Source organism: Azolla caroliniana, unplaced genomic scaffold, assembly GCF_043228905.1.
Source record: "Azolla caroliniana isolate FFs.n. ecotype wild unplaced genomic scaffold, voAzoCaro1.0.p SCAF_2, whole genome shotgun sequence".
Classification (NCBI taxonomy): Eukaryota; Viridiplantae; Streptophyta; class Polypodiopsida; order Salviniales; family Salviniaceae; genus Azolla; species Azolla caroliniana.
The window spans coordinates 19444041-19515418 of NW_028230437.1; the positions used below are offsets into that span (position 1 = coordinate 19444041).

The 71378-nt window shown below is 40.8% G+C and overlaps 6 protein-coding genes and 1 pseudogene across 12 annotated transcripts; 2 read left to right on the forward strand and 5 right to left on the reverse strand.

Annotated features, from left to right (window-relative positions):
- Positions 1–5898: 5898 nt before the first annotated feature.
- On the reverse strand, positions 5899–8423 carry LOC147867492 (outer envelope pore protein 16, chloroplastic-like). Its single transcript, XM_087315276.1, has 7 exons — positions 8407–8423; positions 8151–8285; positions 7350–7401; positions 7219–7250; positions 6616–6649; positions 6429–6496; positions 5899–6216 (listed from the first exon to the last, which is right to left on the reverse strand). Exons 2-7 carry the CDS (start codon positions 8262–8264, stop codon positions 6064–6066), a joined length of 453 nt encoding a protein of 150 aa, XP_087171402.1. The 5' UTR covers positions 8265–8285; positions 8407–8423; the 3' UTR covers positions 5899–6063.
- An 8473-nt stretch (positions 8424–16896) lies between these two features.
- LOC147867493 (pentatricopeptide repeat-containing protein At4g13650-like) lies at positions 16897–20308 on the forward strand. Of its 2 annotated transcripts, XM_087315278.1 has the most exons (2): positions 17113–17184; positions 17282–20308. In XM_087315278.1, the coding sequence occupies exon 2, from the start codon at positions 17389–17391 to the stop codon at positions 20185–20187; it is 2799 nt and encodes a 932-aa protein (XP_087171404.1). In that variant the 5' UTR covers positions 17113–17184; positions 17282–17388; the 3' UTR covers positions 20188–20308. The 2 variants fall into 2 exon arrangements, with proteins under 2 accessions (XP_087171403.1, XP_087171404.1); XM_087315277.1 differs by having other exon boundaries at positions 16897–20308.
- A 760-nt stretch (positions 20309–21068) lies between these two features.
- Positions 21069–23066, reverse strand: LOC147867494 (pentatricopeptide repeat-containing protein At2g33680-like). The gene has a single exon (XM_087315702.1). The coding sequence runs from the start codon at positions 23064–23066 to the stop codon at positions 21069–21071; it is 1998 nt and encodes a 665-aa protein (XP_087171828.1).
- Positions 23067–24750: 1684 nt separating this feature from the next.
- On the forward strand, positions 24751–27923 carry LOC147867495 (ultraviolet-B receptor UVR8-like). Its single transcript, XM_087315279.1, has 5 exons — positions 24751–24962; positions 25239–25588; positions 26231–26641; positions 27004–27391; positions 27613–27923. Exons 1-5 carry the CDS (start codon positions 24759–24761, stop codon positions 27856–27858), a joined length of 1599 nt encoding a protein of 532 aa, XP_087171405.1. The 5' UTR covers positions 24751–24758; the 3' UTR covers positions 27859–27923.
- A 3861-nt stretch (positions 27924–31784) lies between these two features.
- On the reverse strand, positions 31785–34541 carry LOC147867496 (splicing factor U2af large subunit B pseudogene; annotated as a pseudogene). Of its 3 annotated transcripts, none has more exons than XR_015529355.1 (3): positions 32754–34541; positions 32470–32539; positions 31785–32035 (listed from the first exon to the last, which is right to left on the reverse strand). The product of XR_015529355.1 is annotated as a splicing factor U2af large subunit B pseudogene, transcript variant X3 (transcript). The 3 variants fall into 3 exon arrangements; XR_015529353.1 differs by having other exon boundaries at positions 32669–34541; XR_015529354.1 differs by having other exon boundaries at positions 31785–32539.
- Positions 34542–41314: 6773 nt separating this feature from the next.
- LOC147867497 (uncharacterized) lies at positions 41315–45117 on the reverse strand. 3 transcript variants are annotated; one of them, XR_015529356.1, is made up of 12 exons: positions 44942–45117; positions 44177–44335; positions 43806–43927; positions 43659–43713; positions 43444–43518; positions 43142–43235; positions 42963–43026; positions 42665–42726; positions 42492–42558; positions 42182–42229; positions 41905–42047; positions 41315–41636 (listed from the first exon to the last, which is right to left on the reverse strand). XR_015529356.1 is itself a non-coding variant. In XM_087315281.1 (12 exons), exons 1-12 carry the CDS (start codon positions 45062–45064, stop codon positions 41529–41531), a joined length of 1095 nt encoding a protein of 364 aa, XP_087171407.1. In that variant the 5' UTR covers positions 45065–45117; the 3' UTR covers positions 41315–41528. The 3 variants fall into 3 exon arrangements, 2 of the variants coding, with proteins under 2 accessions (XP_087171407.1, XP_087171408.1); XM_087315281.1 differs by having other exon boundaries at positions 41905–42022; XM_087315282.1 differs by lacking the exon at positions 41315–41636 and having other exon boundaries at positions 41872–42047.
- Positions 45118–47269: 2152 nt separating this feature from the next.
- Positions 47270–48016, reverse strand: LOC147867498 (protein FAR1-RELATED SEQUENCE 5-like). Its single transcript, XM_087315703.1, has one exon. The coding sequence runs from the start codon at positions 48014–48016 to the stop codon at positions 47270–47272; it is 747 nt and encodes a 248-aa protein (XP_087171829.1).
- Between the last annotated feature and the right edge of the window lie 23362 nt (positions 48017–71378).

Sequence of the window (71378 nt, forward strand, 5' to 3'; positions counted from 1 at the left end):
AGTAGGATAGCTAATTAGGTACTTTACTCAACTATGGTAGTAGCTAATTAGCTAGTAGGATAGCTAATTAGGTACTTTACTCAACTATGGTAGTAGCTAATTAGCTAGTAGGATAGCTAATTAGGTACTTTACTCAACTATGGTAGTAGCTAATTAGCTAGTAGGATAGCTAATTAGCTACTAGGATAGCTAATTAGCTGCTAGTAGCTAATTAGCTACTAGGATAGCTTATTAGCTACTTTACACAACTATGGCAGTAGCTAATTAGTTACTAGGATAGCTAATTAGTTGCCAGTGGCTAATTAGCTAGTAGGATACCTAATTAGCTTTTTTACACAACTATAGTACTAGCTAATTAGCTAGTACCATAGCTAATTACCTACTAGGATAGCTAATTAGCTAGTAGGATAGCTTATTAGCTACTTTACACAACTATAGTAGTAGCTAGGATAGCTAATTAGCTACTATAAGCTACTTTACTCAACTATGGTAGTAGCTAGGATAGCTAATTAGCTACTTTACTAACTATGGTAGTAGCTAGGATAGCTAATTAGCTACTTTACTAACTATGGTGGTAGCTAGGATAGCTAATTAGCTACAATGAAAGCTAATTAGCTACTTTCTCAACTATGTAGTAGCTAGGATAGCTTATTAGCTACTAGGACAGCTAATTAGCTGCCAGTAGCTAATTAGCTACTAGGATAGCTTATTAGCTACTTTACACAACTATGTCAGTAGCTAATTAGCTACTATGATAGCTAATTAGCTAGTAGGATAGCTAATTAGCTAGTAGGATAGCTAATTAGTTGCCAGTAGCTAATTAGCTAGTAGGATAGCTAATTAGCTTTTTTACACAACTATGGTACTAGCTAATTAGCTAGTACCATAGCTAACTAGCTACTAGGATAGCTTATTAGCTACTTTACACAACTATGTCAGTAGCTAATTAGCTACTATGATAGCTAATTAGCTAGTAGGATAGCTAATTAGTTGCCAGTAGCTAATTAGCTAGTAGGATAGCTAATTAGTTGCCAGTAGCTAATTAGCTAGTAGGATAGCTAATTAGCTTTTTTACACAACTATGGTACTAGCTAATTAGCTAGTACCATAGCTAACTAGCTACTAGGATAGCTTATTAGCTACTTTACACAACTATGGCAGTAGCTAATTAGTTACTAGGATAGCTAATTAGTTGCCAGTGGCTAATTAGCTAGTAGGATAGCTATTTAGCTTTTTTACACAACTATGGTACTAGCTAATTAGCTAGTACCATAGCTAATTAGCTACTAGGATAGCTAATTAGCTAGTAGCTCATTAGCTGCCAGTAGCTAATTAGCTAGTAGGATAGCTAATTAGAAAAGACTAAGCTTATTAGCTACAGTATGGTATACCTGTTTGTTTTCTCCACTCATTTGGTAGAGTTGTACTGCAATCTCCCAAACAGAATGCAGCAATTCGACAGGCATGTTGAAAACAAAGCAGATCTATTTTACGCTGGGGATCCAGTGGCCCCTCTAATTCAAGCTCCTGTTGCGCAACCTATTCCAGATAATGCTTGATTAGCACATTTTACCCGTTATTTATAACACAATCACATACCAACAAAACAATAGTTACCTGAATCTTATTTCTAATTGTTGTAACAGCAGAAGTAACTTTGCTCTCCATTGCAGAAGCCATTGTGGCTTTCTCTAAATCAGTCTTAAAAAATGCCAATGTCTCACAGGCTTCATGGACATTTTTTAGCATATAGCTAACCAATGTCTCACCTGTATCATCGACATTGGCTTTCCTTGGGTGTCGGTGTGGTGTATGCCCCCGGTCTTGCTGGGAGTCGGCAGTTGCATCAACAGCTGCCATGCTCCAAAATCTGTCTATTTTTTGTGCCAAGGTCCCCATCTTTCGGCATCTTTTTACCGATGCCTCACCATAGACTGCCCAAGCTACCCTATACATTTCAGGGTCTCTAGATTCCTTCGCTGTTTTGCAGTACTCATATGCAAATGCTCTAGCAAATGAAATTGACAACTCATTGTTGACTGGGATCTCCTGATGAACTTTCTGGTGCAGTCTCATGCAGTCATCGTACAAGTCGGCTCGTACATGCTTCAGCTTGACCTTGCCTTTGACTCTAGGCACTGTATATACTGTCATCCAGTCTATATCACTGATCAATTTATCACTTAGGACAGCAGGGTCAACACCCTCGAGTGACAGACCATAGGTGTTGTGGAAGTTCTCCTTTGTCTCGCAAAATTTTGCGAAGTTTAGTATACGGAGGAACGAGCCATCTGAAATATCATTTCAGAAATTAGAAATAGTGCAAAATCAGAATATGTGAGAATCAAAAACCCCAATCAACAACAACAAAAATGGTGCAAAATCTTTAACTTAGCAAATCAGAAACCCTAATCATAATTTGTATTCAGAAATTTGAAATCAGAAACCCTAATCAAAATCTGTAATCAGAAGTTTGAAATCAGAAACCCTAATCAAAATCTGTAATCAGAAGTTTGTAACCAGAAACCTTATTCAGAAATTCTAATCAGAAATTTATAATCAAAAACCCTAATCAGAAATTTCAATCAGAAACCCTAATAAAAAATTTCAATCACAAACCCTAATCAGAAATCCTAAGCAGAAATTTATAAACAAAAACCCTATTTAGAAATTCTAATTTGTAATCAAAATTTGTAACCAGAAACCCTATTCAGAAATTCTAATCAGAAATTTATAATCAAAAACCCTAATCAGAAATTTCAATCACAAACCCTAATCAGAAATTTCAATCACAAACCCTAATCACTAAAGACAGGATTAAACACAAAAAAAGTAATATAAACACACCTGTTGCTACTCCCCGATTTGCGAGACATCCTTGTATGGGACTCCAAGGACTTCACCCTATTCGATTTTGGGGAAATATGAATCGGCACCAAAGTTCAGACAGTAGTCAAAAAGAAAAAACAAATGTTTGGGGTTTCTGTAACTGAAACATACCTGGACGATGATCAAGCGGGTTCTGTGTTGTAGCTCTCAATCTGCAATGTCGATTTTTTGCTGTTGCGGGAGCTACGTCTGCGTTCGTGCTCTGAGTACTCCATCTGCGTTCAAAATCAGACTTAGGCTAAACAGGAAATTGATGACATTGAAGTCGACCTTAGATGATGGTGATATTCCCCAAGTTCCACTACGTCTGAAACAGAAGTTCAAATATTTGAGTTTTTTCATAAATTAGTTTTTCAAATATTTGATTTTCCCACAAGAAAGACTAGCTAAACAAATAGCTAATTAGTTATGGCCATTTTAGTAGCTAATTAGCTATAATAGTGTTTCCACTCGCATGCTTTTACCCGATTACTTTGTCCGGTGTGAGGATAGCTTGATCCCTCACGGACAACCTTCCGAATCAACTTTCGAATGCCAAAAACACATCGAGGACCTCCAGCCCCTTATCCGATGTTTCCACCCAATCTTCGAATCCCCTCCTCGTTGCCTTGGAGGAGTCCTCGATAGCAAAAGTAGTCTTCAACGCTTCTTCAAACGCCGCCCACGTCGGATTTTATTGTCATATCCCATGGATACTCCCTTGAAGCCCATCAGTAGCCACCCGATTGAAGGATGTCACTTGCAATCCTTCCGATATTCCACACCGCAACATCTCCGACTTGTAGTCTCGTAGATAACATGACACATCCTTCTTGTTAAATTTCCCGTTCCGTTGCACAAGCCGCTCTACTACCGCCGCAATCTCTGACATCGCGCGTTGTTCTTGTAGCATCCTCTGGAACATTGTCATCATGTTGTTATCCTCTTGTTGATTCTCCATCTCCTTGCCATTCGTCTTCATGTCGGGTTCACCAATTGTGTCGTGCCTTTTCGGCGCCGGATCGTTGCATGAATCGGGTGGGAACCGTTGGGGTTTTGGACTAGGAGGTTGGGTAATTTGAGGCAAATAAGAATGTGAATAGGTTGTAAGTAAGAGATATAAAAACCTCGTGAATCCCACGAGTATAGTGTATTAATCAATACTTAGATAAGAATTTGAATTTAGATTGAAAGAAAGAGATAAATAACTTGTGAATCCCACAAGTATAATTTATTAATCAACCCTTCTAAAAAAAATTAACCACCCTTACAATTTGCTCCCCCCATCATTATATAGTGATGGGAGAGACTAAGTATATCCTACTACATGCAAGCATGATGCTTTTTCTCTAACTCGAGTGGTCATGCACACTAGATGTCCTAGCTTTTCCTATCATACTTTTTCTTTTTTAACCCCAAGTGTTCATGCACACTCGATGTACATGAAGCACTTTCTATCATGCTTTTTCTTTTAACTCAAGTTTATGCATGAATGACCTTTTTATCATGCTTATCTAGAATATTTATGTGAGATGGTAAGGCTTGAAATTGTTGACATGGAGGTACAGGTTTCAAATCTTGCCCTATGCATCTAACATGATTATTTTAGTAATTTCTTCTATTTCTTTATACTTAGTCAATCGGGTACTCTACACATATTTTACGTAGTGTACAAAGCACACAACGACAAAGGTTTTTATAGTTGCTAGATATGTAAGTATTTATACAACATCATCATGCTAGGCTTGTTATGTGCCCATTGTTCTTTTTCCTTAAAGTAACCCTACTTTGTTTGTCAAGAAATAAAAGTAGAGAAAAATGAAAGGCAATTTTGAGTTTATGAAGACTAAGTAGACTTGTCATTACAGTGATTAGTCAATCGGGTACTCTACACATATTTTACGTAGTGTACAAACCACACAATGACAACGGTTTTTATAGTTGCTAGATATGTAAGTATTTATACAACCTCATCATGCTAGGCTTGTTATGTGCCCATTGTTCTTTTTCCTTAAAGTAACCCTACTTTGTTTGTCAAGAAATAAAAGTAGAGAAAAATGAAAGGCAATTTTGAGTTTATGAAGACTAAGTAGACTTGTCATTAGAGTGATGGAGTTACACATGTGAGTGAACTCTAGAGAGAGAGAGAGAGAGAGAATTTGATTAACTATGATCAAATTAAGTGGGTAGAATTGAAATGTCCAATAGATACAAATCTAGACTTCTATAGAACGAAAGAGGAATTCCAAGCCACAATGCCACACCATGTGATCAAAATACAATGATCACAAACTCATAAATTTGATAGAATTGATGTTGTCTTTTGTGTGGCCAAGTGATGACATTAGAAGAGAAAGTAAGTTCTCCAAGAACATTCTTTTGCTTGGAGATTTGCAATTTCTACAAAAATGCTCGAGCTCCATGGAATGATGACATAATACACTGCCACACTATTGTTTCTTCGCAATAACACAAATTCATCATAACAGATGCATATTATGTAGCCATGGTGTTGTGTTTTCCTAGTGATTAGTTATAGAAAAGTTAGATTAACCTAGACTAATACAAACGATGAAAGATAATGATATCCCACTTCATCACATCCATTGGCTTACTGCAGCCTTACAAACCCTGATCCTTTTTTAAATCACTATAACCCACAACACACCCCTTATAGTATCCTACTGATTACAATAATAAAATTTTCTGAATTAGATAATAAGCAAAGAAGATAATAGCTTCACAAGGTTTTCCTTTCTGTAAAGACCAGATGGAAGGGCCCATTCACATGGATTGTTTGGGCAAGGACCATGAAATAGGCATCCTGCCTCACATCAAAATTAATTTAGAATAATTATTTTGAACGAATAAAGAACGATAAAAATCCGAAGGAATCAACAAAACATGTACATGAACACCTGGGTTGGATCAAAGTTAATTTAGAATCATGATTTTCACTGCATAAAGAACGATAAATATTCCAAGAAATTTTTGCAAAACATGTAACATTCAACATTGAGACACTCAATGGTAGTAACCTAAAAATCTATGCAAGTGTTAATGAAGCATAGACAATCAACAAAGAATGTTGTTAAGTGCTTATCAAACAAAGATGTAAAATTATTGACGACTTGGATATCCGTAATAATGTTTTCCAAATTACTCAAAATTGCTTTAATGATTTGCTAAAATAACTCAGTAGGTAAGTTGCCTAAGAAACACAGAGGCTGTTGCAATAGCTCCTCCGGTGATGGCTCCCTCAACCAATTTGTCGCTGTTAAAACCCTTGTCTCCAGAAGTGCATGTAAGCAATGCTCCTGTAATCATACCTCCCACCAGAGCATTTTTCTGTCCCCAAACAAATAATAATGTCAAAAACATTGACCCTCGTATAGGTGTGTGCGTTTGGTAGGAGCAAGGTCATTTGGGAAATAGATAAAGACTCGGGTATTTTGGGCCTTCTCCTTTTTCCTTTCTCATAAAAAAACAAAACAAAAACACCAGAGAGGTGGTGGTGGTGGTGGTGGTAAAGAGATATAAAGGCATAAAAGTAGAGATACCCAGTCAGACCGTCTTCTGATCCTCGCCATGCCATAATTCACTCCAGTATAAATACCAGCAGTAGCACCTGAGAAATCCTTCATGAAATTAGGTTCTATTTCAAAAACAAATCTTCAATGCTTTGGCTTCTTTTGATGAAAACATTTTAAGCTACATAACGTAAGTACTAAAACAGTTCCAACATACCCCACTGTAACCCCTCCTTTCCTACCTTCTTCATCTGCGACAATAATAAAAACAATTCATCAAATTCGTAAAGCATCCGTTTTTTGAAGATATGAATTAAACACTTGACTTCTCATTGAATAACAAGATGTGTATACTCCTATGGTCTCCAAACATCGTATCAAATGGTTCACATGAAATTAACCACAGAATATATGAGGTTTTACCATTAGAACAAGCACTTATCACGAGACACTGATTGTTTACAAAAAGCAATGATAGCATACTAGAAAGTAAACATGACAAGCACAACCACACACTATACATGACCAAATTATAACATGTTTCCCTATATGATATCATGTTAAGGTTATGCATGACAATGCAATCTTTCCTCTTAAGCATGTCATATATCCATGACATGAATAGAGCGTTGTTTGTAATGCACATGAGGTAGGGTATTAATAGTTAGTTATAGATGGACCTAGTGGCATCAATGAATTCGAACTTCTTCACCATCATCACTCATTTGGGAAATATTCAATATGAAGTAAGTTTAATGTTCTCCATGAAACATTCTGGCACCACTTGCGTTTAGTTTCTGGCTGTTTTGAAGGAGCTTACCATGTTCTCAAGGTCCTGCTTTGACACGCTTTCTGTTGAAAGCAAAAGTAGTAGAGCATTATTATCAGAGTGCTGGGGAAATTACAAAACTACTTAATTTAAGTGAGAAATTTCACAAAACAGTTCCAGACCTTTCTTTAGATTTACGAAAATGCTTTGCGCTGCTGCCTGGGCCGCACCAACCTGCAATTGTGAGAGAAGCCAAGAATAGTTGAGAACGCATACATGCCTCATAACAAATCAATGCCTTGTGTTCAAGCATATATTAAGAAAATGACCTCACTTATTTATCTTTGACAATACAGATTTTTTTTAAAACATAAAAAAAATTTAGACATGTCATTTACTTCTGCTGCATACAGATTCCTGGGATAGGAAACCCAGAAAGGATGGCCATCCAAGCAAGGATAGTAGGGAAAGAATTCTATTTGTGTGTCCACAGCATACAACCGCAACTAAAGCGAAAAGCAGCAGACAAGGAACAAAGCGGGCTGACCCTACTGCGGGAAGTGAAGAGATTTGGTCCTTGTAAACATCTACTAAGAAAAAATATATGGCCAAATGTCTCCATGCTTCAATATAGCTATATGTGCATACCACATCAATGTATCTAATATTCATGATAGAATATTATAGCTATAATCACATCAAACGTAGGCTTTTGATATAGGACCTTCATATATTGTCTATACAGCATCAAAAAACTTTGTCATCATATCTTCGTTTTTCCTTTCTTTGTTTTCGGCCAAAGAAATGGAAGTATTAAGAGCCACACAATCATACCAATACCTTTATATGCATCAAAATAAACCAAAACAAAACAAAAAACAACGAATCCTTCCATGACTTTCAGAAATCTACTGATTTCTACAGCAAAAAAATGCAAGGAAGAAACAAAGAGGGAAAAAAAAAAAACAGAAATATTTGCTTACTGATCCAATCTTGATGAAACCATCCACAGCTCTGTTGAGAAGAGGGTTCCCAAGATCGATAAGGATATTGACAGATGGAGACCTAATAGAGGCAGAGACTCTTCTTCGAGACATTCTCTTTCAAGAAGAAAAACCCTGCATTCAAAACAACAACATGTTAAGTAGGCAGGCAGGCAGGCACACACAAGATATTAAAAGCTTCTTCTTTTTTAAGTAAATCGAGCGGATATGGAGAACTTGGGAGGGTGAGCTTAACTGTGTATTGTCCTCCTTTCAAGGGCACCCAGAAAACAGGGGAGGCATAACAAGAGAAGAGAGATGAAAGATGAACGAACAAAATCGATGCAAAAGGCTTATGGACACGTGTCACAAAAGATAAGGTGCTTCTCGCTCGAGATTCCGCCTACATTTTATCTATCGTCGGATCGGATCAGCAGAAAAGAGATTCCAAACCGACGGTTGACGAGCTCCGCGAATCCATCCCCGAAGGACATCTCAATTTGTATGATCAACGGTACCTATTAGCTTCTATGTGATCGAGGAGGACGCATCAACGACAGATACCTAAAGTAAGCGCACACAATGGCGGAAAACAAAGAGCAGTATCTATTGATGGCCGACTATAGAATCATGACCCAATACAATGGGCTTCATACAATGGGAGCTCTAGTTCATGCGCTATTGAGTGAGCACATGCATATGGAACTACAATGGTGGAAAACAAAGAGCAATGTGTTTGATGATGGCCGACTGTAGAGCCACTCGTACCCACTGAGTTCCATATGTATGTGCTCACTCAATAGCGCATGAACTAGAGCTCCCACTGTATGAAGCCCATTGTATTAGATCATGGCTCTACAGTCGGCCATCATCAAACACGTACCCACTGAGTTCCATATGTATGTGCTCACTCAATATTGCATGAACTAGAGCTCCCACTGTATGAAGCCCATTGTATTAGATCATGGCTCTACAATCGGCCATCATCAAACACATTGCTCTTTGTTTTCCACCATTTTAGTTCCATATGCATGTGCTCACTCAATAGCGCATGATCTAATACAATGGGCTTCATACAATGGGAGCTCTAGTTCATGCACTATTGAGTGAGCACATGCATATGGAACTACAATGGTGGAAAACAAAGAGAAATGTGTTTGATGATGGCCGACTATAGAGCCATGATCTAATACAATGGGCTTCATACAGTGGGAGCTCTAGTTCATGCGCTATTGAGTGAGCACATACATATGGAACTCAGTGGGTACGAGTGAGAACTAACCCTAAAATGTGTACTTAGGTTCGTTTTGTTTAGAGTATGTGAAGTGAGAGCTAACCCTAAATTACACCCTAAGGTTCATTCTAAGGTTTGCCTACAACTCTACAAAAATGATTGGAAATATTTATAGATACCTCAAACATAGTTTTCACACAATGGAGAAAGCAAAGAACAATGTATATTGGCAAGAGAGTGATGACGCATGTTTACTATGATACAATGGGAACCCTAAATTCTAAATGAGTACCTTAAACAATACAACATGTTGATAGATACCTTAAGCATAACACACAATGGGAAAAGCAAAGAACAATGTATTTTAGCCATTGGGTGTTGAAACACAATTACAATATTGGGTTTGATACATTGGAAGCTCTAGTTCATGTGCTTCCAATGAGAAGATACGTACATATATGTTGAGAATTGAACTCAACTTCCCATAGAGATAGTGTTCACACTAGCTAGTGGACATCATACTAAGCTAGTTTTGTAATTAGTAGAAAGGGCACTTGCCCTAGACTAGTTGGTATTTAAACCAATTCCTTGTAACTTAGTTACTGTTGGATGTAATCAGATTTTTCTAATATAGCTTCTTGTTCTAAGCTCTCTCTCCCTCTCTCCCTCTCTCAGTTTGCCTTACATGCACTCACACACACAGAGCTCGCCTACGTTGCACAACACCACCTACATCTCTCACTCTTTACATGGTATCAGATCGTGTGGTTTTCTGGATCGAGATTATTCAACTGATTTGCGTTGCACACCGATGATCAACAGAACCAGTTCAAGTAACAGAGAAGAAATCGACACCATGAACACTTAGATGGGAAGTGCTCTTCCTACAGAGAAGCTCGATAGAACAAACTTCGTATCTTGGGAGTACAAGATGCATAAATACCTTGTAGGACAAGGTTACTGGAGCTATATAGAGGGAGCTCACGAAACACAACCCAACACACGTCGACTACCCAGCCTGGGAGCAGGCCACAAGCCGTGTGTTGTATTCCCTTGCATCATGCGTCCATGATCACATGCTTGGATATATTCGAGAGGCGAAAACGCTGAAAGAAGCTTGGGGCAATCTCAAGAAGATTTTTGCGGCCAATACAGCTGCATGAAAGCTCCAACTCCGACAGGAGTTGAATAACATGCAACAAAGGGACATGGCAATCACTAGTTATACCTTGAAGATCATGGAGTTGTGTGATGTCCGAATGGTGCAAATATGCCTCAGCGGCTTGGCACCTCAATTCGGCACGATCAGATTGGCCATTCTCGCAAGGGAGAACCCTCATTCCTTTTTCAACCTTCAATCTATACTATTGGTGGAGGAAAATCATGCCCGACAAAGGAGCAACGCACTAGATGGTCGAGTGCTCTACTCCCAGTTGGATGACAGAACAAGATTTGACCGAGGATATAGAGGTCAATTCGACCGAGGGTGACAGGGTCAATCGACCCGAGAACGCAACTCCCACCAATGGCAAGACGATAGGAACAATCCTAGGGAGTTCGGCAAAAGGGGGAGCCATCCCGCCGGACCGAGCCCTCACAACAACCCGATTGAATGCGGGTATTGTGGAAAACTCGACCACTATGAAGAGGAGTGCTGAAAGAAGAAGCAAGAGTTGGCTTCGACCAACCGACAACTCACAAATTACGCCACAAATTCCGATTATGACGACCATGGCAGAATGTTCATAATGAGGCACAAAGCTCATTCGATGTCGGCACAGGATCCGACTAGCACCTCATCCTCAGAAGATGTATGGTTTGTAAACTCGGGAGCATCCAATCACCTGATATCTCATGAAGATTGGTTTTGAGAGTTGAGAAAGCTCGATCGACCCGGCTATGTCGAAACCAGAGACGACACAACTCATTTGATTCAGCATATCGGAAATGTCCCACTTGGGAATGACGGCAAACAAACGTACCTAAAGAACGTACTGCATGTCCCAACCATCACAAAAAATCTGGTCTCAGTAGGCCAACTTGTTGAACAAGGCATACAGGTACGATTCAATAATGAGGGTACTTTATTGAGAAAGAAGGCCGATTAGTCGCACATAGTCGAAGAGAAGGTTGAATGTTCATCCTCGAATCGAACGAGGTGACGTCAGCCATGTTCGCCAAAGGCCTCACAGTCGAAACCGACTTGAAACTATGGCACAATCAAATTGGCCACATCAATCTCCAAAAGCTTAAAGGAATGCAATTAAAAGAAGTCGTAATCAAACTCCTGACATTTACCGAAAAGGAGATAGTTGGTGTATGTGAAGTTTGCCAATTCGGCAAACAACACCAACAACCATTCTCGAAAGAGAGGAATGTGAGCAAAGGGATCCTGGATGTAGTACATTCATATGTGTGAGGTCCAGCCCAGACGACAACATTCGATGGTTGACGATATTATGTCACATTCATCGACGACTTCTCGAGGCATGTTTGGATCTATCCTATGCGGCAGAAGAGTGAAGTGTTCAGACACTTCCAAAGGTTTAAAAAAGAAGTCGAAAAAGCCACAGTCGGCATGTCCGATGCCTTGGATCGGATGGAGGCAAGGAGTATTTCATAGACGAATTTACAACGTATCTCCAAAATGAAGGAATTCGACGAGAATTCTCGTGCCGACACACACCTCAGCAAAACGGAGTAGCCGAATGAAAGAATTGGCACATAGTAGAAGTGGCAAGGGCCATGATGAATGAGAAAAACTTGCCGAAATCATACTGGGCAGAAACGGCTAACACAGTCGTCTACCTCATGAATAGGTGTACAACATCTAGGGTACACGATGTAACCCCTCATGAGAAGTTTTTCAACAAAAAGCCAGATCTACACATATCGAGATATTCGGCTCAATCACCTACGCGCATATTCCCGATGAGAAGCGACAAAAGCTCAACCCGAAGTCGGAGAAATGTATCCGCGTAGGATACTCACTCGAACAAAAGGGGTACAAATGTTATAATCCATCTACCCAAAAAGTTCGAGTGAGTCCAAACGTTGTTTTCGATGAATCGGCATCCTAGTACGAGCCAAAGACGGCTCCAACTCCAACTCCAGTTGACCCAGAATTGGCCAAACACGAGAAAGAAGACGAAGATTGACTGAGGCACATGTTCGAAGAAACTGCAATTACGACAAGGCTGAGTGGACCACAAGAGCCCCCGAGTGACCAAAGCACATCTCGACCGAGTACGAAGCTAGACAAAGGGAAGGCCAAAATGTCGGAATAGGAAGATCCGATCGACAATGAGTCAACCCACTCTCTTGATAGTGAGTTCGAAGGTCTAGATATCCCAATCATTCAGACAAATGGAGTCAAGAAAGCCATAGCCTCAACAAATGAGAAGCTACGTCGCTCCACCGAGAGAAAAACCTGGTCAACCTATTCGGTTACGATGAGTATATGGCATATCATTATGCCTTTATGATGAAGGTGGCGATTGTTCGAGAACCGGAAACCTTTTCCGAGGCAGCCAAGGATCCACGGTGGATCGAAGCCATGAACGACGAAATGCAAGCTCTATGCAAAAACGGACATGGGATCTCGTCCCCCATTCTCCACATAAGAAAGCAATCAACTACAAGTGGATATTTAAAGTAAAATATAATGTCGATGGCTCGATAAATCGCTACAAGGAACTACTTGTAGCTAAGGGATATGCTCAAATACACATAGTTGATTACGAGGAAACCTTTGCCCCGGTGGCAAAGATGACGACTGTTCGGACAGTCATTGTCCTCGTAGTTGCAAAAGGGTGGCGCCTCCACTAGATGGACATAAAGAACGTCTTCCTACAAAGCGAATTAGAAGAGGAGGTCTTCATGATTCAACCACCCAGTTTCGAATCGAGCAATCACCTGAAAGCAGTCTATCGACTCAAGAAGTCATTGTATGGACTCAAGCAAGCACCGCGTGCTTGGCATTCAAAGATCACCCAGTATCTTCACCAAATCTGCTTTTGAATGTCAAAATTGGACAACTCCCTATACATAAAAAATGAGTCAACCAACCCGATTGTCATCATCATGTACGTGGATGATCTTGTCATCAGAGGAAAGAATCTAGCCGGCATTAATAAGATCAAAACACTCCTATCCGGCAAATTCGAAATGAAAGACATGAACGAGCTCCATTACTTCCTCGGTATCGAAGTAATTTGAACACCAGTCAGGATATTGATCTCTCAATGGCATTACATTCTCAACTTACTCTACAAGTTTGGGATGACTGAGTGCAAACCTATGTCCACCCCCCTCGATCGAAATCTCAAACTCGATGCCAATTCGGGAACAGAATGTTGTGAGCCAATTCAGTATCGACAACTTAATCTATCTAACCATCACATGACCCGACCTCAATTATTCGATCAATCTTCTTAACCAATTCATGCAGAAACCTCGAAATGTTCATCTCGATTGCGCTAAGAGAGTACTTAGGTGTGTCTGTGAGATGATGGATTTCGACATCTTGTACAAATCGGAAATGATCATTTGACTCGAAGGGTACATAGATGCAGACTGGGCTGGTTACAAAGCCGATCAACAATCCACATCCGAATTCATCTTCTCCCTCGGAAGCGGAGCAATCTCCTAGAGTAGTAAAAGGCAGCCGACAGTCGCACTGTCGAGCACAAAGGCCGAATATAGGGGCGCGGCAGTCGTCGCATATGAGGTCGTTTTGTTGAAGCGCATATTGAAGAATCTAGGCATTCCCATCAAGGATCTTATTCTCGTATATTGCGACAACTTGAACAGTATCTACCTGGCTCAGAACCCCGTGTTCCACGCGCAGAGTAAGCATATCGAAGTGCACTATCACTTCATCTGAGAGTGCGTTCAAGTTGGGGATGTTGATTTACAACAAATCAACATGAATCTTCAAGTGGCTGACATCTTCGCAAAAGCCCTAGGTATCGACAAGTTGCGACAGTTCGCGATGAACCTTGGCCTCTTGATCACCGACTACCTGAGCTTGAGGGGGAGTACAACAACATCGAACAATAGCCGATCAGTTGATTGATGCCAACCAGAAGAGTCAAAGTACAATGATAATCGAGCCGCACAAGGAGTATGAAGCACCTGAACAATCAAAGCCATGTCGACTAATCTTCCGAAATCCAATTCAGCCGAATTGAAGATTTTCGAGGATCGAACCGAACCAACTTTTCGACATCTGGAAGTTTTGTTCGAAGGGGCGTGTTGAGAATAGAACTCAACTTCCCATATAGATAGTGTCACACACTAGCTAGTGGACATCATACTAGACTAGTTTTGTAATTAGTAGAAAGGGCACTTGCCCTATACTAGTTGGTATTTAAACCAACTCCTTGTAACTTAGTTGTTGTCGAATGTAATCAAATTTTTCTAATACAGCTTCTTGTTCTAAGCTCTCTCTCTCTCTCTCTCTCTCTCTCTCTCTCCCTCCCTCTCTCTATTTGCCTTACATGCACTCACACACACACAAAGCTCGCTTCGGTTACACAGCACCACCTACACCTCTCACTCTTTACAATATATGTGTATCTTAAAATAGAGCACGCAAATGATGGAAAACACAAAGAATAGTTATATTAGCAACTCATGCGCTTCTAGTGAGTGGATACACGTACAAATACTTGAAATAACACACAAGGGAGAAATCAAAGAGCAGCAATCTACCAATACTAGAGTGTTAAATGACAATTACAATGGTGGTTTTGATACAAAGAGCATATACAAATAGCTTGAATAGATCATACAATAGAGGAAGAAACGAACAATGCATATTAACACCTAAGTGTCGAAGCAAGAGTGCAATAGTGGTTTTGATACAATGGGGGCTCTAACTCAAGCAACTTAGTGGGTGAAGTGATAGCTAACCCTATACTATATTCTTCGGCTCGTGTATTTAGAGTATTTTGTTAGACCCAATGATTAATCATCTACGATATTCAATGCATCTCCCTCTTTGTGATGCCACATGTGAGGGTAGTTGGCACTCGTTCACAGTTGACATCCCCCCTTAAGTGCTTACTTGTACAAACCACACCATGTGATTTCATTCAGGTTTTGCTTCATCTCTTTTATGTAGTGAACTCCATGTTAAGGAAAATGATGTAATGTTCTTTAGTTTTAACAACCCTATTTGGCACAATATTTCCAATATAGAATATTGGTCATAGGCCAAATGTAGATAAGAAACATATGATCATGTTGTGATTTCTTGAGAACTACACTTTATCACATAGGAATGGCTAATGGTCAATGGGATTGTAATGTGAAACGAACACTTTCGGGTCTCCAACTTGTATAAAAGGGCAACAACTCTCATATAAAAAAGCGTTAGGGTACCCCAACTTTGGGGCTACATTTTGGTATATTTATATCTCTCCCTTTTGCACATTAATAGCAACTTTCTTCCATGTAGTTTTTTCACACTAATTAATTGAGACATACACATTGTTTTTTACTTATCAATATCAATTATCTATTTAATTAAGACCAAACATGTTTCTTAATTGGTGTAGTGATGAGATGTAAATTTTAGATTGCCTCAAGAATCATTCAAGGCTTCCATGGTTGCATGGAGTGGAAACGTAAGCGATATGGTGTGGTCTTTGCCATTAGGGAGTGATGTCCTCCAATCCTTGGATTAACCCATAGTGATGAAGATGACCTTTTGGGACTCAATAGTGACCCTTGGAAGTGCAATAATCCAATGCACGAGTCTTGTTGGCCCCTTCAATGAAACTTGATTCACTCCCACATCATCCACCTTATGAACTTCTGCATCATTCAGTTGTCCTAGCTCGGTCTTTCTCTACCTTGCTAATATTCTGCCCACGTAAATGATGTGTTGCAAGAGCTTAATTGGATTAGGTGCCAAGGCTTTCATGAGGAGATACCCACGTTGTTCCCATGAATACAATACTCCAACTTCACCTTCTCACCTCAAAGCAAAACGATCTCTTGTTTGAAGTGGTATTGACCTATTGCCCTCCGGACCCTCAACCTAGTTGGAGTCATAATATCGAACCAACTTTGACACTCAACATTGATGCCATACTAGGTGAGCAAACTTCCAATTAATAGTATGACAACACCGTCACCTCCGTTGCTGGTCCCATTCATGAATCCTACCATTGATCCCTCCAGCATGGATGAGCATTCTCTTGCTATGCTACTCAAGATGAATGACTACGATGGCCCCAACAGGGTTATCATTGATGGCGGCTCTGGCTTCGACATGATAAAAGAGAGCCAGAATCTGAATGCCAAGACAACATGGGCTACGCGCACATTCGGGTAACGAATCATGGACATCCCCACATGCCCACTTCTGGAAGGGGTAGGATTGATTGAGTCTTGACCACCATCACCACCACTATGCCATGGACATGGACATTGTGAATACATATACAAAATAAAACTCACTCTCTCTCCTCTTGCCTTTAGTGAGTGACCTGAGAACAGCTAACAAATTCATCATCATCATCATCATCTGCTTCCATTGCGCACTCGATCAGAGCCAATGAGATCTCTTTGGTGCTCAACGGGCCTGCTGCCCCAATGTCCGATCGAGTTCTTCAGAGCCTCTGCGCCAGAGGGGAGATTGAGAAAGCTCTGCATCTCCTCACTCACACAACCTTCTCTCCCTCCGAATCCACATACATATCTCTTCTCAAAGCATGCAAGAAGAAGAAGACTGACAACAACCACAATTCACAGGTCAGCACTGTCCATTCCTTCGCACATCTCAAGGATGTATGTTCACATCTTTCTCTTAATCCTCGTGTCTTTGCTTTCCATGGTTTGTTGGGCGATTACCTTGTAGTCACCCTTGCTATGTGTGGTGCCGTAGATGATGCCCTCCACACATTGCTTTTTGCACTGGATTCACGGACAGTGTTCTCGTGGACAGCCATAATATCTTCATATTGCGAATATGGCCGCAGTAGCGAGGCCCTCATGTTGTATACTCATATGTGTGACGACGGTGTACACCCTAATTCTCACACATTTGTTTCTCTATTCAAAGCTTGTGAGAGATTACATGAGTTAGAATTAGGAAAGCAGCTTCATTCTTTTGCTTGCCAGAAAGGTATGGATTGCGATGCTTTTGTTGAGTTTTCCATCTTGAACATGTATGCTGAATGTGGTGCCTTAGAAGATGCAAATATGGTCTTTGGTTCGATGCCAAACCTGACCCTGTTATCATGGAATACAATGCTTTCTGCTTTCGTAACACATGGTCAACAAGAGAAAGCGATACAGCTTTACATGCAAATGGAAGGCAATGATAGTGTAGAACCAAATCACCACACTTTTATTATCCTATTTAAAGGGTGCAGTAGGATGCCATCCCTCGAATATGGAGAGAAAATGCATGTTTATGCTCGTATGAAAGGTTTCACTTCTGATCCTGTCGTGGGTAGTGCCCTTATAAGTATGTATGGAAGCTTCAGGGAAATCGTAAAAGCCGAAGATGTGTTTGGTGCATTGACTGAGCATGATGTAGCATCATGGAATGGAATGATTTCAGCATATATCAAGGGAGGCCATGTAGAAAAAGCTCTGTGCTTGTATATGCAAATGCAAAAGGAAGGTGTAAATCCAAGTAAATGGACATTTTTACATGTAGTTCAAGCATGTGCAGGTTATGCAAAGCAAGAAGTTTCAATTGTGGGAGGGCATTCAGCCATATTGATAGCGTTTGAAATTGCACGGGCTTTACATGTTGATGCTCTTAGAATGGGCTTTCTCTCTGATCCTTTTTTCTCTAGTGCTCTTATGAGCGTATATGGAAAATGTGGGGCAATCATGGAGTCCGAACAAGTTTTTAGCATGTTATCCGAGCCAGACATTGTGTCGTGGAATGCCATGCTCTCTGCATATGTTGAATGTGGACAAGCTCATAAAGCTTTATGTCTATTCACACAAATACTTAAAGAAGGCAGGAACCCAGATCCACAGACATTTGTGATTGTCCTTCACGCCCTCATGCTTGCGCCAGAGGACTCTTCTTTTCCAGTGAGACAACATTCCATGGACTTTTGCTTAGAAATCGGGCAAGCATTACATATAGATGCTGATGTAAAAGGCTTTGCAATCGATGCGTTTGTTGGGAGTACCCTTTTGCGAATGTATGGCAGGCTAAATGCGATTGCAGAAGCTGAGAATGCATTCGCTAGATTGTCCATGCGTACACTTGTTTCATGGAATGCCATGCTCTCAGTATATGTTGAGTGCAATCATGGAATCTATGCATTATTTCTCTATTTACAGATGCAAGAAGAACAGGTTCACCCGGATCAACTCACATTTACAATTGTCCTTAGAGCATGTAGCAGTATAATTGACAAGGAAGAAGATTTTCATGATGATGGGCTATCAACAAAAGCAATTATCGCTTTAGAAATAGGGAAAGCATTGCATTCTAATGCAAAAAGGAATAAATTTATGTATGATGTTCATCTTATAAACACACTTCTTTGTATGTACAGTAAATGTGGTGCCATTGTGGAAGCAAGACATCTCTTTGACTTGTTATCAGACCAACGCACTGTCGTGTCATGGAATACAATGATGTTAGCATATATCAACAATGGTCAAGGAGAGAACGCATTATTGTTGTATGCACATATGCAAAAGGAACTTTCGAATGCAGTTCCATTAACAATGGCTTTTGCACTTCAGGCATGTGTAAAGCTTGCAGAGAAGGAAACTCATGTTATAGAGGGGCGATCAGCCAAATTGGTGGCTCTTGATATTGGGCGGGCTTTGCATGCTGAATGCCAATATCAGTGGTTATCATCTGAGATGTCTATATCAAGTACTCTGGTGAGGATGTATGGCAAGTGTGGAGCCATCGAGCAGGCAGAGGAGATGTTCATTTCTGCCAGTGTTTATTCTGACTATGGTAAGACGATGCACTCTGAATATGATGGCTTAGATAGTACATCAGAAAACTTTCATGAACTTGGCAAAGCAATTTTGGAAGTAGATCACTATGATGGTGCCATATGGAATGCAATGCTATCTGCATATTGTGAACAAGGTCAAGGAGAAAAGGCAGTAAAATTATATGGACGAATGCACAAAGAGCAAATTACTCTTTATCTCAATTCAATTATTTCTCTCCTCAAATCATGCAGCAGTGCAGGAAGTTTAGAGACATGCACACAACTACATTTTCACATCGTTTCTGTGGGATGTGATCAGATCTCTTCAGTAATAGCAACTGCAATCCATGCTTATGGAAGTTGTTCTTGTATGGAAGAAGCAGAAGCATGTCTCAGCAACCTTCCCAAGCCTGATATTGTTTCATGGAATGCTTGCATCAGTGGTTATGCCGGAGAAGGGAATTTCCTTGCAAGTGTTAGCATGTTTGAGACATTAATACTAGCAGGATTTAAACCCACTGAATCTACATTTAGTTCAGTTCTTTCTGTTTGTAGTCAAACTGGATTAGTTATCTCAGGCTTTTATTGCTTTGACTCCATGCTTAGGCTTTTTGGTATATCTCCAGAATCAAAACATTATGGAAGCTTGTTAGATCTCCTTGGAAGAGCAGGAGATTTCAAAAGGATAAGGATGCTGCTAGAACAAACACATATCCAGGTTGACGTCATAACATGGCTGTCTTTGCTTGGTGCATGCCAAACCCATGGGAATTTAGCACTGGCAAAATGGGTGTATGATTATGTCATAAAACTTCATCCGGATCAAGCTAACGCATATGTTTTGATGTCAAATATGTATATATAGTTTGCAGGGATACTAACTCATTCATAACAGAGCAGCAGTATAACTTGTGTTTGTAAGTTTGACAATTGATGCAATTGTTACCATCGTTTCTCTTCAATTGTATTACCTCATTTCAATTGCAGCAGGCATTGTTAAACTTCTACCACCAAGTTGGACATCTGCATCGACAATTGTCAGAGTTTCCTTTTCATATACTTTCTATACTCTGAAATCTTATAGAATCTGATTGCCAAGCATCAGCACACCCATGTTCTCTTATTGTGCGTACAACTACAAGAACTATACGCAACAAGGGTTTAGGGTTTTCTTATAGAATCTGATTGCCAAGCATCAGCACACCCATGTTCTCTTATTGTCCATACAACTAGAAGAAGTATACACAACAAATGTTTCTATATGTGAACCATTTGGTTCTTGCAGTGAAGAGCATCAATCCCAACTATCATGAAATAATTCACTAGTTGGTTCTTGAAGTGAAGAACATTCAATTCCAATTATCATGAAATAATTCACTGGTTGGTTCTTGTAGTGAAGAACATTCAATTCCAATTATCATGAAATAATTCACTGGTTGTTTCTTGCAGTGAAGAGCGTTCAATCCCAATTATCATGAAAAAATCACTGGTTGGTTCTATGCATTAAGAGTACTCAATATGAAAAATTACTATAGATATGCTATCTGTTAACATATTGTTATGCATCCAAGATACCATATCATCGTTTAATTGCTATGTACTGGTGCACTAGGTGTCTTTTAGCCAAAACAAATGCAGTGACTTCCATAAAACACCACTAAATCCAGTGACTAAACCATGGTATGCCATGAGTTTCTGTTTGTCCTAGTTGTGAAAAACATGTATGCCTCATGCAATACAATTGCTTCAGAAAGGCCATTTATCCTCAGCTTGAATCTGAATCACATTTCTGAATTCCATGTGTACACCATTTAATTCTTGTTCTGCATTTTCTTGGATCGAAGCAACCGCATAAATATTCCACATACAGACATAGGCAGCAACATGCTTTTCATCCAACACTGTTGCATGCTCAAAAGCCACTCTTCCAAGATCCATATTTCCCCATTTCCGACATGCACCCAGAAGAGTTGACCATGCTTCTACACATGCATTCATTGGCATCTCCTTAATTGCTGCAACTGTCTTCTCAAGATGTCCTGTGCGAGCAAAAAGATCAGCCATGCAAGTGTAGTGCTCTAAAGTTGGCATAGTGCCATAGGCTTTACTCATTTTTTCAAAATACATTTGGCCCCTATCCACGAGACCTGAATGTGAGCATGAATTTAATACTGCAGTAAAGGTGACTACATCTGGCTGTATACCTTCTCCTATCATTTTGTCGAATAAGTCAACAACAGTGTCATCCTTGCCCCACTGGCCATATCCTGCAATGAGTACACTCCAAGTGGCTACATTATGAGCTGAAAGTTGGTCAAATACTTCTTGTGCTTTGGTAAGCAGACCACATTTGGCATACATATCTATCAACACGGTACCAATGTCTGCACGTTTTTCCAAGTTCTCCATGACAAGTTTAGCATGTATTTCTTTACCCTTGTTAAGTGCTCCTATAGTGCTACAAGCTTTCAAGATGTAGAGAAAGGTGACTTCATCTGGACAGAGGGCCTCATTCTGCATACGACTATAACAGTCCACCGTTTCTGCACCACCACTGTGTTGGATATATCCTGCAATCAGAGTTGTCCAAGCTATGAGGTCTTGGAATGAAATATTGTTGAATATATCTCGTGCTTTCACAAGTTCACAACACTTGGCATACATATCAACTAATGCAGTGCCAACCAAAGAATTTCCTTCCAGCAACCCTCGTCTGTTGATCTCAACATGTATTTCTTCACCCTTCTCTCTTGCTCCTATACTGCCACAAGCTTTCAAGATTGAAAGAAATATTGCATTATTTGCTGAGAATCCATCTTGTTGCATCCGATCATATTGGTTTAGAGCTTCTTCACTGTGGTCGTGTTGAGCATACCCTGCGATTAGAACTGCCCAAGAGACTATGTCATGTACAGGAAGATCATCAAACACTTCTTGTGCTTTCATAAGATTGCCACATTTGGCATACATGTCTATCAATGCATTACCAACCAAAACATTATTTTCCAAGAACCCTTCCCTAACAATACTGGAGTGTATTTCTCTTCCCTTGTCAACTGCTCCTGTGCTACCGCATGCTTTGAGGATACAAACAAATGTGACAGCATCTGCAGAGAGGCCGATGTTTTCCATGCATTTGAAACAATTCAGTGCTTCCTCACCGAATCCATGTTGTGCATATCCTGAAATCAGGGAAGTCCAAGTGACCACATTCTGAAGTGGGAGTTGCTCGAACACCTCCTCAGCTTCTGTAAGTGCCCCGCATTTACAGTACATATCAACCAATGCATTGCCAAGCTCGACATAATTTTCCACAAACTCCTCCTTTATCATCTCAGCGTGTATCTCTTTGCCCTTTTCAGTTGCTCTTATCGCACCACACGCTTTCAAAATACAAAGGAAGGTAACAGAATCGGGAGAGATGCTCTCATGTTGCATCCGACTAAAACAATTCAAAGCTTTATCTCCATCGCCGTGTTGGGTATATCCTGAAACTAGTGCGTTCCAAGAGACCACGTTCCGGACTGGGAGCTGATCAAATACTTCTTGTGCTTTTGCAAGTGTCCCACATTTGGCATACATACTGATCAATGCATTGCCAAGGTGAATCCATTTCTTGAGCAAACCCTTGTGGAGAATCTGAGTGTGTAATCTGATACCTTGAGCTAGATTCTGGTGTTTGGCACAAGTCTTGAGCAATGCCACAAGGGCATTATGCTCACTCATGAAGAGATCTCCACCCATAACCTAAGATACTTTGAGTCTGTGATCCATCCAAGGAGATGGTGGGAGCTATTTAGGTCTCCCCAAAAACTTCCCGTTGACGAGTATATGGTCTAATCCTTTCTATTATCTCTTGTGCCACTTCTGTGTTTTCTATTGTTATATTTTTTCTTACCACATAGTTTCAACGCATTGCGGTGGAGTGAAGTTTTCTCCTGGGTTGGTCCACACAGGCCTCTACAAAAGAAATATTCTAGTTCTTGATTGTGCCGCATATTTCTCAGCAGATCAGAGAAGCGGAATGTCGGAATTGGACTGTTGTGGAAATGGGCCGATGTATGCTCAGAATGGTGGAATGGCACGATCACCACCGCCATGGTCTTTACATACTCAGAGCTCAAGTTCCACAAAAGCCATGGAGTGGATGAATCCACTAGAGGTACACATACATATTCAAGGAAGAAATTGAGCACAGGTAGAAATTGAATGGCAAGCGCAACATATGCATCTTCATCGGATACAACCTAGTTTCTAACGTCTGCAAACTCTCAAATGGTTCGGCTAGACCTAGCCAGAAGTGGAATAGAAACAAAACCAAAAAAGACAGTAATCACATGCATATGCTGACCAAAGAGAGGAATTGGCATGTCCAACCCGACTGAATCAATCCCTAAAATGGAATCCTGATTCCAAAGCATATGGATTGACGACAAAAAACTAATTCAAGTTGACATACATATAATCGGAAATTCAGATGATAATAAGATTGCAAAGTTTCATGAGGAGAACAGAGGAGCATACCCATTCCATTGTTGTATGTTTATCTCTCTCTCTCTCTCTCTCTCTCTCTCTCTCTCTCTCTCTCTCTCTCGCGCACACACACACACAACGGATGCAATTTGTGTAGAAGTGGCGACAATAAAAATATAATACACACGAGAGGATTTTACATATGGCACTAATAAGATATGATCAAATTAACATTAACTCACCATTATGACACATAGATATATTAAGCACAATGGGGGTAGATATATGTATAGTAAGTAATAATGTTATAACATTACGTCCAACAATTTTACATGTTAAAACTCTTTCCAAGCCGAATACGTTCCAAAAACCCCAAATGGAGAGAAGCATTCTGTATCAACCAAGCAGAAAGTGTCGAGAAGATATTCTTTGAGGACCCGACACGTTAGTTTCTCCACCATCGCATGTGTTCTCTTCGTCACCCCTTAAGCGGAGAGAGAGAGAGAGAGAGAGAGAGAGAGAGCGAATATAAGAACCGAGGATTAGCAAAATGGAGGAAGATTTTGCATCGAGCCGCGGCGTTCATTTTTCATTCGTCTCGGGACGAATCTCTCGAGTTCAATTATTGTCAGTGGTGTGGTTTCGGAGGAATCGCGAGAGGCACTCTTGGAGCTGTTTTTTGTTTGCAGGTGGCATTGTAATTTGTAATGAAAAATTCTTATCCCCAAAATTAATGAACAGAAAATGCTTGGCGTGTGTGTTAAATTATGTATATATACATTGGAAAGCTTTTCCATTTGAGAATTAAATTTGAGGTGGACAGGGAGGGACGCGATGCTCCATTGGGATGAGCCAGAAACAGAAACAGAAACAGAAATAACGAAACAGGGGAGGGGCAGGAAGAAGCAGAAACAGGGGAGGAGCAGGAAGAAGCCGGAACAGGGGAAGGTCTGGGTTGCCTCCATGCATCATCCTCCTCCTCTGAGCAGAGACAGACAGGCAGAGAAAGCTATGGAGGAGCCCCCCCGCCGCCCCAAGAAACGCCAGTGCCTCTCTCGCCCAAGATCGAAGCGCGGCCGTCCTTTCCCCCTCTTTTCCCACCCTTACATCCTCCTCCGATTGCTCACGGAATGCCATCTCGACGCCAAAGATCTCGCTCGCCTTGAGGTATAGTGCACTCCATAAGTGGCTCCTGCATTTGCTTTCCTCTGCGTCTCTCATTCATCCATCATTCATGATCCTCACTGCAGCATTCAAGGTCAACTCCTTTCTTTTTCAACATGCAACATCACTGATATCATCAGAAGATTTCTTGCTCTCGGTTCATCATCTGTATCTTAATCTCTTGATTTATAGAGCTTGATTGATTCCATAATAGTAATCCCTGTCTTTTGAGTAGTAGAAATTTGCTTGATTCTCATCAGCTGTATGTGTGCGCAATAGGCATGTTGCAAGAGATTCAGAGAGCCGGCTGGCTACCATCCCGATGAATCCTTGTCTTTCTCGGATCTTGCAGCCCTCGACATGTGCGAGAAGAGACCCATCTTCAAGCTGATGCGACAAGAAGACAAACAAGACCTCAGGACTCGATGCGGAGGGAATTGGAAAATCGTGTTGCGTTTCTTGGTTCAGGGAGAAAGATGCTATAGGCGAGAAAAGTCTCAAGCTGATGCCGGTCCTGGTCACAGTGTTGTGGTAACTTCATCAGGAAAGGTCTACACATTTGGGAACAATTCCTCTGGGCAGTTAGGAACCGGTTCCTTTGAATCTGAGAGTCGTCCTTGCCTATTAAGGTGTGAGAGCTTTCAAGAAGAACCCATCTTACTTTGTTACATCATGTTTTACTGGGGATTAAATCATGTCCCTCTGAGGGCACTCGCTCTCTTGGACTGATGCGGGTGCATCATCTATGATATGGATATGGATGTGAATCATAAGGCCTCTTTTGCAACGAGATGAATGCATTGTCATTGATATGGATATGGATGCATAATCTATGATATGGATATAGATCAGGAATTGGAAACTATGTGGATATATCATGGATGTGGACATAGATCATACCTCTTGACTAGATTGATGTGTATCATCTGCTATGATGGACGTGGTGGAGCAAGATTGATTTGTTGGAACAAATTGCAACACATTTAACATCCAGAAGAACCTGAATTATGTTACATGATAACGAGCTATTTTATGCCTAGAGTAGCTAGAGATGAGTGGAGTAGTTTGTTGTAAAGTTTGCTGAATAATTAAGACTTCGAAGATAGAGTTTTCCAAGGATGCAGTTCTTAAGCAAACTTGCGTCTTTATACTTTCTGAATGCCATCTATTTGCCCATATTCCATGTTAAGGAGTTGGCCTGAAGGCCTCCATAGTATTTAAGAGCTGAAAAGCCAACACCTAACTACGACTTCGAGGTAGCTCCATTGCAGGTCGCTTCAAGGCATCCGAATAATACAAGCGGCGGCAGGAGTAAGCCGAACAATGTTGATCAGTGATTCAGGGCAAGTCTATGCTTTTGGAAAAGACACATATGGGGATCCCGAATTTGGTGCACCCGGACCAGCGGGAGCTACTAATGTTACAACACCCCGCCTTGTGGAATCATTGAATGGTGTCTTTGTTGTTCAAGCTGCAATTGGCAACTTCTTTACAGCAGTTCTCTCTCGTGAGGGCCATGTATATACCTTCTCTTGGGGCTCAGATGCTCGGCTGGGTCATCAAACAGAAGCAAGAGATCAGAAGCCACAACGTTTAAAAGGAGCATTAGAGAATGTACCCGTAGTGCAAATTGCGGCAGGGTATTGCTATCTCCTTGCTCGCACTTGCCAGGCTTGTGGAATGTAATTCATCTCAACCTTGATTTTTTCTGGTTTCTTTTCATTTCTGTGCAATGTCACACTATGGAGGAGGCATGCCACTATTCCAGAGCCTAATGAATATGATTATATCATTGTCAATGACAATCCAGAGCCTTATGAATATGATGTGGTGTAATCACATGGTGGATGCTCCACACAATCTGAAATGTCATATGAATGTGATGTGAGCATCACTGTTGTACCATAGCTTTGAAATATCTCTTAAGGCTTCATCAAAGCAGATGGGATCAATCACCAAGAGCTTGAGCAACATTTTCAATCAACTTTGATTTCTACGCTTGAGAAGTATGCACGCAAAAACATTTACAATCATATTGATGCAGGTCAGTGTATTCAATAGGATGCGGTCTTGGTGGTAAGCTTGGTCATGGGAGCCGAACGGATGAGCGTTATCCTCGACTAATCGAGCATTTCACATCCTTGAAGTTTCAGCCAGTTTCTATAGCAGCGGGTCCCTGGCATGCAGCTGCAGTGGGAGAAGATGGTTCAGTTTGTACATGGGGTTGGGGTCGATATGGATGCTTAGGCCATGGTCACGAGGAATGTGAATCATTACCCAAAGTTGTAGAAGCCTTGAGAGATGTGAAAGCAGTTCAAGTAGCTACAGGTGATTACACAACGTTTGTTGTCTCTGAAGATGGTGATGTTTACTCTTTTGGGTCTGGAGAATCTGCGAGCTTGGGACACCTTGCCAACCCCGATGGTGGACAGGTCAGTAACGGGATCATTTGAAACTTTTAGTTTCACTTTAATCTCTAGAAGTATTCAATGTACATTATATTCTTCATTTATTACCTCTCATCTTGCATTCATGCAATATGTCCAGATTATTTCGATTCGATCCTTACAATGTAATAACTCTGGTTTCATCTGATCGATGGGTATATAGTATAGTAAGTAATTCCTTTTGTTCCTCATTACTTTTATAACAGATACAAAATCGCCATGCGAATGTGATGCAACCAAAGTTAATTAGTGCATTTCGAGACAAGAAAGAGGAAGTTGAACATATAAGCCTCACGAGTTGCGTCACATGGGATGCACACACGTTCGCAATCACAAGATCGAACAGGTTATATGGTTTTGGGTCAGGGGACAAAGGACAGCTAGGTGTGGACATGCCTGATGGCAATTATGAGAAATGTTGCCCTGAGCTTGTTAATATTGACTTGAGCTAAAAACACAAGCCTTCATGCATGTTCAGTTTTGTTTTTGCCTTTTCAACTAAAATCGAGTTTCATGATATGAATTGAGTTGAGTTTAGTCATGGATCATTCATCTTTGCATGTAATTCTTCCATAATACCCCTCAGATAATGAGTGATTCATAAATGTTCAGGAAAATGGGGAAAAAATCAATAATAATTGAATATATAAATTTTCAAAGTATTATCTCAACACAAGTTGTCGTGCACGTTCATTTTTGTTTTGGTTTTTTTACTAAAATCAAATTTCATGATATCCATTGAGTTGAGTTTATTCGAAGATCATTCATCATTGCATGTCATTCTTCCATAATCCCACTTCTCAATAATGAAGGATTCATAAATCTTTAGACAAAAATGGGTAAAACCAATAGTAATCAAATATATTATTTTTCAAAGTATTATCTTGACATCATGATCATTATGACTCATTTTCACAAACACATGATTGTAAGAAGTTTATTGGTCGTGAGACTTGCATATGATTGATTATGAATATTGAATACCTAGAGAGAGAAGTAGGCGGTTCCAAAAAACTCATTTATTAAATGAAACTTTGCTGTGTCTAGTAATCATTACAAAATAACTTGGTAACTTGAGTTTCTACATCCTTGTCATCTTTGGCGGTCTTTGTTGTATTCCTTTCAAATGGTATGACTAGTGATAAAACAATCAGGTTGAGAAATGTGGTTTTATTGGTGATATAATAGTAAACATTTTCTATTTAAATCACTACATGATTGATTTGGAAAAATAAATGTTCATGAAATAATTGTGAATCATGTTAAGTGAAGATTGTGTGACAATGTTATGCCATGGATAGAATAAAGTGTTTAATTATTACCACTTTTGACCCAATGCCAATTTGAAAAGTTAATTTAAGCCAAATGGAAATATGGTAACACGAACGATCATCATTTCCAAAAGTTATATCATACCAACTATTTAATGATTTCCTTGACATGTGGTGATAGAGCAAGCAAAATATAAGAAATTATAGATGAAGGAAAGGAAAGAGGGGTTGTAGACCACTCGACCACCCCCAAGCAATGGTGCGAGATGTACCCAAACCTCCTTGATGTCCCATACCATTGAGTATTGATGTGAGTCATAACTTGGGTTCCACAAGGATCACATGTGCTTAGCTAACAAGAGCCATAGCCATATTGACATTGTCTCAATATAAGTCAAGTGTGCCTAATAAAAAGGTAGCTAGCTTTGTTATATAGGTAGAAACCCTAGGCCTTAATATGTTCACAAACTTGACTACTCCATGTGAAGTGGTGAAGTGATAACACACTTAACAATTATCTCATATTGTAGAATTGTGATTCAATTCATACCCTCATTCATTTCGAAATTAACCCACACATACTCATCATAAGAGTCGAGAAGACGATGGAAACCTATCTCATGACAAGTTATAGTTATGCATGTAACATACTCCTCCACTGTAAAAGTTTGCACTCTTGCAATGATTATTTAGAGGTGTGTTTTGATGTATTTTGGCAACTAGAAGATTGATCAATTAAGCAAATGAATCAATATATTTGAGGATTGTGAAGGTCCACAAACTTATGGGGGTAATTTAGTGCACTTCCTACAAATTAAACCTTAAGAGTTTTAAAATGCACATATAAATACCTTCATCTAAGATTAAATACATAAGGTTACCAATGCTAGTTGGGCATAAAATCACGCTTTGTTTTGAGAAATTGTACATTGAGCAAATTGTGTACAATGTGTAAGGTTCCCTTCTAGTATGTAATGTCTACTAGCATCTATATTAGATTTGGCACTTACCCAAGATTTTTAAAGGAAACTATCATTAAGGTGCTTTTCTTGAAGGTGATCATAATGATTATATTGATGAAGTTAACCACGTTAACCTCATGAATAAAACATAAGGCATCAATAACCCTATTGACAAATCATCTTAAGTTATCTAATGGAAAATCAAAGTCCTAAATGAGATTCGTGCATTGTGCCATACAACCATTGAGGTTCCATTGGTCACAAAATATTTTAATTACTCAAAAAATATTTCTATATTATATAATATTTCCCTATTTGTTTATGTATTCATTTATCTCAATTAGTTTTGTTCATGAACTATAAACCAATATTGAGTAAAAGAAAAATTCTTACACTCAAACGAATGAAGTAGGTTAGAGGAAGGATATTTTCACTCACGTTCTCAAAGTAAGTTTAAGGACTCACTTTCACAATAATTCCAAATCATTGGGCTTGTTGACATGCAGATTTGACCTTGTAGGAGATTATTAAATGACATCATCAATTATGATTTATTACAAATAGATTCTTGCGATAAACCGATACAACCAAGGAATGAACAAAGTTCTTGGAAATTATAAGTTGGGATATACAAGAATTCCACTTTCTATATCTTATAAAGGTCAATTTGGAGCCGTCACTAAAATGCCCAAACCAAGTAATATCAAAACATTGTTTCCAAGAAATTCAAATTTGATGGTACACACTTTATTTTAACGATGATAGTTGATACATAGCCATCATAGTTCATCATAGTTCAAATCTAATAGGACTAACATACTCTAGTATTCCATACTCTAATTAATAGAAACATGTGCACTACCACATGCTTAGCTCAAAAGAGCCATTCCCACACTATCATAGTCTTAATATAAGTCAAGCCTCTATTATAAGGTATCTCGCCTTCTCACATAGGCAAAAAGCATACGCCCTAGTGTGTGTTCATACACTTGACTAGTTCACGTGAAGTGATCACATGATAACACATTGCAGAATTGTAATTCAGTTTACCCCTTTGTTCCTTTCAGAATTAACCCAATCGCACTCATCGTGACATTAGAGAACCATGGAAAACATATCTCATCCTTAATTATGATTATCCACATAACATATAACTTGCACATTATGTTACACAAATATGTATGGATTATTCACTCACCAAAATTATAGATACTAGCATTTACTTTAGATATGCAAAACAATATAAGAGATCATTTGCTCATTGGCAAATTACAAAGACAATTATCTCCAAAGCTACACAACTTGTAGTATACAGTATTAAAACATAGTTTAGATATACTTTATAATATGAGATATGAATTAGAGAGACCACAATGATGATGGCTTTGGTCTAATTAGTATATAATCAGCCTTTAATCTTTGAACAATACTCAAATTCATAAAAGAGCAAAGACTAATTATACCTATGTGCTCTTGCCAAGTGGTAGCAGATTCCATGCATTGCTTTAAGTCTGGAAGTGATGATATTTTATGCTATTTTCTGAAGACAATTCATGAAATTCATGCAATCAATATTAACCCTTCGCCTATGTCACAAATGATTTAAGAAAAAAATCCAAATTTATATTGTAAGTAAATCATAGAACATCCACAACATGGAAATTCTGTCCAACCATCATAGAATTTCATTCATTATTTGATGCTTGCCAATTAGAAAAACGGCAACACACTTGCCAAGAAATTAAATAGGTTGTAATTGATGATCAGAAGTTAGAACCTTACGCTTTCAGAAAGGAGTTTCCAAAACTCCCTTAAAACTTACACGAAACTATGATCATAAGCTTCCAAAACTCCCTTAACAGAACAATAGGTGTGAGTTCTAGATATTGGTACTGGCTAAAATCCCTGAGCAGATACAAATTTCCATCTTACCATTTATCAAAGCATAATTCTTTTGTGAAAACACAATTGCTCTTTTGCTCCTAACAGTGAAGGCTCTTAGCTATTTTACGATTGATAAATAATGAATACAAGTAATACTTTATTTATGGAACTAGGATGAACAATATTATTAATATTAATTATTAACAGCCAATTGTAATTAAAAATCATAATATAAATTTAAAACATCAACAAAAAAAATTTAAATCTTTGCTTGATTAAGCCACTTTGAGATGAAATGAATGTCGTCAAGGCAGTCGACATGATTCATCAGAAACAAGTATGAATATCCACCAATTATCATATTAGAATTAAAACGCAGTAGGTGGGTATAAACAAGCCAACAACCAATGATGGGATATAAATTACAAACTGTGAAGGATAATGGACTCAAGAGTCACAGAGATTAGCACATATAGTTGTGCTATCTCACCCCTCGTCACATAGCGAACCACCTATCAAATCCATATTCAAAGGGCGACATGTCAGAGGTGAAAGCTAGAATTAATAAGAATGCAAAATGGGCGTTTTACTACCATATGACTTTTCATGACATGAATCTTTTACTACTTTGTCTTTGGTTTGCTGATAAAGAGGGCTATATGTGATTCACATGACCTGCACATATCGGCCTTCCATCTGCAAGGTGCATTTTCAGCCTAAACAGACACAGATAAATTCTGGTTTCTTTGTTGATCTATTGTATCTAAAGAAGCAGCCCAGCAAACTTTGCTTGGATAGATCTTTTGATGGATCTCTACTAATAACATGTATATACACCTATGCATCCCAGATATGTTGTATATATAAAGATACCTTTTTTAATGACCTATATTGTGGGGATAATCTACCATCGATATCATGTTCTAATATATTACTAGAATAATACCTTGCTTGCCTTAATGTTACAAATTCGGACTTCAGATCAGGTACCTTAATTTGGATCAGAGAGATTCTGCCTAAAAACCATAAAAAAATACAGAAGCTCTAAATCAGTAACCAAAGATTACACATACATCAAAGACTAGCAATGAACCAGGCAAGTTACTCTATTAATCAATCAATCAATCAAAATTCTCATTGTATACCGTGAACGCTCTTGAAACATCATCCAACAAAATGTCACCTACAAGGTTAACATGTAAAACTTGAGCAGTTGTGAACTAACATGACCTGACGGGGGTGAAAACATAATGCTATGACATAGCACCACTCAATTCTCCCCTTGCAAATTTGTCTTCTGGATAATATACAGCCCGTACGATATTGCCTCCGAACCCTCTCCCATTTAAAGCTGCCTTAGCTTTCATGGAACCTTGTACATCCATGTATTCCACAAATGCCATTCCTAGACCGGACACATCCTCAGCATTTGAACTTGGTCGAGGAATAACAAGATTAACTACCTGACCAAACTTGCTACATTCGTCTTGTATATCTTGGTAGATATCTTCAAACTCTTGATCATCTCTCAACTCATCTATCGACACAAGTTGGGCCAAGCACAAAACCTTCGTTGGCATCTCAATGCTTACCGATCCCATGGTAGGAAGCTGCCCTGTGAAGAGATTATAAGGAATAGTGACTCCTTGTTGTTGGACAGAGAGTTGTTGTTGAAGCTCTTTTTCATCTGGTTTTCTTTCACTTCCTGCTGAGGCTCGTCTCACAGTTAATGTCCTATCGCCGATTTTCACCCCATTGAGGACAGTACATGCATAATCACTAATATCTGCATCTTGGTAAACACAAAATGCATAACCTTTTGAATTTCCTGTCTCGTTATCTTTAACCAAGTCAAGGCCATGAAGGGGGCCAACTGATTCCAATAGCTGTTTTACCTCGTCTTCTTTGAAGTGATGGGGAAGACCACCCACAAAGATCTTGTGAGGGCATCCATTGACAATACTACGAGATGTAAGGCCAACAGCGGCAAGGTTTAGAAGAGGATTGGGTTGAATTGGACCAAGAAATGCGGCACAATTAGAGTCATAATCAGTTGGCCTTCGTATGCTTACAGCAATACCTCCAAACATGATACCATCCAGAGCCATAGCATTAGTGGCTTCTTCAACAGTCCTCATTTCAACAAAGGCGAAATTTTTGTCATAGTTGACATAGACATTAACAACGGGATCGCCAGGGAAGGTGGCTCCACCCACCATATGCATGACTTGGTTGAAGAAAGTAGATATGCTTTGCTCATTTGCACCTGGTGGGAGGCGTCCAACATAGACTCTTTTTGCATGCTTGACTGCAACTGGGTTCGTGAGGGCAGGGTTTGGGAAAGCAAATGGAATAGGCAGGGTAGGGTTGATGGTACTTACCGGCGGGGCGGTGCCTCCCGGTGGCGGCACATCAAACCCACTTGACCGCTTTCGACCTCGACCCAATGACCTGGATCTAGACCTAGACCTAGACCTGGATCTAGACCTTGACCTGGAGCCCCCTCTTACTTCCCTTGACTTTGACCTTGAACCCTCCCTTACTTCCCTTGACCTGGATGCCGAACTCCCTCTCACTTCCCTTGACCCATATCTCGAATCCCTGAGTTCCCTTGATCTTGAGCCTTCCTTCACTTCCCTTGACCCATATCTCGAATCCTTGATTTCCCTTGACCTGGACCTTGAACCCCGTCCGCCTTCCCTTGACCTGGACCTTGAGCCTCTCTGGGCGTCTCTGGAAGAATCATTAACATCTCTTGAACCTGATCTTGAATCGTTGACCGCTTCCCTTGACCTAGACCGTGAATCTCCGCCTTCCTTTGGCGTTTCTCTGCTGTCATCATGAGGTCTATGACGGTCATCTCGACTAGATCTGGTGCCATCAGTGGAAGACCTGCTTTTTCTGTCACGTGAGCGATGGTGATCTTTCATTTCTCTGCTTGGATCGGAGTGATCGTCTGCATCACCCTTGCTGTTCTTGCTCGACATAGCCTCTTCTTCGCTTAACACTTCGAAAACAGTTTCTGCATATCAAACCATAAAACTGCTTATGCCAATCCAAACCCTAGATGTTTTTCTGCGTCTTTGCTTTTTGCTTTTTGCTTTCTGCTTTCTGCTTTTCGATTTTGTGCTTCTTGCTTTTCGATTTTGGGCTTTTTGCTTGCTGCTTTTTACAAGGATGCATTCTTCTTGTGTGTCGCCTCTACTAGATACAATTTTTGGGCACGTTGGACCATCCGGGGTGTCCCACGATAGCAAGATCTTCTTCCGTCATGTCCAACCACAAGAAGTCTTTGCTTCTTCAAGCAAATCCCTGAGACTATCATTATTCGATCATCTGCAACTTTGCAGGCATCCCACTTCGAACTTACATCCTAATATCTTATCTACGCTTTTTGCATCCGCATCGTGCCCAGCTTCGACATCAGTAGAAACTCTTCTAGCCACCAAGAAGCATCAATAGTATCCCAGATCAATCGGGTTGGTTGTGCCATAGGCTAAAACTCAAGCAACCTAACACACACACACATAGATTTTATCACCCTCTTCGGAGCTCAAGAAACCTAATACAGAGAGATGGGCCGACAAAGAATGAATTGTCTAATTTAGAATTAGTTGTTGCTTTGCATTCTGTCTAAACATTGGTGACCTTAATGGATCAAGAGAGGAGACCCTCCCTCTCATGATGATGTGAATAACATTCTTCATGGGCTTTCTCACCTAATATTCAATGTTCCCTACTAGTAATAGGTTACTTTTGGTTATGGTATGAATTCAAGGCTCTATTCTTGTTTCCATCATTTCTTGATCATTATAGTCAACATAAAGATTAGATCAACAAAAATTAAAAATAGTTTCATTTCTGTAAATCGCATCTAAATATCATTAAATTTAGAAGATATCGATTGTCATTTACACTAGAGCATGAAGGGAAAAGAATGTGGCTCACCAACAACTTCTCATAGCAATTGTGACTCTTTAATATTGTTTAGCACATGTTCAAGGTAATGTGGATTTTACGACATTAAGGGAGCTTATACAAAACCTTATTAATTGTATTTCTCAACCAATTGATGTATATATTTGAGTAAACCAACAAAATCACATTAATGAAAGATGGTGAACGCAAAATGCAACAAAAAAGCAACATGGAAGATTTGTTGAGGAATAGGGGCAACTAGATTGGTCTGGCAGATTTAGGGTGACGAGAGTCGAATTGTCTACAATCGTGACATGAAGCAATATTAGTGACTTGACATGGTGAAGATGATCAAGGTAATCACAGGGATCAAACACTTCGTATAAGCATTTGTGTGGCAAAGTGTTTCATTAAATGTTCCTAGGGGAAGGTTGTGAGATGGCTATGGTACAATCACGATGTTAGAAGTGGTTCTTGTACATGCATATGAGGGTCATTATTATATGGGTAATGATAATGAGTTTGAGGGTGTGTGTATGATATCAATTTCAATGTTGATAATAGTGTGACAAATTTGATGTTAAGTGTAAGGGTGATGTTTAAAAGGATTTTTGTTATGTTAAAGATGATGTTAATAATGGTAATGTTAATATGAATGTTATTTATGATTATTGTAGCAAATGGTAAGGATGATAAGGAAACAAGGATAATTGAGGAAAGAGGAAAGGAAAATGATGTTGAGGAAAGGAAAAATGATGGTAAGGGAGATATATGAATTGGAGAGGATGATAATGATAAGGGAGGTGAGGACAATAATGATGACCAGGAAAGAATGATGATGATGAGAGACGATGAAACACATAGAATACAAGAGGGATAAAGACCAACATAACGATGTTTGATAACAAACAATGACTCTTGAGATGGCCATATGCGCAATGCACGCATGGAAAACAAATAATCTAAAGTCATGTGAAGCACCGGCCTATAGAACAACTTTTGATAATAAAATGGAACATTCCAGTTTGGGCACGTACAAGAGGTTTTGTTAGTTTATTGACTTTGTAAAGAAAAAAAGATACGGTATGGGGTTTCAAGTCTTAGACCTTTATATAAGAAAAGAATCATTATAAATGACCTAGCGATTTTTTAGTCGTCTCATTTTACGTATTTTTACTTACAAGATAAATAGGGAAGCAAATATATACATGCAATAATAAGAGCTTACAACATAAGTGCAAGGTTGTGCCATGTGAGCATGCATCCTAGCATGGGTGAACCTTTACAAAATCCTAAATAATGCATTCAAGGGGAGAAAATACTTGTGAATCTCTATGACAATTGGGGGAGGCAAGGTAACATGATTCAATGAGGGGTAAAGGGGGTGAGCCATAGACAAGGTGAGGTACAATGATGTCGGATGGAGGGACAATCTTTGGGTAGTGTAGGTGAGGTTATGGGAATGTTTGACAAAGGGTAAAGTTGAGAGGATGATGTGGCATTGAGTGGTAGAGGTAGATTAGGGTTGGTGTTGGGATCGTAACTGGCCACAACCGGTTTCTTGTATATGTATTCAGGTGCAAAGAATCAACTAAGATACTGTACAGACAGAAAACAGAAAATGAAAACTCAAAGAGACACAAGATATTTAACGTGGAAAACCCGAATAACCGAGTTGATTTTGGGCCGAGGCCTAGTCGGCCTTGGCCGAGTTTGCCTATTGACTCCATTCCATTCGGCTCGTGCTCTTCCCATTCAGAGGGACCTGTTTCCCAACAGTTGGGACATGGGTGTTTTGTAGCACGTTGAGGTTATTGCTATAATAATCCCTTGCTTCATCATTATTGATTGGTTCCATTACTATTTGATGGGAATTCAAGTAGCTTTTGTATACACATCTCTAAAGGTTGTAGTAGTATAGGCCACTACTTCGCATCATTACCCTAAAATGCCCTGGAAAATACCTTCTCCACCAAGCAGGGAGCCAATCGAGGAAAATGTTATGTGAATATAATGTGTTGGATGTGTAAGCGTTATCCTGTGCATGTTACCAAACATGGACTAGCCACACAAATATGAGAGGTGAGGCATGACCATTGTCATTGTTGAGTGGTTTGATTGTGGGTTGTTGAGCAATATCATGCAATTGTTGCAATAGGGTCCAAAGCTTGTTCATAGACTTCGATAACCAATGTTTGCCTAGAAGTTCGGTTGTTAGGTCAACTCCATCTAGTTGTAGTAATCTAGAAATGGTGATATTGTTGTGTCTAGAAGGGCAATTCCTTCCATAATTTATATTGAATGGATGTAGTAGAATAAAGCTTGTTAATATAATCTTATACCTAGATATGACAAGAATGATCATGAGATCATCAAAAAGCCAATATCGAAGTAGTAATTAGATCAATCGTAGGATCAATAACGTAATTAGAAAATAGATTGCTAGAATCCTAATAATCAACCCTAATACTCGACGGTCATCCCTTTTTAAGACCCTAAGTTACCTATTCATAGTTTTCTCTCTTAGCTTAAGTTCGCCTTGCCTTCATTCTCTCCAAGCTTTCTATTATTTAGCTTGAGAGTCACCCCCACCAATTTGAAGGTGCCATGAGTAATGGATGCCAAGTCCTATAATAATGGGTCATATGAGATTTCCTACATCCCTTCCCCCACTATCCTTCTCTAGAGAAAGTGTCGTTGATTTGATTTTTCGATTGATGGTCTTGTATTTCGTATTGGTAACAACCTATTCACCGAGTTGAACCTTTACACCAATATCAAGGTGACCTAAATAACTTAGCATAACAATTTCATCTTTAAAGACATGAGTAATGGATGCCAAGTTCTATAATATTGGGTCATACGATACTTCCTTCATCCCTCCTCCACTATCCTTCTGTAGAGAAATCGCCATTGATGTGATGTTTCGATTGATTTTCTTTTATTTCGTATTGGTAGCAACGTCTTTACTAAGTTGAACCTTTACACCAATATCAAGTTGACGAAAATAACCTAGCATAAGAATTTCTTTGACCACATGTATTCTTTAGATGTGATCAATCCCTCTTCACTTCCCCTTTTGGGTTCAAACACCCTTTTGTTGTAGGCATGGTTGGGTGAGACCTTATGGAAGCAAAATGATTTGTCACCATTTGGGCTCCAAATCTGTGTGAACACCAAACTGGACCTATGAGTGAAAACAAATATAGAGAATCAAGATAACCCTCCTAATCCCCAACATAGTGGAAATCATAGTATTTGGATTTCTTTACTTCCCCTTTTTCAGTGAAACACCTGTTTATTGCAATCATGGTTGGGCAATACCGTATAGAATCACATTGATTTATCACCATCAAGGCTCCAAATTCACGTGAACACCAAACTAGACTTAAAAGTAATTAAAACAAAATTGGAGGTAAACTTCCTAATCCCCAACACAATCACGATCATAGTATTTTGATATCTTTGCCCCCGTTGGTTAAGATTGAGGCCATATTTGACTACGCCCTTAAATTATGTGAAAGTTATCATCCTAGTTGTCTATTGAATCTTTTTTATTTGCCATTGCATGCGTGGATTTCCATGCCATCTTTAGTGAGGGGTGACATTTGCACAAAGACCATACGTTGTCATGCTTTTTATGAAGCCACTAATTTATACCATGTAGTCCAAGTATTTATAGGCCCACAAAAGGATTCTAGTGTGACTCATTGAATAACATCTTGAGAGATTGTAGATGGGGATATCACATAACATCTACCCCAAAAACTAAAAATCTTTGCACCATTATTAGGCTTTGGCGTACCAATCCCTCTTCCATAGCATTTGATCATATGTACATAACAATTATCAAAGGGATGCATGCAAAGGATGTTATCTTAATGTCTCCATGGTTGACCTAGCATGATAGGTCATCATGCCACATCTCACTCCAACACTTGGAGAGCTTGTTTTGATCATGAGCTTCTATTGTGACCACAATAGATTTCTTCAAAACTTTCTTATTGTCATCATCACGGAGACATTTGACATGTACCTATAGGCTACATTATGTCAAACTTAGAATTTCCCAATAATAAAGTATTATGAACAAAATATATAATGACAAAAGTTTGATCATGATGTAGATAGTATGTAGATACAAATATGGTGCATTGATGTCCACTCCTTTTCATAATTGCTATTCATAAACTTGCTTTCATGATCTAGTGACAATTCCTTGATATTAATGATACCATCATCATACCCTTTCCTGAAGGTAATCTTGCATCTCAGCATCATGTGAATTTGATACATCTCCCATAAAAAATGTAGAGAAAGCAAAGCTCAAATATGGTCGAAGGCAGAATATTTCAACGATGTGATACCAAAATCATGCACCTGTTTGGGGCAACACATATATTGCCAATGAGTCTATTAGTCATGGGTGTTTGGATGCATTGACATATTGTCCTTGTTAATTTTCCCAATATTTGTGGCTATAATAAGACTCAAACTTAAATCTATGTCTGGATATTCTTCCCTCTATATTGAATCTTGTGGTTGAATGAAACATGGAGTCATCTTCTCTTGTCCCTTTCTTTTCTTCTATTTGCATAACACGGGGTGCACTCAATTTACACACGCTGTCAAACTCATAATATTTTGTTTTTCTTCCACTCTCCTAGTTGCTCCAAGTGAAGGTATTTTAATTTGCGGGTATTTGAAACAATCAACCACTTCGGTTTTCACATCTTCATTGTACACTACTAGCTATTAAACTTCAAATTTGATGATGCTTATCACCATGACTTCTAGTCTTAACCACATCGATTGTTAGGTTAAATGTTCACAAAAAACATGCATTATATCTAAAAGCTAGAGCATTGTCAACTTAGAATATACTAAAGCTACAACATTGTCTAAATAATTCAAAAGCAATACAATGAAATGCCCATGTTTGGTTTTCCTCATGACTCATGTGCTCCTAAGGCTTCTTGACTGAACTCTGCTAGTTGGTCAAAACACGGACAAGATAAGATAGATGACAAAGGACATCTTTGTTTCACTTCCATGGTGCTCATGAACCCTCTACACTCTAGAAATGCCTCTATTTGTCTTCGACTTTTACTTTATTTGCTGGTATAATAGAATCTAATTGCTTTTATGCATGTTGGTACAAGTTTCTCCATTGTCTCTAGTAAATTTTCCCTCGTGATTGTCACAATAGTTTTCTTGAAATTTACAAAATGGCAATGCAATAGTTGTTTTTTAAGCCATTTTTTGTCCATTATCCCCCCCACAAACAAATGCTGAAATGATTACTGTTGTGTTTAGGTCAAAAACTTGTTTGTCCCATTGCTCTCTTGTTTTGTTTTCTAGCCCATTCACTAGGGTAATGTTCAACAAAACATCATATAACTTTGGCCATACAACATCCCACCAAATCATGTGATAGAGAGTTGATTTCTATTCCCTTATTGTGTTTTGATTATGTTATCCTACCAGCTATATTAACAATTTTATATGATGTTTATATTCTATTGGTCTCTAAGCCAACTCTTTTAAACCCACAATATTCCATAATTAACCCATAGTCTTTGATAGCTTGCTCTAAATTCTAGAAATCTTCTACATTATGTAATAACAAATTGATATTCACATGTTGATGCATTCCTGTGTTTTCAGTTAATTGGCTAGTATTGGCAGCCATCACAAGATTGGAAACCTGGAACCGCTGTTCTGATTCACATTATTTCTCATTGTGTGATTATTCATTATTTCCTGTTGTGGTATTATTATTGCCATTTGCATTCCAATTTCCTAGTAAATGCCTTTATTTTGCCCCAATACTTAATTGTGTTTTTCGCTCCAATATGTTCTTTTGTTTGATGGATTATAATCTCAAATTGTAGATATTAAGATTTAAAATGCCTTCTCAAGAATAGAGATAGAAAAGCCCAAAAGAGTGGCAAACGATCTTTGCTATGTATTTTGGAATGCTGTTGTAGCCTCTCTGTCAATCAATCTTTGCTATGTATTGGTTCAGGAAATATTTTGGGGAGAAGCTCTCCACCTCAGGTCAGTATCCCATATTTGTTCTCTCTTTTACATATCCTTGAAGAGTTCTTGCTCCTCTCTGGTGAGTACCACGTCACAGAACTCTTCTTTGCCGAGATCAGAGTAGTCGTCAAAATTACTAGTGTCATCAGGACCCTATGCATCAAAATACAACATATTGTATGTAACAGTCAGTGATGGTAGAGATAACTTCACACATTAGCCATGAAACATATTGTGTACGAGATGGTACATGATATGAGATACAAAATGCAACATACATGGTATCAAGTAATAACATGGTACGCGATATCCACATCACGATACAAAACATGATGTATTTTCACGTGTATAATAACGTTAAGAATTTCTTTTACTGCTGCAGATAGGCAATACGAGCTATATTTTCTGGATAGAAATTTACCTTAACCTTAGGCTGAATTGGAGGGCTTTCCCTTTGGTTCATCATACTCTCCCAATTCACATTAGCAAACCATGAATGGTTCTTGATATCAGCCACACCACCTTTCAGGCAACCAAGCCTGTTGATATTGAATGTGGATGGGCCTGAAGTGTGATCAGTACATGCCTTTACGTTATACAATCAATATATAGCTCTTCATTGCATAGAGAGGTTGATCTTTCTTTCCAAGCTGTCTATCTATACACACATATATATTACATAAAAAAAGAAGTTTTACCTCTTAGAGAGTTCGGCCGTTAGAAGCTTTCTTATCAAATCCTTTGCACTGAATGAAGAGAAATAATAAATGTTACTTCCTGTACAGTACAGATATTAACACCTTTTTTTGCACTGAATGAATGGGAAACCCAATGTAACTTTTCTTTTTTGAAATATAGATATAACTAAAGTCTGCATCTTTTTTTTGTTTTGTACTTGATGAAAATATCTATTTGTAACTTCTTTTTGACAGCACAGAGAACATTAGCTGAATGAATGTAATCACTACAGTAAGGACATTCAAAACCAAGATGGAAACTTTTTTTTACCTTCTGGAGAAATGCTGTGGGAACACAATTTTCCCAGACAAAATCTTTTGGTAAATCTGCATGGGATCTGTTTGGCAACCCAAGAAAAAAGATCATAGAAAAAGTCTGAATTCTACAAAGAAAATTAAAACAAAATTTCGACAACTAAGAGTTCTGTTCAGTAGCAGCCAAACCGTTATCATAGAATGGAGCAAAGCCTGCGAGCATCTCATATATCAGTACACCAAATGCCCACCTGTGACAAGAAACAAAACAGTTTTCAACACACAAACATCTCTCTCAAGTCCTAGGAAAATATCAATGTAAAAAAGTTACCATTTTCCCTGATTGTGTACAATGTCTTAATCAAAAAACAAAGTGCACTTTATTTTTTTAACAAAAAAAAAAAGAAAGAAGGAAAGAAATGGGCAACTATTTTTTATGAGCATAGGAGCATAAACTTGCGAAATATATCATTCTTGCACCCCCTACCAGTCTACAGGTTTTCCATGCCCTTTTCCGAGAATTACTTCTGGCGCCAAGTAATCTGGTGTTCCTGTTAAAATAAGATAGCATGACTAATGCTGATCCATGAGTTGATTTTGGCTTCATATTTTTGCATAATGCATGTGATTAATTAATCTCCATTTGACTTCCATCTCATTATTTACCACATAGAGTGTATGTCCGTGTATCAATCTTTTTGGCAAATCCAAAATCTGCAAGCTTGATGTTACCTTTGTCATTAAGGAGGATATTCTCTGGCTGTTTTTAAAAAGATTCAAAACAAAGGGCACACGAATTAGCATAAAAACACATTGTGAAATGACTCACTCAAAAGCAGATGTATGAGAGACAGAAAATGTATTGAAACACAAATGTTAATATTGACATCTTCAAAGTGTCAAAATGGCCAATGAATAAGATAAAGATCTTGAATGTATATTCATAGCGCAATACAGGGTGCAAATACCTTCAAATCACGGTAAACAACATCCCTGCTATGTATGTATTCGAATGCAAGAAGGACTTGGGCTGCATAGAACCGCTACAAATGCCCATGGAATAAGTTGGGAGAAACCAACACACATGTGATCATTTTTGGGTATTATTCAGAAGAGAATCAAGTAATTCATTAGCTTATAGTTTTTTTCAAATTTAATTTCTTTAAATCATGTCACTACTCACAGCAGTATCTTCGTCAAATTTTCTCATGTTCCGTAGATATGTGAAAAACTCACCCCTGCATTAACCATGGAAGATACCTTTTTTATCAAAGCTTTCAAATGAATTTTTCTTATTCGCATTTTGGGAGGAAACATTGTTATGCCATACCCAGAGACATAATCCATCAATAGATAAATGTGTGCTTCATCTTGGCTGAAACCCACCAAATTGACGATGAATGGGGAATCAATCATTTCTAGTAGCCCTTTCTCAGCTTTAACATGATCAAGCTGGGTAAAAACAAAACAAAACAAAACAAAAATAACGTATGGATTGATCTCATCTCGTCATGCATGGAAAAAAAAGCATTGGTTTTCTTTCCCAATGTTATATAGAATGTTAGGAAATATCAACAATAACTCTGAAAAGAGTTTTAGGCCATATTCAATGTGATGACCCCTGGTGTTAAATGTTATATGTTTCTTTCTTCTCAATGATGGAAACTAGATTAGAGAAGGTAATTATATCTGAAAGCCTACTTGTTTCTGGCGGAGGATCAGAGCCTTGCCCAATGCTTTAGTTGCAAAGATTGCATCGCTTCGATTCTTGCGACGAGTCAGGTAAACCCTTCCAAAGCTTCCAGTCCCAAGAATACGCCCCAACTCAAAATCTTCTATCCTACATCTTCCCAGCTTCATCTGAAAAGTATAGGAATTTCAGCATTAATTTGAGAAATCCTTGTGAAAAAACATTTATAACTCAAACAATCCTTTATTCAAGATTCAAATGCTCCAGTTCTTGTGGCAAATATATACGAAATTTGAAGACAGAAAAAAAAGCATAATAACCACTATACATATAGGGCTATGCTCAAACACATATTGAACACCTTAGTTCTTGTAGGAGCAATATGTTTTTTTGAGATGAAAACCATAACCATATATGGATTGAAATAGAATAGATAGAGAGATATTCAAACAGAGGTAAACCACCATAATTCTCTGTGGGAAACCATAGATACATTAAAATATTATAGTTAACAGAATATAAAGCAAATGCGAAAAGCGTAATTCTAACAGTGAGAATACATGAAATGGTAAGAATGAAAAAAAAAAACGACAAGAAATGCATCAAAACATTAGAAATGAAAACAGAGAAAGAGAAAGAGGGAGAGGGTAACCCTAGAAAGATAAAAAACACAAATAGAATAGAGAAACCCTAGAAATATAAAAAATGCAGAGCGAGAGAACCCTGGAAAGGTACAATAAAAAAAAAACATAGAGGGAGAGAGATATGTAATATACCCTGGATCTTCCATTAAAGGAGGAAGAAGATGAAGATGAAGAGGAGGAGGGGTTAGAGGCAGAGGTGTTGATGACCCTCCTGCTAAAAATTCGGTTTATAACAGAATTCTTGCTGTCTGCCATTTCTTCTTCCTCACAGGATCCTCCCCTGTTTCTTCATATTCGTGAAGGAGAGAGAGAGAGAGAAGGACATGCACCTCTTTGATTCATACACACACACTCACATATGTATGTATTTATGTATGTATTTATGTATGTATGTAGACATGTGATTCATGAATAAAACATGGATGGGACATGCACATAACATACATATTCTTATTTTCTATTTCTTACCAGCATCACAATCAATAATATGAGATATACATGCATACATACATAGATTGACCTATTCGTGATATTCGTGATATTCGAGAATGAAACAATAAGAATTTTATAATCGTTACTCCATAAAGATATATGCACATTGATATTTGTAAGTGCTGCAAACAAGCTTTCGAGAAATAACAACATGGGTTTGTATAAGCGAAGGACTTATTAACAGACAAATATTGATGGCCATTCATTTCGTTTTGAATTTATATAATAAAAATTGTTTAATTCACTAAAACATTGATTAAATCACTAAGACAACAATTAATTCACTAAAACATTGATTAAATCACTAAGACAATAATTAATTTACTAATACATTAGTAATTAATTAATTCACTAATACTTAACTAGTTCACTAACATAATAATTTATCTACTAATACATTAATCAATTTACTATTAATTAATTAATTCACTAATACATTACTTAATTCATTAAAAAATTAATTACTTAATTGAAACTATTGATTAATTAATTAATAAGCAATTAATATAGGAATGGGCTACCCCATTTTGGCTATTTGCCCCCCCCCCCCCACCAAAAAAAAACATAAATAAAAATAAATAAATAAACCTTTTTGGCCCCCTAAAAAAATAACTTTTTAGCCCCCTATTTTGGCTATTTGCCCCCCACCCCCCCAAAAAAAAAAAAAAAAAAAAACTTTTTGGCCTCCTAAAAAAAAACTTTTTAGCCCCCCTATTTTGGCTAAACTTACAACACTTCTTTCCCAATAACACTTACAACAATACCTTGTTGGAACAAACATGCTTGTCAAGTGATTTGGTTGTTGTTGTGAAGTACCAAGTAGCTAAAATGAGTTATATTAATGGAAGTCAAATACAACCTTCTTGGTATTACAAAAATAAAAATAAAAATTTGATAGTTCTCACCTCAACCAAAATGTTTTTGTGATATATATCAACCATTACACTTTACAACCTCATAAAAAGGTTTATCAACTATTACATAAAAAGGAATCGTCGTCAATAACATTCTTAGTATTGTAGGGGCAAATAGCCAAAATGGGGGGGCAAATGCATATCGCAAGTGCGTGCATTGTGACCAGCTTGATCACATTTGGAACATTTGCGACCGGTAGAGTACTCAAATAGTGACTTCTCCCTTTGGTTGGCCTTTTTGTTCTTCGACCCTGCAGGGCGACCTCGCTTCCTAGTTACCACGACTGGATTGGAGAGAGACTGCAGTGGTGCTTGACTTGCTTCATCCAATCGTGTCATGAGAACAACAACCTGGTCATCGTCAGTTTCATACAATCTTTGCTCAATTTTCCTCATCAAACGCTTTCTGGGAGACAAACATGGCTTAGCTATAGAGGCGTGTTGAACCATTGAACACGCAATCAAGTGCCATTGACAGTGAATATCTTCAAGATGGAATCTTTCATTTCTTTGGATGCATCTCAAAATGTCACGACAACATGGGACACCAAAACTTGATCGAAACAACCCCGTACATTCATCACCATAATTGTTGTCAATAACTTTCTTGTACTGCTCCAATAACTTGTCTAATGCGTGTTTGGATATCTTCTTTACTAGCGGCCTCATGAACTTGAGTGCATGTCGATGTGCCTGTGTAGACTTGTCATACTCCATTTTGGTGTTCAATTCTGTCAGTTGTGTGTCCAGTAGTAAACGGATTTTCTTGAATACAGTGAGCAGATCGTTATTAACAATGCCTAAAACCCTCTTGACAACATAATGGTTGCCTTCAATGCGAGAGGTGCTGGTCATTCCAAAGTGAGGGAAGCGACCAGTCCAATAACGTACAATCTTGTCTTTGTGAATCAACCAAGTCTCATATACATACTGCACCAACGCATCGTGACTTGGTCGCCATTTCATTTGAAACGTGGCCCAGTTAGCCTCAAAATCTAGCTCGCTGGAAGAGTATAGAAGCTGGTTCCAGTCGTCCATATAGGCATTTGTGTCGTCAATGCTTGCAAACTTCGTCGTTGCATAGGCCAGAATGTTTTTGTTGACATGCCAGATGCAAAGCAAATTCTTTGTAGAAGGGAACACGATAGCAATTGCACTCATCAATGCAAGTTCTCGATCCAGTTACAATTACTGATGGCTTTGTCACAAATTCGAATGACTGCAATGCCCAAACATACATGGCTTCTATCTCGTTGCATATGAATGCAAATCCAGCATTGAACGTACTATTTGTAGCCGTAATTCCAACGATGTTGAGCAATGGCATGCCAAATCTATTCGTTTTGTAGGTGCAATCCATGACAAATACCACATTGAACCGTCTGGCAAGATCTGCTGACTTTTGATGACAAAAGAAAAGGCCACTGATTGAGCCGTTCGAGTTCACCTTGGAATTGAAGATAAAGTCGCCAGTGGAGATCTCATCGTATAACGCTTGAATTGGCGAGCGCCCGTCAAGAAACTCGGCTCTTGCAACCACTTTTTCATTGTGGATTTCTTTCCTGGTGGTCCATTGATTTCTGGTTTTTTCTCTCAAGTAGGCCAAAGTTGAAGCCGCACCAGTTCCAGCATTTGCCATGTCGCGAACAATGGTTTTTTCTGTATCAGTTAGTCTACGAGCCGTTGATATACCACTGAGATTGTCAGAAATAGGATGATTGTGTACAATAGCTGCCTTTTTAATAGTCCATTGTCCCGTTTTCTTCGAGAAGTTTGCTCTAATGAAGAATGGGCAGTCCATTAGACGAGTCCCTATTTGTCTTTTGCGAGTATCGTCAGTCAAGCCTAGAGGGTTGCGATATTTTCCCCCATAGTAGCACTTGAAAGTGACTTTTCTATTGTCACTATGCTTATCCACCACAACAATTATATTTTGAGCACAAAAATGGTCCTTGATAAAACTGATTTTTTTTAGGAGGCCAAAAAGGGTTTTTTTTTTTTTTGGGGGGGGGGGGGCAAATAGCCCATTCCTTAATATATTAATGATTAATTCATTAGGGTTTCGGCTAAACTTAGGGTTTTAGTGAAACCTTGAGTTTGCAGCCGAGAATAGGATGTAGGATTAGTGTAGAGCATAAATTGACCCATGCGTGAAATTCGTAATATTCGACATCCGTAATATTCGTAATATTCGAGAATACAAAATGAGCCCAAGAATATTACAGAACCATTCGTTTATTTATTTATTATTTTAAAAAATAATTTTATATACTATATATAAAAATATTATTAGTCTAGGTCCCCTTTTTAATGTCAAGAGAGTAAAAAGTGGGGAATTAATGAACCTTTTATTTATTAAAAATAAAACAAATACTTTAAAGTTTTTCATCTATTATAAGAATATTATTAGTGTGAGGTCCCCTTTTTAATGTGAGATAAAAATATAAAATTTTGTGAGAACCTTTTATTTATTCTATTTATTTTTTGTTTCATTAAAAATTAAAACATATTGTGGGGTCACGTGGTAAAACCACAGGCTAAAACCCCTCACCTAACCCAAGTGGCTATAACCAAGGTTAGGGGAGTTAGACCTTGGGTTAGTTAGTTATGCTATAGTTAGTAAAAGGTTAGTTAGAGGAAAGTAACTAGAAGTATGCCAAAATAACCGAATGGATCTTGGAATGTATTACCAAAGTGTATAAAGGCATTCAGATGGAATGGAAACAAGCAGAGAGTTTTGAGGCATTTTACACACATTGGTGGAGAAGACGGGCAACAATCAACACACCAAATCAAGAAAAAACTAAAGCAAAAACAAGACGCTACTCCAACATATTAGACACCACCACATTAAGAAGTAGAAGCCGCAACGCGACCCCAACACAACAAGACGCAACAACAGCAAGTCGAAACCAACATACATATGGCATCTCCAATATAGAACAACGGTGCAACAGAATGCACCGACATGAATCCTGAGTTTCTACAAGAACATAAAAAAAATCGTCAAACTTTTCAGATGGATCAACTAATACAAGCGGTATCTAACATCACAATACAATTGAATTTGACTAATCAAGCCATGCTATCTTTTTTCTCTTCGCAGATAGATAGGCACGCTAATTGCCTAGATCCACGAGTATGACCTAAATCCTTCTCGGGTCTGCCGTTTGAGGACATCCTTTCTTGGCTCGATCATTTTGAAATGGTGGCAAGCTATCATCAATGGCCCGAAGCACGGAAAGCACTAGAGATGCGAACCTTATTGGAGGGCATTGCGGCCACATGGTTCATACAACAAACAGAGGAGTCCAAGAACAATTGGTCGATACTTAAATCCCTCATGATCGGCAATTTCACTCACCATGACTCAACTCAGACAACACTACAACAATTAGAGACCATCAAACAACAACAACATGAGCCAGTGACACAATTCGCAATCCGATTACAACAATTACTTACTCGCCCAAATCCAACAATGCTAGAATCGATGAAGTTATTCTTCTTGTGGCCATGGCTACGCCCAAAAATATATCGTCGAGTGCACGACCAAGGCCCCAAAACATTTCAAGAAGTCATCCTCATTGCGCAACGCATTGAAGTAGCAACACAAATAGAACTCCAAATGAGCTGGTCGTCCAATGTCAATTCCGAGAAGCAGTACAACAGCAACGCCACGCCGATGGAAATCGATATCCAGAATGCTCAACTACAAGCAAGAAGGAACCTACCAACACGTGATGCACAAGGAAGACCTAAGTGTTTTTTTTGCAACAACTATGGGCACGTGAAGAAACACTGTCGGAAATGGAGCAACCAAACACAGAAGCAAAATGTGCAAGTACAATTGGCTGTCAACAGTTACCGGGCCAACCTATCGGAAAACTGAGTCGCGGGGTGTTGAAGGGAGCACAACCCCCGCACATACAAGCATCCACATCCTCAAGTTCTCCCGTGTGCACGACCATGGCCACAATTCTCAATAGCCCGCAAGAAGTTCTCTTCAATTCCGGTAGTAGCATATCTTCCATCAACCAAGATCTGGTTGATCGCCTCAATCTTTCAACCTTCAAAGCTCCCCCGATCAAGGTGTTGTTCGGCGATCACCAACGCCTATATAAGTCCAACACCACAACCGCATGCACACTCAAGCTAGGATCCACCACAATCACGCACACCTTCTACGTACTTCCACATCAATTGTTCCCACTCACACTCGGATGTGATTGGTTCATCAAGAGCAGGGCCCAACTCGATTTCCATACGCGTCGCCTCACATTACCACAAGAAAGTTCAGTTCCCCTGTTCACAAGCAAATGCAACCAACAAATCAGTAATGCACATGTAGCATTAAGCAAGGAGGTTCACCTAAATGATGTCCACAAGATTTTAACTCAATACCCTGAGCTAATCAACTCATCTGACAAGCCCACTATAGTCTCTTTCCCAGTCCAACATGTCATCAACACAGGAAGCGCAACACCTGTCTGGACAACAGCAAGACGACGTTCTCCTTTAGATCATGCATGCATTGACCAAGCAGTGAATGAGATGCTTAAAAAGGGGATCATCTCACCCTCACATAGTGATTGGGTATCGGAGCCACACATGGTCAAAAAGGATGGTGGCACATACCGATTTTGTGTTCACTTTTGCAAGCTCAATCAAGTTACCATCCATGACCTTTACCCTCTGCCCCGAATAGATGACCTCTTGGGCCAGTTGGGATGCTCCAAGTACTTCACCTCTATCAATCTTGCGGTCGGATATTGGCAGATTCCAATGGACCCAAGAGATGCACATAAGACAACTTTCAGAACACGCAAAGGCCTATTCCAGTTCAACAAGATGCCATTTGGCTTGTCCGATGCAGGCAGCACATTTCAATGGATGGTAAATTCAATCTTCGCTGAATTGATCGCTGACGGTACAGTGCTCGTATACCTAGATGACATTCTAATTCATATTTCCACATGGCCACAACATATTCAGGTATTACAATCAGTTCTACAACGAATACAACAACACAATCTGAAATTACAGTGGAAAAAATGCAGATGGGATAGCACACAACTAAAGTTTTTGGGCTACATAATTTCTGTCGAAGGCCTACAGATGGACCCAAAGAAGACCGAGGCCGTGACTAATTTTCCCCGACCAACCACAGTCAACTCCTTGCAGCGTTTCTTAGGCATGACAACTTTTTCACTCCGATTCATTCCGAATATGGCCACCATGACAGCACCCCTACGACACCTATTGCGAAAAGGCTCCAAGTTTGAGTGGACAACAAAATGTGAGAACAGCTTCATCCAATTAAAAACTACACTACACCAAGCAGGTCAGTTGGCTCACCCAGATTTCTCACGCCCCTTTCTTTTGCAGACAGACGCATCCAATCATGGATTGGGAGCCGTCCTACAACAAACGGATGCAACAGGAGTGGAGCACCCAGTTGCCTATATAAATCAATCCCTTACTCCTGGAGAAAAGAATTACTCCACAACAGAAAAGGAATGGTTAGCAATCGTATGGGCGTTCACAAAGTTCCATCCCTATTTACACGGCACCCACGTCAACATCGAAACAGACCACCAACCCCTAGTCCATCTAATTAACAAGCCACACCCACCAGGTCGCCTGTTAAGATGGGCAATGGCTTTACAGGAGTATCGGTACACATTAACTTATAAAAAAGGAGTCCAAAATGTGATTGTCGATGGGTTGTCAAGAGTAGAAACACAATGTGCTCAATTCAACCCTACAATAGTCCAATTACCCACAACGATCGCCCAGATAGCAGCCCTACAACAAGCCGACGAACAAATACGACAAATCACCCATGACATCCAATCGACAACAAGCAAAAAGGTACACAACCATTTCCAATTGCAAAACAATGTCTTATACTTTATACAAACAGGGAAAGAGCCACGAATCTACATACCACAAAGCTTGAGGAATTTATATAGGCAATTTTTTCACAATCACTCGATGTCTGGCCACCTTGGATTCCACAAGGTGTTGGACAAGATCTGTCTCTGATATTATTGGCCGCAAATGCATACAACGATTGCAACCTACATCAAACAATGTTAGTCATGTCAACAAATTAAGCCGCCCCATTCCAATGGCGGCCTACTCTAGCCTATTACTATTTCTGAACCCTTTGAATTAATCGAATCTTTAGTACTTTTGGGCTGTATGGCCTAAGCAAGGAGTGCGAGTGTATAACCTTCGGCAGTTGGATAGTTAGGGTAAATAGTATGGTACCTAAAGAATAGTATAAAAGAGAGTGGTAGGGGAGGAGAAGAGAGAGAGAGAGAGAGAGAGAGAGAGAGAGAGAGAGAGAATTCAAATTTCAATTTATGTAAGAAAAGGTCTTTTGGCAAACATGTTTCGCTCTATATGAGCTCATCAATGCTAAAGGCCCGTATACAAAAATGTGAGAGGCTTATATAGGGAAAGATGCAAGAAGAGTGAAGGGGAGTGGTGGGGATGGATGAGAGGGGATTTGAATGTGTATAAAGGAGGATGTGGGAGTTAGGGAGGTAGTGAATGTAGAGAGGGATAGCTTAATGAGTTTGATGGTAAGGGATGATTTGGGGATCTATTATATTTAGTTCAAGTAGAATGATAGCAATAGTAGTTGTGATGTTTTAATGGGGATTTGGGGATCTAATATATTTAGTTTTGACTAGATAAGAATAGAGTGATTTGGACTTGGTCCAACATATGAAAGGCTTAGGAATGTTTTTTAGTTGGGAATCTAGGCTAAGGTCGGTGTGTAAGTCTTTTAAGAACGAGTGGATACCTAATTTAGGGGAGTTTTTAGAGTACCTAAGCTTGAATATGGTAGGTGTAAGGGAAGTTTTGTTTTTATGCTTATGGATGAGAGTATTCCTAAGGGAGAAAGGATGTTTATTAAAGGCTTTAAGGATGAAATTTGGTGGGTAACCTCGGCTAATGAGTCTAAGGAAGAAACGTTTTTTCATTTCTAGGTACCCTATAGGTGTGCTTTCTCTAACTAGGTAGCGTTTTAATTCGTTCGAAATAAAATTTTGTTTGACGTGTATAGGATACTCTGAGGACTAGGGAAGATATTGATAGGAATTTAATGGTTTTTGGAAACAATTGAAAGAGAACTTAGAGTTCTCTAGATTGATCCAAATATCCAAGAAAGGGAGCCTAGTGGGGGATGTATGGATCATAAGTTTAATAGAGTTATTGGTCATAAGGCTATAGAAAATGAGGTAGTCTAAGAGTTGGGGTTTCGTACCTGTCCAAACCCCGAATGCATCATCTATGTACCTAGTAAAATAGAAGAGATGGGGTGTGGTTTGTGAGTTTTCTAGGTGTGATAAGAAAAGGCATGCATAGACAACTGAGAAGTTGCTACCCATGGCTATTCCTTTGATTTGTTGGTATACTTGATTATCGAAGGTTAGATAGTGATACTCTAGGGTTAGAGCGCTAAGGGTATAGATAAGATTGGTCTTGGCTAAGGAAAATTGGGGAGAGATGATATGGCGAAGTGCTTCGAGTCCTAACTTAGGGGGGATGTTAGGATAAAGGGATTCTACATCAAAAGAGAAGATGAAACTGTTAGGAGGGGGGGTTAGTTGTTCTAGTTTTTGGATGAGTGAGTGTGAGTCTTTTAGGTATTGTTTTTGGAGTACTAGGATGGGTAATAGTTGAAAATGTAGCCATTTCGAGGTTTGCTCGAATATCGAGTTATTATAAGAACAGATGGGTCTAAAGCTAATGGGTGTTTTATGGAGTTTAGGGAGAAAGTAAATGTTAGATACTTGATATCCCTTTACGGGTTTATGGAGTATGTAATTAGCTTCGATAAAGGAAAGTGTCCTTAGATTTTTTTGCACTATACTATTTAGGCGATATAAGAGTTCTTCTAATGGAAAATGGGTTACTTTTCTATAGGTGGTGGTATCCGAGAGGTGGTTTATAGCTTTTTCATAATAGGTATCTTTGTCTAGAACACATACTCCCATGTTCTTATCAGCCGGAAGAACGATAATTTGGTTGTTTTTCCTAAGGCTCTTAAGGGTTGTGCGAAGGTGAAATGGTGTCCTAATGGGTTTGGGTTTAGGTTGTTGGAGTTTAGACAAAAGGAGGGTTTCATGTTTTTTAATAATATTTTCAAGAGGGGGATATTGAGATGGTGGATTCCAGTTAGAATTTGGTAGTTTAAATGGATTAAGGGGGGGTGAGTCCATGTCTCTAAAGAAATGTTTTAAACGTAAAGATCTACTTAAACTAGCAAATTCTTTAATGATAGTATTAGTGGAAGGTAGAGAGGATGGTGGAATGTATTTGAGTCCTAAGCTTAGCAATTGTGTTTCATTATTTGTGAGGGGGTGTTTAGATAAATTGTGAATTTTACTTTCTATTCAAAGGGTAGCACTAAGTGGTTTCCAAAACTTTTTTCGTGGTCTATTACTATTGGATTTTTTATGGCGTGGGCAGAAGGGGAAAGATGTATTTGTATTACCTAGCCACATAAAAGTGTCTGGGGTGGAGGTGGTCCTATTAAGAAGATAAAATAGGCATCTACAAGGATGCACGACGTGTCTAAAGTGTTTGTTAACACGCTTAGCACGCCGTGCTAGTCGTTTTTTGGTCGGCTAGAAGGTGGGTTCCTATGGTGTGTGGTAGGGGGAGGATTAGTGGAGTGTGGTGTATTTCTATAATGTTTATGATTAGGATAGGAGGGAGGGGTGGTGTGGTGGGTGAAGGGGGTTTTTATATTAGAGAGGGGATAATAAGAAGGAGGTTTATTAAGATACGAGGAAGGGGTAGAGTATGAATTAGAGGGGGGGGGTTTCAACAAATGGGGTAAAAAAAAAGTGAGATAAAGGAGGGGGAGGGGTAGTATGTGAATTAGGGGCAAAATAGGGGGGGGGGGGGGGGGACATGAGTTAGATTATCGGGAAGTAATGCAGGGGCATGTATGAGATATGGAAATAATTGAGAGGGAGAGGGGAGGGGATGAGGCATTTGTTCATAGAGGCTGCCTCCATATGAAGACAAAGGGGGATGTGAGGAGGGAACCGAGAAATGGGAGTAATTAGGGTTCTAAAAACGTGAGAGGTGAGGCTGTTGTGAGCATGGATGAGGGGTTGGAAGGAGGGGCGGCGCAAATGTGTGTTGGCTGCCTTGCGCAGTCCCAAACAACGCACCATGTAGGGAGGGGGAAGTGTGCACGAGATGGCTGTCCATACTCGTTTACAATAGGGGGGGGGGAACGATTGATGAAAGAGGCCACGATCAACCACGGCATGTTGCTGGTTATTGTGCAGTGGATCACGTTTCTGTGATGTCCAATTATTGTAGGGCGTACCATGTGTACAGCGGAGAAGGGGCGGTGGCGGCGGCGAGAAGTTTTGTTGGCGGCTTTGATTCGTAACAGAGTGTTGAAATTGTTGTCTTGAAATGTTTGGCAGGTGCGGTTGACGATAGTATGGTGGATGGAGCTCGGGGACGGTGTTAGGAGCCGGAGGACTTATATGAGCGGGGAGATGACCGAGGCCTATCGTTGCGAAAGCTTGTGGTGAGCGAGAATGGTGCGGTTCATTATTGGCAAAGTTTGGGTTATGAAAAAGAACTTGAGGCCCTCCATGGTTGGGATAAGGTTTAAATGCTTGTTTAACCTCATTAGTTGCGGTGTTGCAGGTGAAAAGGAGGTTAGATGCTCGATGACAAGGACGTTGCGCTTGTTTGGAGTTATTATTGGAGCGGTGGTTTGGGTTAGGGTGAGAGTTAGGAAAAGGGTTAGTGGTATTTTTGGAATTAGAGTTAGTGTTTGGGTTAGACTTAGGTTCTGGATTAGGGTTTAGGGTAAAGTTTAGATTCTTTTTGGGGTTGGGTGTGGGTGTGTGATTAGAATTTTTATTTAGGTTAATAGTATGGGGGACAGAATTTTTAGTGTTATTTATCTCGACTTCTACGGGAGCAATGTACGAGGGACTGTCATAAAACATTTCATTATCATTTTCTTCTTCCCCTTCATACATTGTAATGTCTATATCTCTAATATTAGGGTTTTCATATCTATTTTGTGCTCTTGTTTTATCTCTAAGTTCCGTGGCCGTTCTCTTAAGTGTATCATCAATGTTGTGATTTAGTGCGAAATCGTCACACATTTTTAGGATTTCAGAGCCGAAATCTTGTAGTAACGTATTAATTGTTTCTTGAAAATTAGCTGACTCAACATATGATGATACATCCTCAAAATGGGAGACGGTTCACGCGCAAAGAGAAGGGGAAGAAGAAGATGTCAGATTATGAAACCGGTAATGATGAGTCAGATCAGAGCGGATCCGACTCCGGAAAGGAAAATGACGGCTCTTCGGCACCAAAGACCGAACCGGCCAAGAAGGGCCTCAAACCGGGTAACGGTGGGTTACGCCGGTCAACCCGCCAACAGGAACCTGTTAAGTGGTATGGGTACAATGAGTACATGGCGCATCACTATGCGTACATGACCTAGGTGGTGGAAGTGCGTGAGTCAGAGAGTTACGCAGAAGCGGCAAGGGATGCAAATTGGCGTGCCGCTATGGAGGAAGAGATGCGGGCACTTGATGCCAACGATACATGGGACCTGGTTGACCCTCCCCATCACAGTAAACCGATCGGATGCAAGTGGTTGTACAAGGTAAAGTACAACGCCAACGATTCAATTAACCGGTACAAGGCCCGGTTAGTGGCAAAGGGATACGCTGTCGAGATATTACGCAAGTGCGTGTGGAAACGAGGCGGGACCGCGGGGGTCTCGAACCAAAGAGCAAGCGAGGGAGGAGAAAGAGAGAGAACCGGCTACGCAGGACCGGGGATACACAGGGACACGGCCCTTCAGCACGGAGAACGCGAACAGACACCGACACAGACAGATGCGAATGACTAAATATGTATATTAACAAAAAAAAAAATGGCTAACACGACTACAACCCTCGATGGGGCACAGGTTGGTTACAACCGAACAGGCCGGCGAACAGATGCCGATGCTTGTTCGCTTCGACGCACAAAGGGGTAGCAGGTCGGAGGTGCTACCGGAAGCACTCGGGCGTTCCTCGAAACAGCGCGAGCCTCCTCGGAACCCTGCACAGAAAGCTATGGAGCTCAAGAAGGAAGGAAACAGAGAGAGAAGCGTCCAGAAACGGTCCGACAGCACTTCGTCCTCTCTGCGCGAGATGCCTGCAACAGCTCTTTCCTGCTCCTTATATAGGCCGACGAGCAGGCCGTCATGTCAGCTTTATTCCCTGTCCCTTTCGGACAGGGATCCGCTCCGTTCTTCACGCATCCGCGTAGTTACGCCGCCGACTCGTACAGTTCCTTAGCTCGCGCGCGCGACCGAAAAGACTGTTCGCGCGGTCTTTGTCTCCACTTGTCTTAGGGCCCGTTCCTGCCGATTATCCTCCTAATTCGCTTCTATGTACAACTTGGAGCGTGCGCGCGTGAAGAACCGGTTCCCACGCCTTGGTGCGCCGATTCCGCTTATGGACGGTTTTCTTCACGACATCCGCCCCCACCTAACCGCGCATCCTCCGGTATGCGCCAAGAGAGTTGGGACGGAGAAAACCGGCCCGTCTTCATTCCTCGCCCGTCGGTTCTTCCTCGCTTTCGGATCGTTCGTCACTGCTGACTAGGAGAGCCGGGTCTGGCTCGTCGTCGTGTTGCTTCTTGAACGCTTTGATCCGCTTCCCTGCAACCGGTATCGCCATTCTCGTGCCGTCGAGTTCCGCCAGGTGATATGTCCCGTTGTCATTGGCGCTCCGTACCACGTAAGGCCCGAACCACCTTCGTGCGAACTTCCGTGTAGCTCGGTGCTGGTTGTCGAGGCTGCTGTCGTAGACGAGCACCCAGTCACCTTCTTCGATTTTCTTCTGTCGGAGCCGGTGCGTTCGGTCGAACCTGGCTTTGTTCTTTGTCCTCGCCACCCGGAGCTTCTCCGCAGCCAGTTCCACGTCCTCCGGTCTCCGCTCGAGCTGTCATATACGCGCAGCCAACAACTCCTCCCGGCTCATCTCGTCCCTCCAGTCGACCGTTGCCCACGAGGAGATCGTCCGTTCCATCGGCATGATCGGCTTCTGGCCGAACATGAGCTCCGTCGGCATGTACCCGGTTACCGAACTGTGCGTGGTTCGGTCTGCCCACAAAGCATAAGGTAGCAGCCGCGGCCAGTTACCGACTTGGCCTCCGCATGCTCGAACCAGCGCCTTGACAATCGGCCCGTGTCTGCGCTCCACCTTTCCATTCGCCTCCGGATTGTACGCAGTGGTGAGCGAGAGCTTGACTCCCAGCCGGTCCAACAGCTCCGCGGCTTCTTCGGCGTCCAACTCCCCTCGGTCAGCCACGATCTTCCCGACGCATCCGTTCCGGCATATCACGTCCTCGATTAGGAACCGACATACGGCCGTAGTCGTTTTGTTCCGAAGGGCTCGGCATTCCACCTGGTTCGTCAGATCTTCCCGCGCTAGGACCAGATACCGCATCTGTCCTACTCCCATTGGCATCGTTACCAGATCTACCATCCATTTGAAATGGATGGCCGGAGGGTACGTAGGGTGAAGCGCGTCTCGATGTCGGACTATGGAGTGCATCTGACAGCTCTCGCAAGTTGTCACGAACCGATGCACGTCCTGGTACTGCCCCGGCCACCAATACTTCCCCTTCAGTTTCTCAAACGTAGCCCATGTTCCACGGTGTCCAGCCCAAGGGCTGTCGTGGTAGGCCGCTAGCAGCTCCTCCTGATCTTCCTTCATTGCCACCACCCGGAGCGGGACGCCGTTCCTCTTCTTCGGGTGCTTCCACAAGTATCCATCCCGGAGAAAGAACCGGTACGCTTTCTTCCGGATCCGGTTGGCCTCGTCCTTCGTCCATGACGCATCGGGCGTCATTGTCTTCAAAAACCCACCGATCTGCAGCCACTCCCCGTCGTACTTGCTCGCGTCGAAGTCGTTAAGCGCCGGAGTGCTTGTTCCGTCGGTTGTTACATACGCAGTCTCGAAGAAGTCCACGCCGACCTCTTCGTCCTCCGAAACCATGCCGCCCTCGTCATCGAATCTCGCCCTTGAAAGCATGTCGGCCATGGCGTTGTCTTTCCCGGAAATGTGTCGTATTTCCGGGTCCAGGGACTTGATGTACGCTATCCACCTGAGCATTGCCAGGTCCGGCGTCGCGCATCCGGAAACCATGCCGAGAATCGGCATGCAATCCGTCTCTATGATTACCTCTATCCCGATCAGATAGTCCTTGTCGGCCTTCACCGCCGAAACGATACCCCAGAGTTCGCGTTTAACCTGGGCGTATCCTCGCTGCCGCTCACTGAGGACCTTCGCGCCGAATCGGATCGGAAACCGATTGCCGTCCTCGTCTTCTTGGTTGACGACCCACCCGATTCCGGTCGGACTCGTGTCAACCGTTATGTACACTGGGGTGCCCTTCCTGTAGACGGCCTTTCGGAGCGCCGGTGCTGCCGAAAGAGCCTCCTTCAGCTTCTGGACCGACTCCGTGTGCTTGTCTAGCCATTCGAATCTTCGCCCTTTCTTCAATAATCCGTACAGCGGCTCCGCGACGTGCGCGTAATGCGGGATCCATATGTGGTAGAAGGCGCATGCTCCCAAGAATCTTCGTACTTCCATGACCGAGCTGCAATCAGGCTTCATCGCGGAGATGGCTTCTACCTTTGCCGGAGACGGTTTCCGGCCATATGGTCCACATAAATGTCCGACCACCATGATTTCCGACTGCCCGAAGGCTGACTTCTCCCCCGAGAAGGTGAGCCTCGCATCCTCTAGCCTTTGCAGCACCTTCTCGCAGTCGTCGACGTGCGTCATCACGAATCGCCGGCATCCGTCCGGCCCGATCGTCTCGTCCTTCTCTTCTACCGGGCATCCCTTGATCGGGATGTCGTCTAGAAACCGCATGGTGATGTCCGGGATGCAGTCCCTCAGCACCTTGTTCATTGCATTCACCATGTGGGCCACCGAGTTGGTCCCTCCTTGCGGCAGCGTACACATCCGCACTAGGCCGAGGGGAGTTCGCATCGTCGTAATGTCTCTGCTCTCCACGGCTAGCTGGAACTAGTCGTACCCTGAGTATAGATCACCGACCGAGTAAATCGACCTTCCGGCGAAGGCCTCCGCGAACTCGTCTATGGTCGGTCCGATCCCTGCGTTCCGAATGGTCACCCTATTGACCGGTTGCAGGTCCTGAATGAAGCGCAATGATCCGTTTTTCTTTGGTACGGTAAACCATCGGTTTGAATACGGGGTGTCGTGGCGTGGCTTGCCTAGAAGCGTAGCGTTGCGTAGACAAATGAAATCGTGAAAGTGAGGAAGGAATCACTGGGATTATGGACGGAAGAGACGAAAGAGTAGAGATAGATAAATAGTGATCAACAAGATATGACAATATAGGATATAGAATGATATTTGAAGCAATAAAAGAGATTTATAATTATTTGATAAAAGAGTTACAAAATGATTGTGCACATCGTTGAACCTCCGAACTTTGTCTTGCAAGGTAATCGCTCTTCTCTTTCTTGATCGTAGACCATTACAATCTTCACTTCAATATTTTGATGAAGATAAGGCTCGAACCGCCTCCCTCTTGTTGAGAGTTGACCACCACGACCGCCAAGCTAGAGCTCTACGTTTATGTTAAACTTCTTCCCTTCTTTCTCTATTTTTATGGTATCTCTTATGAAATACATAATTTGATTGATATCTCATACATATCTCCCTTTGATATTCTCTTTCACCATTTAAATAGGTGCCCCCATGCATATGATGCATTGGAGGGTACAAATCATGCATGTAGTGCATGAAATGCATGTGATGCATGATCGTCATTTGGCGTTCATGTATTACATGTGATGCATGATAAACATCTCGCTCATTTGAGCTTTTATGTATGAAACAATATATGCAATAACAATAAACATGAAAACATAATCTTAAAGAGAAAGGGCCTATCCTAATGGTAGGTGTGTCAACTTTGGTGTATGAGGTTGTGGGTTTGAGTCTCAAAATGCTATTGAATACAACATACAACTTTATTTTTATATCATGAAGCAAATCCTTTATGTAATATAAAGTATATATAAAGTATGTTTTATTTTATGTATATTACTAGTATAGAGTAAATGGTAAGATTTGAGAGTCATAGGGTGGGGTTATTGGTTCAAGTCCTCTCTTGTTTGTGTAATATAATATATTTATCTATATATATATATTATTTTTCTTTACATATATATAATATTATCATATGTGTTGTTAACATTATATAAAACATTATCAAATGTTATTTTAGTTACGTATTTATCTTATTGTAGACTTTTAATGTGAAGCTTTCGTACTTCACGACATCCACCCCCTCTAGACCTGCACATCCTCCGGCATGTGCCACTATCTTTCATCTTCATGTTGATCTATTTGAGGAGGTTCAAGCTCAAACCTTTTCTTAAATACTTTTATCCTCTTTCCAGCTACCACGTTTAGGATTAGTGTCCCATCCAATTCACTAAGCTTATAAGTAAAGTTATCATATACTTTTCTTACTATATAAGGCCCAAACCATCTTTCAGCGAACTTGCGGACGGTGCTATGTTGATTATCTAAACTGCTATCATACACGAGCACCCAATCTCCTTCTTCTATTTTCTTAGGTCGAATTCTATGACTTTTATCAAAACGGATTTTATTCTTTAGTCGAGCCTCCTTCAATCGTTGGGCTGCTATTTCTATATCTTCAGGTCGACGCTCTAATTGTTGAATTCGCAAAGCAAGCAATTCTTCTCTGCTCACCTCTTCTCTCCATGGAATAGATATCCATGACATAATTGATTCTTCTATCGGCATGATGGGCTTTTGGCCAAGTATCAATTCAGCTGGCATGTATCCTGTTACTGAACTATGAGTTGTTCGATCCGCCCATAGTGCATAAGGTAGCATGCGTGGCCAATCTCTTATTTTACCTTTACAGCTTTTCACGATCGCCTTAACTATTGGGCTATGTCCTCTTTCAATCTTTCCATTGACTTCTGGATTATACGCAGTTGTAAGTGATAATTTGACCCCTATTCGGCTGAAGAATTCTCTAGCTTCTTCAGAGTCGAGTTCTCCTCTATCTGCAATTATTTTACCAACACACCCGTAACGACATATTACATCTTCTAACAAAAATTTACATACAGCTCTAGTTGTTTTTTGTCGTAGTGGTCTTCCTTCTACTTGGTTTGTAAGGTCTTCTCTTGCTAGTACTAAATATCGCATTTGACCTTCCCCAAGTGGCATTGTCACTAGATCAACCATCCATTTATAATGCATTGATGATGAATATGTTGGTTTTAGCTCATCTCGATACCGGATAGTTGAATACCTCTGGCAAACCTCACAGGTTTCCACAAATTTCGTTACATCTTTATACATATGTGGCCACCAATACTTTTCTTTCAACTTCATAAATGTCGCCCATATGCCTCTATGTCCTGCCCACAAACTATCATGGAATTCATTAATTAATTTTCTCTTAACGTCATCCTTACAAATGACTCGAAGAGGATTCTCGGTTGGCCTTTTTGGACGCCTCCATAAATGCCCTTCATGTAAAAAAAACTTCAATGCTCGTCTTCGAAATTCATTTAATTGTTTCTTTGACCATGATGGGTTGGCTTCTTGAGTCTTTAGAAAATTTCCTATTTCTAACCATTGACCTTCATACTCTGTGTCTTTGAACATTATACTTACATAAAACTCATCATGAGGCGTAATAGATTCTTGATGAGCAAATTGATGGCTTGTAGTTGCCCAGTACTTATCTTCAGTTTGCATCACCTTTTAATTTATGAACCTTGCCCTTGACAGCATATCTGCAACTGGGTTGTCTTTTCCTTTTATATGCCGCAATTCTGGGTTCATGGTTCTGATGTATGCAATCCACCGAAGCATTGCAATATCTGGTGTCGTGCAACTTGCTATCATTCCAATGAGTGGCAAACAATCTGTTTCAACCACTACATCTGCTCCGATCAAGTAATCTCTATCTGTTTTTAATGCAGTAAGCAAACCCCACAATTCTCGTTTAACTTGTGCATAGTTTCTTTGTCTTTCATTTAATATCTTTGCTCCAAATCTGATAGCATATCGATGTTGGTCTTCATCTTCTTGGTTGATAACCCAACCGATCCCGATTGGGCTAGTATCAACTGTTACTATAATTGGTCTTTCACCTTTGTAGTCTGGTTGACGAAGAACTGGTGCTTTCAGTAATGCTTCTTTCAACTGTTGAACAACTTGTGTATGTTCATCAGTCCAAATAAACTTCTTTCCTTTTCTTAAAAGTTGGTAGAGAGGATCTGAGACATGTGCAAAGTGTGGTAACCAAATATGATAAAACACACATGCACCCAAAAATCTTCTCACCTCTGTTACCGAGTCGCAAACTTCCTTCATATTTTGTATTGCGTTAATTTTGATCGGTGAAGGCTTCCTCCCATACCACCCACACATATGACCAACTATTAGAACTTCGTTTTGCCCAAAGCAAGACTTTGTTCCTGATAGTGTCAAATGTACCTGCTCAAGCTTATTTAAAATACTTTCACAGTCATTAATGTGATCCATCACAAACTTTCTACAACCATTTCCAACCATAGTCTCATCTTTCTCTCTTTCTAAGCATCCCTTAATAGGAATATCATCTAAAAATGGCATAGTTACCTTTGGGATGTACTCATGTAGAACCTTGTTCATTGCATTCATCATATGAGCAACTGAATTTGTCGCACCTTGAGGTAGAGTGCACATTCGAACCAACCCAATTGGTGTTTTCATTGTTGTGATATTGCGACTATCAATTGCTAGTTGAAATTGGTCGTATCCTGAATATAGATCTCCCACAGAGTAAATCGCTCTTCCAGCAAACGCTTCTGCAAATTCATCAACGATCGGTCCGATTCCCGCATTTCGGATTGTGACCTTGTTGACTGGTTGTAGATCTTGAATGAATCTTAGAGAACCATCTTTCTTCGGAACTGTGAACCATCTATTGGAGTATGGTGCATTTGAAGGCTCTAAAATCTTCATCTTGACTTTATCCTTCAACAGCTCCAACAATTGAGGTAATCGAGCTCTTGGTACTGCAATAGGCTTAAAATTCCAAGGAATATGAGGGATAGTAAATATTACCATTGGCGTCACCACCTTTGGATTTACACAACCAATCTCCTCAGCTTTGAATGCGAACGCTTTCCCATGCCTAAAGATCATTTCTTTGAAAGTCGCGATCTCTGATTGCAGAAGAAATTCACCCCTTCCGATTCTCAAGTTATTTATTGTCTCCGAAGTGAAGTGATGTCCAATCTTCTCTATTGGTCGAAGCATAGGCTCAGTTGCTGCTGCCTCCATCTTCTCTTCACTACCAATAGGTAATGGTACTGCAGCAGGTTTGACCTTTTTATCTATTGTTTTGTATTTTGTATTACATAAACTTTCTACTTCTTCATATTTACAATTATACCTATCAATCTCATAATACATATCAATTGAGTTTACATGTATCTTTCTAACATTCTCATCACCTTCTTTCAAATACATTTCTAACTCTTCTAAAGTATTTGCAAAAGAAATTTCTTCCATAACACTTTCAATCTGCTCTTCCATTTCAAGTACTCCATTATCCTTCAATGCCTGCTGAAACAAATTAGCATTCTTTTTCAAGTTCCTCTTGCATTCATACATCCTAGTCACACATATAGCACCACTTTCAGAAACATGAAATGACTTATTCATATGTTGTAATGCCCTATATGAGGGTCTTTTAATAATGGGACTATTGCAACCCTCACTCGCAACAGTCCTAGTCAAAAACCTGATTATCAAAATCATCACAGTCTTTTGGTATTAAATGATCACGAAGCTCTTGCTTGTTTCTCTCATGATTTGGGCGAACTGTCATAAATTGTACAGTTCGTCGTCCATCTTGGCTACGGATTTTCGCATAGGCAGAACCATTGTCAAGGACTTTGGTCTCCATCCGTACCGCTGTAATGTATGGTTGCCCTAGGATTATTGGATAGGTAGATCCTTCCTGCACAAAGAAATGTTGATCTACCTCTATATCACCAATAGTAACCTTTACATTTGGGCATGCACCAAATAAATCTTCCGTGACTGATGTGGCAGCTTTTACTCGCCAACCATGTTGAGTATCAATTGGCCATCTACCTTTCCTGTAAAAATCAGCACTCATTATATTTATTTCAGAACCATGATCAATAAGTGCCATCACGGGGTCTGGAACATTTCCAATCTTCACATGATGCTCAGTAGTGGCTCTTGCCCAACATTTGAGAGAGTAATGGCTTCTTACATCTGTTGAATTTATCATTGAGGTTGATGCATGTTGAGAGTCAACAACAATATTGTTTGACTCGTTGCTCACCACTTCATATGCCACCTTCGGATTTGTCTCTTTAACCTGCTCATTTACTTGCTTCTTTCTTCGCACAATATCAATTATTTCATCATGAAATTCCTTTTTTGCAATACCTAATACTTCTCTTAGTGTAAATTCTACTCGACTGTCTAGTATTCTTGTTTCTAAAACTTTCTTTAAATCTGTATCCTTTTCAATATCAGACATTAATTTGAATGAAGGACCAGATTTACCTTTTTCAACTTTTGCGTCCATCTCTTTTCTTTTGCTTTCTCTTGTTTCATGCTTTTTGGTTGAGCCAATCTCATCATCCGATCTTTTCCTTTTTTCTTCCACTATCACCTCATGCTCTTGGTGTTCTGCCATTTGAGCATAGACTGTCATAACATCTACTGGAACATCCCATCCAGTGTTTTTCCTCACAGAATCTCCGGCAACACGAAGGTCTTCCATCTTCATCTTTTGTTTTTGTGCGGTACTTACAACCTTCTCCCAGAATGGTGATCGGGATGGCATGTCATCGAGGCGCACCCCTGCCGTTGCCGAGTAGTACATTGCGGAAGCCTTCTTTGCTTCAGCTTCTTCAAATTTAACCTTAACACCACCATCACCAAAGTTCTTTGTAAGCGGAGATCTAGTTTCAGTTAAGTAAATGTTACCATTTTTCCAATAGACCAAGTCTCGATTCTCCATGTCTTTATATTCTTCACAATCACGTAGACGATGGTCGAGACTATCACACCACATGCATCGAGGTCGAAATGGTTCCCTTGACCTCGAAGTCTGACCATTCTCAAGCTTTGCCACTTTAATTGTTAGATCTTTCATACTTTGAACTAAATCATCAAGCAAAAACTCACTCTTAGTTCCCGTCATTTCTCGTGGTTGATGGACCATTTCGTGTGATGGTTCTCGACCAAGTCTTTGAACTTCGATGTTTTGCTCAAGCCGATTTGTGTTTCCCACATGTGGTATTTGTAGCATTACACCATTCCTTTGCATTCTTTTCATAAATTTATTACAATCATTTGTTACCTCATTCCAATCTGTCGTTATACCATCCTCGGTATTTGGCACTTCAAGCATAAATTCCAATTCTTTTCTATATCTCTTGTCAACTGCCTGCAAAAATAAAGCAACCTTTTGCCAAGACAAAGAATTTCTTTCTTCTGGCTTTAGGTGTCCATACATCCTATCAAACTCTCTTTTTGTGTCAGACACAGATAACCCTTTATCTTCTTTTAAGATCCATTCATGAAATGAACGCATAGTAACTCGAGAGAAATCCTCACGAGCATATTCAGACACAAGTGCTTCTTCGAATGCATTCCAATCCAAACTATGCAATGCTTGTATTTCATGAATTCTATCTCTTAATTCCATGTCCACTAATTTATAAAAGTTTGCTATCATATTGACATCATTTATACCAAACATTTCCATTTCATCATAATATATATTCACATACTTCGAAATATTTGTGCCATCAAACATACCAATCTTCTCTCGGACTTCTCGTAAGGCATGAAATAATCGATCTTGATTCAACTTTTCAATAAACAACATTACCGGATCCATTGTACTCGTACTTGCCATGTTGATGTTGATCTTTACTTTAGATGTCTCTTCTACTTCCCCGTTTCACGTCGGGTTCACCAAATTGTGTCGTGGCGTGGCTCGCCTAGAAGCGTAGCGTTGCGTAGACAAATGAAATCGTGAAAGTGAGGAAGGAATCACTGGGATTATGGACGGAAGAGACGAAAGAGTAGAGATAGATAAATAGTGATCAACAAGATATGACAAGATAGGATATAGAATGATATTTGAAGCAATAAAAGAGATTTATAATTATTTGATAAAAGAGTTACAAAATGATTGTGCACATCGTTGAACCTCCGAACTTTGTCTTGCAAGGTAATCGCTCTTCTCTTTCTTGATCGTAGACCATTACAATCTTCACTTCAATATTTTGATGAAGATAAGGCTCGAACCGCCTCCCTCTTGTTGAGAGTTGACCACCACGACCGCCAAGCTAGAGCTCTACGTTTATGTTAAACTTCTTCCCTTCTTTCTCTATTTTTATGATATCTCTTATGAAATACATAATTTGATTGATATCTCATACATATCTCCCTTTGATATTCTCTTTCACCATTTAAATAGGTGCCCCCATGCATATGATGCATTGGAGGGTACAAATCATGCATGTAGTGCATGAAATGCATGTGATGCATGATCGCCATTTGGCGTTCATGTATTACATGTGATGCATGATAAACATCTCGCTCATTTGAGCTTTTATGTATGAAACAATATATGCAATAACAATAAACATGAAAACATAATCTTAAAGAGAAAGGGCCTATCCTAATGGTAGGTGTGTCAACTTTGGTGTATGAGGTTGTGGGTTTGAGTCTCAAAATGCTATTGAATACAACATACAACTTTATTTTTATATCATGAAGCAAATCCTTTATGTAATATAAAGTATATATAAAGTATGCTTTATTTTATGTATATTACTAGTATAGAGTAAATGGTAAGATTTGAGAGTCATAGGGTGGGGTTATTGGTTCAAGTCCTCTCTTGTTTGTGTAATATAATATATTTATCTATATATATATATTATTTTTCTTTACATATATATAATATTATCATATGTGTTGTTAACATTATATAAAACATTATCAAATGTTATTTTAGTTACGTATTTATCTTATTGTAGACTTTTAATGTGAAGCTTTCGTACTTCACGACAACGGGGCGCTCGACGGCTCGAGAATGCCCATATCAACTTTCTGCTTCAACAGCTCCATTAACTTCGGGATGTGAGCTCTCGGAACCGGAATTGGCTTGAGATTCCACGGTACATGCGGTACTGTGAATATCACCATCGGTTTTACGATCGTCGGGTCTACGCACCCGATTTCCTCCGGTGAGAATGCGAAGGCTTTCCCGTGCCTTCCGAGCATTCTCCGAAACCGGTCTTCCTCCGTCGGTAGTAGGAACCCGCCCCCACCGATTTTGAGCTCCCGGAGCGTCTCGTTGGTGAAGGTGTGTCCTATGCAGGCCGGATCTCGTAAGCTGGGGTCCGATGCAACCCCTTTGATTCGCGACTCGCTGCCCTCCGATAAGGGCGCCGCAACTGGCCTCACCTTCCGGTCCACAGTCTTGTACTTGGTGCTAACTCGGGCCGTCCGTTCCGACTCGAGCCCTCGACCGAAGTCCGCGATGACTTCGTACATTTCTTCGGAACATACCGGTATCGTCCGGTCTTCGTTAAGGTCTTCTTCGACTACCTTCCCCAGCATTCCCAAGGTGTCGTCGAAGGAGACTGCCTCCACGGCTCCGTTGATTTCTTCGTCAGGGCCGAGAACTCCGCACGCTCGAAGTCTCCCCTCCGTCTTTGTTTTCTCCCGGCCGGCGATGCCGACCATCGTACATGCTCCGCTGTCGGAGAAGCAAAATTTCCTACCTATTGTACACGGTTTTATCGTACAGATGTGGGGTTTTCCCGGAGCATCCGGACTGTCGCGGCCCCACGCCTTGGCAGTCCTCTCTAAAAATCCTCTCGGTTTTCGGAACCGAGGGAGTCGCGGTTACGTTCGTGGTTCGGCCGTACCGTCAGAAACTGGACCGAATGGCGCCCGTCTTGGCTTTTGACCCTCGCGTAGGCCGAACCATTGTCCAGCACCTTGGTCTCCATTCGCGCCGCCGTGATGTACGGCTCTCCCAGTATGACCGGATGCGAAGACGTCTCCTGCACGAAGAAGTGCTGGTCAATCTCGACGTCGCCGATCTTGACTTGCACATTCGGACAGGCCCCGTGCAGTTCCTCGGTGGCGCGCGTTGTTGCCCTTATTTTCCACCCGTGCTTGGTGTTGATCGGCCATCTGCCCTTCTTATAGAAGTCCATGGACATCAAATTGATCTCCGATCCGTGGTCCACCAAAGCTATCACCGGTTCCTGGACATCGCCGATCTTCACCGGGGTTTCCGTGGTCGCTCGGGCCCAGTGTGGTCTCGAATAGTGGCTTTCCGCCCACTCGTCTCCCAGCGCCATGTCGTCTAGGTGCGTCGTCCGCACTTCCACCGGTCTTTCCGGTTCTGTCTCCGTTGACAGCCTCTTCCGTTTTACCAAGTCCACGATGGAGTCGTGGAACTCCTTCTTGGCGATTCCCAGCACCTCTCGTAACGACAGCTCCACCTTGCTGTCGAGGATCCGTTCCTCCAGGACCTTTCGTAAGTCCGTGGTCCTTTCTATCTCCGTCCCCAGACGGTACCCGCCCTTCTGGGGTTTATCTTGCGTACCGGCCCCGCCGTCTTCGTCCCGTCATGGCCCGGACCGGGTCTCGTATCGTTGTGAGGGCCCGGTCGTCCCGGGTTTCCCCACCCGCTTCTCTTCTACCAGAGCCTCGTAGTTCTGGCAAGCGGCTTCCACGAAGCCCGTCTTTTCCTCGACCGGGTCGCTCCACCCGGTCATCTCCCGTACCCGTTTCTCCGCACGGTCCGATTCCTCCCTTTTAAGCCTTGCACCGGCAAGGCCTTCCAGCATCGTCGGCCAGAATCCGGCTTTGCTTTCCCTTCGGGCCTCGCCGCCCCCGACTCGAATGTCGGCCGACGCCGAGTAGTGGACGGTTTCCGCGTGTCGGGCCGCCGCCTCTTCCATCAACCTTTTCATACCACCTCGCCCGTCGTTTCGGCTCAGGGCCCTTCGGGTGTCGCTGGCATGCACCCGTCCTTCCCACAGGTACACCACCCTGTTCCTCAGCGCCTCCGCGAAGTCGCCGCAGTCCTTCCGAATGTGGCCGACTTCATCGCACCACATGCACCTGTTTCCTGCCGCCGGCCGTCGGTCACGAGCCAGTTCGCCACCTTCCCTTCGGGCTTGCACGATTTGGAGGTCCTTTATCGCCCTCGTCAATTCCTCCAGCGCCGCTCCTCCGGTTGAGCCTCTGACTACGCCGGTCGAAGCCGAACCGGTTTCCAACCACTCTCGGGTCTCTTCCTTTCGCACCTGTGGCGCTGGTTCGAGCTTCCTTGCTGCGACCGAGCCTGACCCGGTTGCCCCATTATCCGCCCATTCTCGCCGTTTGTCGAAACGGCCACAGACTTTCTTGACAGCCGCCCAGTCGGTAGTGAGCCCGTCTTCGGTTTCCAACAAGAGGCCCACTTGCACCCGATCCCGCTCGTCGACCGACTTGACAAACAGCAAGACCCGGCTCGTGTCCAGGATGGTTCGGTCGAGCGCCGAAAGGCACGCAAAGTTTTCCTCGAACTCCCGGAGGAGTGCCGACGCGTTTCTTCCCTTCCCCGGGGACTCCACCCATTCCATGAGCCTTCGCTTCGAAAGCCGGAGCGCGTCGTCCAGCCCGTATTTCTCTAGGAGCCGACCTTCGAACTCCTCCCAGGTACGGCTCTCCGCCCGCACCTCGAGCACCTCCACATGGATGCTCGGCATCGCCACTCGGGGAAATCCGGCAAGACGCCCTTCTTCCGGAATGTCCCGCATCAACATCTCTGCACCGTAGGACGCCAAATACTTCGTGGCATCCTTCCCATCGAACCGGCCGATCGTGCCGACAACCGCCTCAATGGCTCTGTTGAGGGCACCGGTGCCCTCCCGCGCGTTTACAATCCGATCCACGGCCGAAGCCATGGCCTCTGCAAGATCCGACCCCCGAGGCGGGACCGCGGGGGTC

Excerpts from the sequence above, each read along its gene's own strand:
- LOC147867498 (XM_087315703.1), bottom strand. The coding sequence starts at position 48,016 with ATGGACTGCCCATTCTTCATTAGAGCAAACTTCTCGAAGAAAACGGGA.
- LOC147867492 (XM_087315276.1), bottom strand. The coding sequence starts at position 8,264 with ATGTCTCGAAGAAGAGTCTCTGCCTCTATTAGGTCTCCATCTGTCAAT. Across the intron at positions 6,650-7,218 it reads AGCAGGACCTTGAGAACATG|ATGAAGAAGGTAGGAAAGGA; the intron begins GTAAGCTCCTTC and ends TTATTGTCGCAG. Across the intron at positions 6,217-6,428 it reads TCAGAAGACGGTCTGACTGG|AAAAATGCTCTGGTGGGAGG; the intron begins GTATCTCTACTT and ends GTTTGGGGACAG.
- LOC147867497 (XM_087315281.1), bottom strand. The coding sequence starts at position 45,064 with ATGGCAGACAGCAAGAATTCTGTTATAAACCGAATTTTTAGCAGGAGG. Across the intron at positions 43,714-43,805 it reads TTGATGGATTATGTCTCTGG|GGGTGAGTTTTTCACATATC; the intron begins GTATGGCATAAC and ends TGGTTAATGCAG. Across the intron at positions 43,027-43,141 it reads ACGGACATACACTCTATGTG|GAACACCAGATTACTTGGCG; the intron begins GTAAATAATGAG and ends TTATTTTAACAG.
- LOC147867495 (XM_087315279.1), top strand. The coding sequence starts at position 24,759 with ATGCATCATCCTCCTCCTCTGAGCAGAGACAGACAGGCAGAGAAAGCT. Across the intron at positions 24,963-25,238 it reads AAGATCTCGCTCGCCTTGAG|GCATGTTGCAAGAGATTCAG; the intron begins GTATAGTGCACT and ends TGTGCGCAATAG. Across the intron at positions 25,589-26,230 it reads AGTCGTCCTTGCCTATTAAG|GTCGCTTCAAGGCATCCGAA; the intron begins GTGTGAGAGCTT and ends GCTCCATTGCAG.
- LOC147867494 (XM_087315702.1), bottom strand. The coding sequence starts at position 23,066 with ATGGGTGGAGATCTCTTCATGAGTGAGCATAATGCCCTTGTGGCATTG.
- LOC147867493 (XM_087315277.1), top strand. The coding sequence starts at position 16,990 with ATGTCCGATCGAGTTCTTCAGAGCCTCTGCGCCAGAGGGGAGATTGAG.